Source organism: Carettochelys insculpta, chromosome 1 (genome assembly GCF_033958435.1).
Source record: "Carettochelys insculpta isolate YL-2023 chromosome 1, ASM3395843v1, whole genome shotgun sequence".
In the NCBI taxonomy this organism is placed as follows: domain Eukaryota; kingdom Metazoa; phylum Chordata; order Testudines; family Carettochelyidae; genus Carettochelys; species Carettochelys insculpta.
The window spans coordinates 214055592-214127680 of NC_134137.1; the positions used below are offsets into that span (position 1 = coordinate 214055592).

Consider the following 72089-nt stretch of genomic DNA (forward strand, 5'->3'; position numbering starts at 1 on the left):
CACCCCCGCCCCCCCCACCCCATTCCACACTCCTTCAGGGTATCTGTGTTGCCTCCACTCCTCATGCCAATCCTGTATGTGCACCTTCTTTCCCTCATCAGTCCCTCCTTGTATTCTTATTTCATGCAGCTCAGTTTGGCGAGTTGCTGCAGCTGATGAACAATCAGTTCAGGCAATACATGACACACATTGGTCTAGTTATTAATCCAGACAAAACTAATTCACTGGCTATTACATCGAGTATCCCAATGCTCAATATTACAATCAGAGCCTTATTGACTCCCTCCCACACAGGATATTGAACAGGTGGTACAAATACTTGGGAAGTAATGGACAGTGCTAGGAGGAGTGCTCTTACAGCAGCAGCTGTGTCTGAACCCCTTCAGCATCACTGAGCTACTAAGCTTACTACAAAGCAGCAGCTCAATAAAAACGCAGTTCTACCAACTACATTGTGGACGGTCAAGAAGGGTGAAGAGCAGCAGGTTGGCATTTGAGTCATCTTGTCTTTGCCAGCTGTTCCATATTAAGTGGCAGTCCAAGAGCAGCAGAGAGGGTAGTAGTAGCTGAATGCAATAACTTCAACTGTCTGCACCAGTGCAGTTTCAGTGACATATTAGGATGGAAAACCAACAGAGTACATTTATAAAGGAATGCAGCCACACAATCAGTAACCAAGTGGCCAACAAAAGTTTTAGCGGTGCAGTAAGATCACCAATGACACACAAAGTCAGTGTGTGTTAACGACCTGGTTAGGTCAATCTGGCTGGCTTTCAATCTCCACTCTTCTATGTTCCTTTGGCATTTGCCATGATGAGCGATGATGGTGTAGCTACCACAACCCAGAGAAAGGTTCAAATAAACCACTTGAAACTGGATTCTCCAAGGACCAAGAGACAAAGGATGTTTTGATCAACAGCTTGAGTTCAAACCAACTCAGGGCCTTGTTCCTCCAGCAAGCGGGCAGGATTTCCAGTCCATATAGGGCCCCATTGCTCAGGAAAGGGTTGAAATGGCTTTCAATTACTGAGGTTCCACAAGAGTGAATGTACTGGTTCCAAGTTGAAACCATTATGATTTTGTAACCATAGGAAAGACACCTATGTGCTGTTTAAGGATTAATCACCTCTCATAGACCTTGTTAGGAACGATGGGGTAATCTTAGATAAGCTCATTAGCATGAGTATAGGTTCTTTTATTGCTTTTGTTCTCCTCTGTAATAATTTTACCTTAAGAATAAATGTGTTTGCTTATAAACAGTTGCGTGATGAATTAACTGACAATTACACTGTGTATGCCCATGAGGACAGAAATAGATTTGCTTAAGTACTCCCGCTGATGCCGAAGAGGCAGCAGTACAGGATGAACCTCTCTCCTCTGGCGCTCTCGGGACCTCACCTGTGCTTGATGAGAATTTGCCAGAGGTTAATGTGCTAGAAAATATTGACAGCACTTCCACTGCTTACTGGGTTCGTAGATGACATCTGGGGTAAATTACAGCTAAACAACAGCACAGAACACAGGGCCAGGACTGGTGCTTGTAAAACTTTACAGGACTGCAGGGAAACTTGGCCACACCCATGATAAGTGGCCATTCAGTGAACTAAAATCATGCTGGGTTAGTTTGCTGGATTAGAGTGGTTAAACATGTATAGTCAGGACACTCTTCAGCAGGGAAATAGCCCAGGAGCAAGAAGCCTTGAACAGGTGCCCTTGCTATACCTCAGAGATGTATGTGTGCAGATGCCCAAAAGTATACCAGTTAAATTCAGATCCAATTCTGCCCTTCCAGTGAGAGTACCATGCCCAAACCAAGCTGTCTCTGTCAGCTCCTTGCTTTCTCAAAACACACACTAATGTATCCAATCCATCCCCCAGTCTCTGCTTTTGCCCATCAGTCTCCAGGTAAAGCCTTCCACGTACATGGCTTAGATTTTCATTTAGCTTGACATGTGGTACCTTACCCTGTTTGTGGGCTTCTGCTTGCTTCAGCTATTACTATCTAAAGCAGCACGTAACTGCTGCTTCCATCTCTAAATATAACTTTGGTTTAAAAAAAAAAAATCACTGTTTATATGGCACCTGATCAATAGAACAAAACTATTTGACCTACTGTAACTATACTGATCTGTCAAGTTGTTAGAGTTTCTAAACATTTTGTTAGAGTATAATTTTGGAGACAAGGTGGTTGACTTAATATCTTGTCTTTACCCCTGCACTATATGCTGGCACAGACAGAGTTACAACTATACTGCATACGAAAAGGACATCAAATTTAGTCAGCTGAAAAGAAAACAGACAAAATCCCCCAACAAAAGCTAGCTAAACAAAAGATACTACTGTACTTAAGCTTGTCTCTCCATTAATACAATATATCAAGAATAGGATCAACAACTCCACTGCAACTCCATACATTAAAGGAATAAGAATAAGGACAAGAAGGAAACAATGGTATTTGTTTTGAAAGTACTTTTTAAGAAGTTAAACTTTTAAATTACTGACAAAATAAATCCCTTCTTAAAAAGCAGAATTCCCATTTCATCATTTTAACAGAATTTAACTTTTGTTAAGCATTTTAGTCTAAAATGCAAAATTAGTACTCACAAATGAAATCACTGCTGCCAGTTGAAGCATGCAGTCAGTTGTTCAGAAATCAACCGTGTGGCTAGCTATTAAAAGAGGTGGAGTAAACAAACATTCCTTAGGAGGTCAAAATCTCTTCAGCAACGCATTAAGACTTGAGGTTCAAAGGTGTGTTGCTCTTACAAACACCTACTAGTGAATTTATTGCAGCTGAAAGCTATTGGGAACAGAAGAAATCTCTGTTCCCATGAGGCGTCTGTATGCAGGTGGGTTTGAGTCTTTTCTGGAGCAACAGGTGAATTTCATATTCGAAAAGTGAGGTGCTGCCAAACTGAGACTGACGAAGTGAAATGGACGAGGGGTCCGAAGCGAGTTTTTTTTAAGTAACCAGCGAAGACCAGCTCACTGCCCATTACCCTAGAAGTACTCACACCTCCCTCTCCTTACAGCTCTACGACGCTAAACTCAGCCACCTCCCCAGAGAGAGGGGGCTGGGTGAAGTGTCTTACTGCACTAACTGCTGTTGGAGGAAGGGTGCGACAAAGCCAGTGTCAAACCACGTAAAGCTGTTGTTCCGCGCTGGGAAGGCCCTGGAAACCACACAGCGAGCTAGCGCCAACTGCCCCCCAGCTTGCCCACCCAACCACGTCAGCGGGACACGGGTTGGGCCTCAAACAGTACGCAGTCACCTCTAGCCGGCGGCCGGGACCAGCCCTGCAGGGCGGAGAGAGTGTGGCGCACGCCCACCCCGCTAGCTGGATGGGGCGGGGGATCCATGCACTGCGTGCGGGACGCTGTCACTCGCCCCACTCTTAGTCACCTCTCGGCTGTCTTCGCTCCGGCCCCCAGCGCTTTCGAACGCTTCTTGGGCTCAGCCTATCAGAGGGCGAGGAAGGAAAGCCACCCCGGCAGCGTCTACCCAGCCACAACTTCGAACGGAAATGACGTACCCAAAATGCGCACGCCCCTTTCATTGATGCCTTTCACTCTTAGGAGCCTCGGCGGGGCGGGGCTGAGTTCCGGCGCTGAGAGCTGATTGGATGAGTGAGCAGAGATCCGTACCGGTCTGGTAACTGGTGGAACGCTGGCAACTGCCCGGCCTCAGCCCCAGCGGGGGAAGGCTGGGCGGGAGTGCGAAGACGTGATTGGTGGAACGCTGACGGGGCGGGGGGGTGCGGGAGAGAGGAAACACTGGTTGGGGTTTGTTTCCTTGGTGACGCTGCGGCGGCGGGGGACAGCCGAAGCCCGAGGCAATGGCGGAGGAGACCGGCGGCGGGCGCCGCGGCGGCGAGGAGCTGGAGGCGGCGGAGCGGGGCCCGGGCGCGGCCTATCACATGTTTGTGCTGATGGAGGATTTGCTGGAGAAGCTGAAGCTGCTCAACTACGAGGAGGAGGCGCTGCGGCGCCACCACCTGCGGCCCCTGTCCAGGTGAGCCCTGACCCCGCCGCCGGCCCGCGCCGTCTGGCCTGGCGCGGTGCGCACCGGGACGGGCGGGGCCGGGTAGAATAGGGGCCGTCCGCCGCGCGCGGGGCGGACCTGGGAACGGGGCTCGCTGGGATTGAAGCGGCAGCCTCGGGCCCGGGCCCAGCCCCAACCCCAGCCCCGGGGGAGGGCTCAGCGCTGAGCCGGGCTGCGCTCGCCTGGCAGGCAGCGCGGGGACGCTGACCGAACGGACACCGGCGTCTGACCTCCCGCTCCGGGCTGGCTAGCCGCCCCCCTCTGAGCAGCCCCTCCGAGATCGCATGGGGGTGGAGATGGCTTGTTGTTCGCTCTGTGGACGTGAGCTGCGGGGTGTGGGGAGAGCTGTGGGCCGGGTCTTTGTTGTGCCACCCCAGTACAGCCCAGGGAAAGGAACATGGTTTCCTTTCCCAAAGAGCTCACAACGGGTCAACAGCCCCCGGCCCGGGTGCCAAAAGTGGCATGTGAGCTGATAGCTCAGCACCACCCCTCTTCCCCTATGCAGCTGGGAGCTTGCTCAAAGCCCTGCCGCCTGTGGATTAACAAAAGACCAGCTAATGCTGTCAATCACCAGCTAAATGGTAAATCTGTGTCTCATTTATTAACAAAGTTGTCAAAGTAGAACCATTAGTAATTTTTAAAAGTGTCACTGACATTCAGACAACATGGAGCAGTCAAAAGGTCAAATTTTGGCATTCCACCTCGGAAAGGTTGCTGAATCCTGTGTTACAATCTGAGCATAAATTCATAGAGAATGGGGTCAAATAGAAAGGGAAAGGTATTCATTAGCAGGATTAACATTGGTCATATGTGTATGCTACCTAATTACGCCCAGGTCTAGGATACAAACTTATGTTGGTATAACTGTCCATGCCTCTGAGCATTGTAGTTATACCAATCTAACTGTGCTCTTCTGTTGGCAAAGGTAGTATCTTCACAAAGCATTACAGTGGCAAAATTGCAGCACTGTAGAGCTATGTCTGTACTATGGACCTTACAGTGGTATAACTGTACTGTGGAGCTGTGCCAACGTAAGGTCCCCTGTGTAGCTACTCTTTCTGCCAGCAAGTGAGACTTCTCCCCCACCATAATTAAACTACCCCTATGAGCGGCAGTAGCTACGACAGTAATGCTCTACTGCTGATTTAGAGCTGTGCACACTGGTGCTTTTGTCAATGATGGTTTTGTCAGTTGGGTGAGGGTTTTTCCCACACCCCTTACCAACAAAAGTATTCCCATCAAAAGTGTTAGTGTAGCTATAGTCTACGAATAAACAATCCTTAAATCTTCTCAGATTTATTAATTTCTTAAATGTCTTTAAGTTTGTCTACTTTAAAACAAAGTATTATAAGATATCCAAGTTTTATCTGCATTACCTAACTGTACAGAGATGGGTGAAACAGTGAAATTATTACTCATATTTCATTAGTCACTAGAGCCTCTGAATGGGTTCAAGGCCCCATATTCTTATGTGCAGTACTTGCACCTCAGAGGATGTGCCACCTTCTGCCTTGAAGAGCTTGCAATCTAAAATTTCAAAACCTGTAACTTGCATGTTGGCAGACAGCAGTGTTGTCAACACCCATGATTTTGTCACAAGTCCCATGAAAACTGGTGAACAACAAGAAGTCCTGTGGCACCTTATAGACTAACAGCTATATCGCACCATAAGCTTTTGTGGGCAAAGACTCGCTTCGTCAGATGCATGAATGGGGGTGGGGTGGTTCAGAGGAGTATTTAAAGAGGGGGATCCCAGTAGAAGGGAGGGCCAGAGCTGACAAGGTCTATACAGTCAGGTGGAAATGGCCCTTTATCAGTAGGATACATCAAGAGAGGAGAAAAAACAAGCCAGATATGTCAGATAGGATGTTGTCAGATGGGATGTGGCCCATTGTCAGATTCTAATGTGGAGCTGAAAATTGGTGTGTTCCTTAAAGCTTCAACTGTTGGAGTAATGAAAATTTATGAGATTCTTCTTTTCTTTTTATTAACATATACATAGCTAGACATTTTAGAGACTTTTGTGCATCTTCCATGAGTCTGTCTGTGCATCTCTTCGTTGAGGAACTCCTCCTAAACAGTGAGAGGTTAGACCACCAAATTCAGTATGCAGCTTCCACGTATTCTATCTGAAAGCAAGATCAGGGTTTTGTTGCGCCAGAAAAATGGGATGAGCCTGGAATTCAGTTTTTTTTCCAGACTGTGGAAAGGGAGGAGCCTGATAGGAACCTCATGCCCACTGCCACCACAAAGAGCCAAAAGGGCAGCCCAAGCCCAACTCTCTCACCTCTTCCCCCCTCTCTCCCTCTGCCCTTCCCCACCCCCAAGGTACCACCAAGGCAGCACAGCACTGGACACCTGAGGGGAGCCACAATTGTACTAGCAGCACCCTCACCACCGCACACATCCCAGGTAAAGCCCCCCCCAACGCTGCCTTCGCCTGAGCTCTCTGCCCTGACTCCTGAACCCTCCCTCCCTCCCTGAGCCCCCCACACTTCCCACCTCCTTCTCTGAGACCCTATCCCCTGCCCTGAACACCGCCTCATCTTCCAGTGCCGTGCTTGGAAGGGCCCAAGCAATGCTAAATAAATCTTCTAGTATAAACATACTGCACTGGGAAAGGGGCAAAGTCAGCACACATTGAGTAAATGTTTCTGGTGGTTTTAATGTTTCACTATCAGTTGTGTTAATGTTTTTCTGTGTACATTATGGCAGTATTGCGTTGATGTTAGTTTTGTGTCAGTTTTGATAATTGTTTAAAATAGCGTTTTAAATTTTTATGTTGAGTTACAAATAGCTGTCCATAGACATACATAAAATGAAACAGATTTTTGATTATTTTGTATATGATACACTGGAAGACTTACCCAGATTATTTATTTTGTTTGGAAAATAAAATGGAAATGTACATGTTTTAAATCATTGTTCAGGGCTGGGGATGAGAGTTAAGTGTGCAAGCTGCCCTGGGGAGAAAGGACTACCCCAACCCTCTCTCACTGCAGCAGCCTGGCAACAGGTGAGAAGCAGCTCTCCTTGGCCACTGAAGCTCCAACAGACACAGCTGTGGGAGGAGTGCCTGTCCCCTAGCTGAGGCAGATCCAGGTTTGGTTTTCCCCTACGCTCCACAGCCAGAGTAAAGAATGCAGCAAACTGTATTTCTCCCTTGCTCCTGACAAAGGGAAGCAGCCTGCGATGTTCCTGCACAAAACAAGGGGTGGCGAGGGAGCTTTAGTCCCCCCCTCCATCTCTAAAGAGCACCCGCCGGACAGACAACTCGGGGCTTAGGCAGTCTCAGGGAGTGGGGTGCACCCTGAGCCAGCCACTTTCACCTGACTGGTGATTTTGTCTCTTTTCTGTATGAGTTTCTGAGAAGCAATCTGATTCCAGGCACATCCCATTTTTCTGGCACAATCAAACCCTTAATTTGACTTAAGCTGTGAAAAGTGGAAGGTTTGATGGGGACAGGTGACTAAAGGCTGCAGGTAAGTAAAAAAAACCTGGAGACCTGGGAGTTGGGTTGGAAATGGGAGGGATAATGGGCGATAATCGCAGAAAGAAAAGGGGGACTAGGCAGAACTGGGAGGCAAAAGCAAATCAGTATCTTAGGTAACTATGTACAAATGCAAGAAGTATGGGTAATAAGCAGGAAGAACTTGAAATCCTAATAAACAAATACAACTGCGACATACTTGGTATCACAGAAACTTGGTAGGACAATACACGTGATTGAAATATTGGTATAGAACAGTACAACTTATTCAGGAAGGATAGGCAGGGTAAACATGGAGGAGGTAGTGCCTTATCTATCAAAAATGTGGACACCTGGACTGAGGTGGAGATGGATGTAGGAGGCAGACGGGTTGAGAGTCTCTGGGTTAGATTAAAAGGGGTAAAAAAACAAGGGTGAGGTCATGGTAGGGGGTCTACTACAGACCACCTAGCCAGGTAGAAGAGGTGGAAGAGACTTTCTCTAAACAATTAACAAAATTATCGAAAACACAGGAGTTGGTAGTGATGGGGGACTTCAACTATCCAGACATATGTTAGGAAGCTAACACAGCGAGGCACGGACTATTCAGAAAATTCTTGAACTGCATATGACCATTTTTAGTTTAGAAGGTGGAAAAAGCTACTGGGGGGAAGCAGTTCTAGATTTGATTTTAACAAATAGGGAGGAACTCCTTGAGAATTTGGAAATGGAAGGTAGCTTGAGAGAAGGTGACCATGAAATCATAGAGTGAAAGGGAGAACAGCAAAATAGAGACAATGGATTTCAGGAAAGCAAATTTTTTATAAACTCAGAGCTGGCAGGAAGCAAGATTATGAGAAAAAACAACTGAAGAGAGTTGGAAGTTTTTCAAAGGGACGTTATTAAGGGTCCAAAAGCAAGCTATACCACTGCATAGGAAAGATATAAAGTATGGTCAAAGACTGCCTTGGCTTAGCCAGGAGATCTTGCGTGATCGCAAAATAAAAAAGGAGTTATATAAAAAGTGGAAATTAGGAGAACTTACGAAAGATGTATATGTGCAAACAATACATGTATGCAGGAGCAAGATTAGAAAAGCCAACGCACAGCTAAAGACATAAGAGGTAACAAGAAGTCATTCTATAAATATATTAGAAGCAAGAAGAAGACCAAGGACAGGGTAGACCCACTACTCAATGAGGAGAGAGAAACAATATCACGAACCTTGGAAATGGCAGAACTGCTTAACGGTCTCTTTGTTTCAGCCTTCACCAAGAAGGCCAATGAAGAAATGCTAACATCAGGCATGCTCGTGGGAAGCGGGTAGGTTAGAGGATAAAATACATAAAGAACAATTTAAAAGTTACTTAGAAAGATTGGAAGTCTTCAAGTCACCAGGGCCTGATGAAATGCATCCTTGAATACTTAAGGTGAGCTTTTAGCTATCATCTTTGAAAACTCCTGGAAGTAGGGAGAGATTCCAGAAGACTGGAAAAGGGCAAATGTAGTGCCCATCTATGAAAAGGGAAAAAAGAGCAACCCAGGATGCTACAGACCAGTCAGTTTAACTTCCGTGCTGGGAAACATAATGGAGCTAAATAATTAAGGAATTCCTCAGCAAACATCTGGAAGAAAATAAAAGGTGATAAAAAGACAAATCATGCCGGACCAATCTAATAGGTTTTTTTGACAGGATAACAAGTCTTGTGAATAAGGGAGAGGCGGTGGATGTGGTATACCTAGACTTGAGTAAGGCATTAGACATGGTCTCGCATGATCTTTCTGTCAATAAACTAAGCAAATGCAACCTAGATGGGACCACTATAAGGTGGGTGCATAACTGGCTGGATAACCGTTCCCAGAGAGTAGTTATTAATGGTTTGCAGTCACACTGGAAGGACATAACAAGTGGGGTTCTGCAGGGATCTGCTTCAGGACCATTTCTATTCAATATCTTCATCAACGATTTAGATACATAGAGAATATGCTTATTAAGTTTGCAGATGATACCAAGCTGGGAGGGATTGCAACTGCTTTGAAGCATAGGCTTATACTTCAAAATGATCTGGACAAACGGGAGAGATGGTCCGAGTTAAAGAGGATGAAGTTTAATAAGGACAAATGCAAAGTACTCCACTTAGGAAAAAACAATCAGTTTCATACATACAGAATGGGAAGCAACTGTCTAGGAAGGAGTACTGTGGAAAGGCATTTAGGGATAGCGAGCCTTGTGGATGAGGGAGAAGCGGTGGATGTGGTATGCCTAGACTTCAGTAAAGCATTTGACACGGTCTCACATAATATGCTTATCAATAAACTACGCAAATACAACTTAGATGGGGCTGCCATAAGGTGGGTGAACAACTGGCTAGGTAACCGTACCCAGAGAGTGGTTATTAATGGTTTTCAATCCTGCTGGAAAAATATAACTAGTGGGATTCCGCAGGGGTCTGTTTTAGGACCGGTTCTGTTCAATATCTTCATTAACGATTTAGATGTTGACGTAGAAAGTACACTTATTAAGTTTGCAGATGATACCCAGCTGGGAGGAGTTGCAACTTCTTTGGAGGATAGGGTCACAATTCAAAAGGATCTGGATAAACTGGAGAAATGGCCTGAGGTAAACAGGATGAAGTTTAATAAGGACAAATGCAAAGTGCTCCACTTAAGAAGGAACAATCAGTGTCACACATACAGAATGGGAAAGGACTGCCTAGGAATGAGTACAGCAGAAAGGGATCTAGGGGTTATAGTGGACCACAAGCTAAATATGAGTCAACAGTGTGATGCTGTTGCAAAAAAAGCAAACATGATTCTAGGATGCATTAACAGGTGTGTTGTGAACAAGACACGAAAAGTCATTCTTCTGCTCTACTCTGCGCTGGTTAGGCCTCAGCTGGAGTATTGTGTCCAGTTCTGGGTACCGCAGTTCAGGAAGGATGTGGCAAAATTGGAGAGGGTCCAGAGGAGAGCAACAAGAATGATCAAAGGTCTAGAGAATATGACCTATGAAGAAAGGCTGAAAGAATTGGGCTTGTTTAGTTTGAAAAAGAGAAGATTGAGGGGGGACGTGATAGCAGTTTTCAGGTATCTAAAAGGGTGTCATAAGGCAGAGGGAGGGAACTTGTTCTTCCTTGCCTCTGAGGATAGAACAAGAGGCAATGGACTTGAATTGCAGCAGGGGAGGTTCAGGTTGGACATTAGGAAAAAGTTCCTAACTGTCAGGGTGATCAAACACTGGAATGAATTGCCAAGGGAGGTGGTAGAATCTCCATCACTGGAGCTATTTAAGAAGAGGTTGGATAGATGGCTTTCAGGGATGGTCTAGAAAGTGCTTGGTCCTGCCATGAGGGCAGGGGGCTGGACTCGATGGCCTCTCGAGGTCCCTTCCAGTCCTACTCTTCCATGATTCTATAAGCTAACTATGATTCAACAGTGTGATGCTGTTGCAAAAAAAAACAACCATGATTCTGGGATGCATTAACAGGAGTGTTGCGAGCAAGACATGAGAAGTCATTCTTCTGTTCTGCTAAGCACTCATTAGGCCTTAGTTGGAGTATTGTGTCCAGTTTTGTGGACCACATTTCAAGAAAGATGTGGAAAAATTGAAGGAGGCTCAGAGAAGAGCAACAAGAATGATTAAAGGTCTAGAAAACACGAGCTATGAGAGAAGACTAAAAGAACTGGGCTTGTTTAGTTTAGAAGAGAGAAGACTTAGAGGGGACATGATAGTGGTTTTCAAGTCCCTCAAGGAGGGTTACAAGGAGGAGGGAGAAAAATTTTTCTTCTTGGCCTCTAAGGATAAGACAAGGAGCAATGGGCTTAAACTGTATCAAGGGCAGTTTAGATTAGACACTAGAGGAAAACTTCCTAACTGTCAGGGTGGTTAAACACTGAAATAAGTTATATAGGGAGGTTGTGGAATCTCCATCTCTGGAGATATTTAAGAGCAGGTTAGATAGACACCTATCGAATGGTGTTCAGTCCTGCTGGCAGGGCAGGGGACTGGACTTGATGGCCACTTCAAGTCCCTTGCAGTTCTAGTGTTCTATGATTCTATGAAGCTGCATGCCAAATTTGGTATTTGTAGCTCTGTTTAGGAGTAGTTCTTAAACAGACAGACTCACGGACGCACTCAAATAAATAGCAGGTAAGATGGTGCCGTGTAACACATACCATTATGGATTTGTTAAAAATGTTGGATACTATTTAGGTGATTTATTTTCAGGAGCATTATGCATAGACCCTTGCAAAGTGATCACTTGAAGGTGATGTCTTTGGCATAATAGGGCTAGAGTCTGAAATGACAGAAATAAATGCAAAGAGGGAAGAGAATTGAGCCCATTGTATCTTAAGACTCTAAGAGTGATGTAGAAGAGCAATTATGCGTTTTATGAAGAATAAGAGGCTAGCTCAGTTCAGAATAATTGAAACTGCATGAGCCCAACTGAAAGCTGGAGAGGGAGCTAAATGAGCAAGCTAGAGAGGGAGGACCAAGGTCTGTTAAGTTCCCCAAGGAGCTTCAAAACAGTTTACAGACTATTACATCAAGACACATTTGTTGGTTGCTCATTTACTCGAGGCAGGAGAAGCAAACTTGATGTAAAAGCTTTAGTCTCTTAGAAATTAGTCCCCTTTTATGTCTCTCATACACAATAGATATCATTGACTTGAGTGCTCTCATTTTGTGACCTTATTTATGGTAGAAATTAGTAACTCTGAATAGTTCGTTGCAAATTGTTAAGAAACGGCTTTCCCATGTTGTGTTGCCCTGTAACTGAGACTTCTCAGTAATTCAGAGACTTTCGTATTTAACTTTTTTTCCCCTTTTCAAATAGGCACTACTTTGCATTACCCACTAATCCTGGTGAGCAGTTCTACATGTTTTGCACTATTGCTGCTTGGCTGATTACAAAAGCAGGACATCCCTTTGAACAGCCGCAAGAATATGATGACCCCAACGCAACAATATCAAACATACTCTCAGAGTTGCGATCATTTGTAAGTGTTGAACGTATTTGTGTTTTCAAAGGTGTGCTTCATGTGATCATAAACTTCAGAAATTATACTTACTGTTTTTTTTTTTTCTATCTCTGTGTTCACATTTCCAAAGACCCAAATTTGTCATTTGTAAGTTTCATACTATGATGCTTAACATGAAGCTTATAAAGTTTGGTGCACTAATTCTGTGTGGTGAACTGCAAAAATGATTTTATTCTACATTGTTTTCTCTTATCCTTGGCTGCTATTATCACCCACAAAGCTCTAAGGAAGTCATAGAATCCAAGGCCAGAAGGGACTGTTACGACCATGAGTCTGACTGCCTGTATAACACAGCCACAGAACTCCCCCACCAGAGCTCAAGTCTTATGATTCCTCATAGGGGTTAGGGTGTTCAATTTTAATGAAAATAATTCAAAATAATGGTCATAAAACACTTTTTTGATAGAAAGCGATCCAGCAGAATCGTATGTCCCACACTGATATGTAAAAACCACCTAAAATATGTAACAACTATTTTACCCCTACAACACTGGCATTGGAGAACAAAAATATATAAAAGTTATCCATGGTAGAAGACTGTAAGACTTTTCAAATATGCTTCATGTTGTCAGTGCCTATGTTGTCATGGGTGGGTGGGGGGCTATGTGTGATGGATCTGCCATGTCCCCTTCTCTCCTGCTTCAGCAGGGCCCGTGTTTCTAGGGGTCGCTTGCAGGGGGTGTGACAGGGCTGCACAGGAAGTGAGGGAGGGTGTGCACGGGTGGGTGTGCTGACAGCTGACTGCAGGGCTTCTGGCCCCCTGGCAACCAGGCTGGCTGCATTTATTGCCCTCCTTGCCCTCCCTGGGGGGAAGAGGCCGGTAGCAGCTAGTTATAGGAGGTTACCTGTGAGGCACACAGAGGCTTCTGGCTGCAGCTGCCCTGTGCCTGCACCAGGCAGCTGTGGGCAACACCCCCCTCCCATGTCTCTGGCAGCTGTGTGGGAGGCCATGCCACTCTAGGGTTGCCAGATTTTCAGAATGTTTGAGGGACGATCCCCTTCCCCTCCCCCAGAGCCAGGCGCCTCCAGCTCTTACCATATCCCCCTCCACTCCCAGGTCTTACCATATACCCCTCCTCTCCCCCAGAGCCAGTTATACCCAGGGTTGAGGTTAGGGTTCTGGCAGGAAAAAAAGCTCTGGTTATACTGGTCTCTCTTATTTCAGTTAGCGAAGAAGGATGGTTTATACTGGTACAAAGCACTTTTATGCCAATGTAACTTTTTGCACACTGGGGATGTACTGATCAGTAATAAACTGCACCTTTAATTGAAGCAAGTATGTGGTCTGAAAAGGTTTTATAAAAATGTTCAAGTTCTAATTAACGTGTTGTTAACCACCACACAATCCCAAGTCAGTTGTGTTTAAAAATGTGTTAACTGGTCAGTTAACCCCATGCCTCCATCTGTAATAAAATCTGCAAATACTGTACTTTGTGAAAGTGGATTGATGGTCACAACTGCATATGAAAATTCACAGTGCACCCTTTGCATTATCAACAATCCTGAAAGGATCACTATTGTCACTTGGATGTACACATTACAAGAATATTACTGAGCCTACAAGCTGTTCATCTACCTAAGGCTGCCCAATTACAGAACAGGATTTAGTGTCGGAACAAGTAACTAGCAGCAGACAGAAGCCCTTCTAATTTCCAGGAGAGTTTTGCTAAGAGCATCACACACTCCACCAAGCAGGAATGCCACAACTCATTACTGCAGCTTTAGTCTGAAGTAAAGCCCTTGGACTGAGCTGTACTGAGGGCTTTGATGTATTTTTTTCTAAGATAACTCTTTGCTGAGAGTGGCCGGTGTGTCACGCTCCAGACAGAGACAGACAGACTGACAAACCAACTGTGCTAATAACCAATCTTGGGACTAACCTTCCAGTCACAGCAGCACACCATGTAGCGCTAGTTTCTTGCGGCAGCATTAAGGGATTGCATGGGGTCTAGTCCTTCTTTCTCCGCCCAACTCTGTGCAAACTGTGCCATGTAAACACAGCCCACTCAGTGCGATTAGAAAAGCCCTTAGCTCATAAGGAAATACTCAGCCAATGATTTACATGAAAGATTCACTGGGTGAGTACTGGAGAATTTGTAGAGTCATGGCCAGTGTTCCCTGTAAGCTGAGTCCTTGCGCAGCAGGTTAGCAGCATGTGTTTCTAGTGGTGGTGCATATTGCACATGGTGTGCATAAAATTTATTCTGCTCATATATGGAAAAAAATTAAAGGGAACACCTGTCTTGGCCAGGGATATTTCATCCTCTTAGGTCCAGTAGTCTCCCCAGCCAGGCAATGTATTTGCCCTCTTTATTAATGCACTGTAGTGTATTGGCAAAGGACAATTTGGGTCTGTAGTTTCCAGCCTTGTTCATTATTTCCTCCCACATTCCTTACCTCAGTGTGCCTCACAACACAGATCTTGGCACCCTGTTGGGGTGGTTGTGACGGGGGTGGGCTGCATTTCTGTGATTCAGTAACAGTAGTTAAGTTCCCAGGGAGGCTGAAGAATCCTCATTATTGGAGGTTTCTTAGAACAGGCGGGATAGGTACCTGGCAGAGATAGGACCTGGTGAACATAGCTATCTTTATCAGGAGGCTGGACTGACCTCTCCAGGCCCCTTCTAGCCCTGTCTTGCTCTGGTTCAAAAGTCAACCTATCTGGCCTCAGGGCACCTTTAAGCACACTCCACAATGGCTTTGCAGAGGAATCTTTGCAAACTGATATGAACAAACACAGCTGCCTCCAGCCACAGCTCACAGCTCCTCCTGGTCTCGGGTCTCCAGCACTAGTGAACCTGTCCCCCACCCCACTGGTGTGCCACATCACCTGGGGCCCTCTCCCTCGCCTCGGCCCCAAGGAGAGCATCTTGCCAGCGCCATGCCAGACACGTCTCCAGCTACACACATCTTAAGAGGCAGAGGCCCCTGCTGCTGGTGCAATGCCCAAACCGAGTTAGAGCAGCGGCTCTGGCCAAGCCTTCATTGCATCAGGTGCCAACCACCTTCTTGCAGTACCACTGCTGCAGCCTGGCAGCCGGCTAACAACAGCACTCGACACCAGAGGAAGGACCAGAAACCCCTGGCCCACATCCAACACCCTGCAGCAGCCCCCTAGCCAAATGAGGCCGGGGGGGGCAGCTCCCCAGGCAGACACTAGCTGCGCTGCCACCTGGGCTCCCCAGCGCAGCAGAGCCAGGCTGGGCAATGCACACGTCCTAAGCACTGTACCTACATTTACCGTATAGGCCGCAGTCATCCTCACTGTAGTTGCCCCCACCCAGTGCAGCCAGGCGTGGGACTCTGCCATCCTCCTCCTCCTCCATCTGGACGGCCACTCGGATCTGCACTGGGCAGCTTCCGAGTTTCTCAACATTCCCAGTAGCCTCTAGCGCTGCACTGGGCAGCAGGCACTGCGCAGATCCCAGGTGGAGCTACAGGACCTATGCCAGAACCAGAGGAGGCTAAACCAGTATTAATGGTCCAGTGAGCTCCTTAGTCAGCTCTTTTAAAACTCCTGGATGCAAGTTCTCTGGATCTGTTGATTTAAAAGTATCTAATTTTAGTTGCTGCTGCTTTGTCATATAAGAGTACTTCATGTGTTTTTCTATCTAATGAAGAGCAGATTATGTTTATTGAACACTTCTGCCTTTCTTGCCTTATTATGGAGTGTTCTGTTTCCATGCAGTAATTGACCAATACTATATCTATGATTCTTTTTGTTCCTGCATTTAAAAAAAAAAACCTTTTTTATTGTCCTCAACTTAGCAGGCCATAGATTTTTTCTTGTGTACATTTGTTTTCCTTACTCATTATCTATACTTCATAACTTCTGATTTATATTAATTACTTTTGAATTCCTCTTTCCCCCATTTGTTTTTATTTATGCATATACAAGAAATTATAGCTGCTTTCATTCCCTCTGTAAACCGTATTAATTTTGTTAACATAGCCATCTTCCTTAGTTGTAGGATTGTAGATATTGGGCATCTGATAAAGTGTTCTTAAACAGTTTTTCTCCTTTTCCCTCTCCACCCATATCCCTAGGTTCCAGCACGTATTCCCAGTCCTGGTTTTTACTCCTTATCCTGGCACCAAGCCAATTGCCTTGAGGCATAGGTCCCCTATGAAATAAGGCTATATGTCAAGTAAGTGATCAAATCTAGAACTTCAGTATGTCCAAAGTGCTGCACCAACACAAATTATTTATGAAGGGAAAAATATAAAGTTAGGAATGTATGCAGCTAGCACGCATTAACTTTAGTCTGTCATTTCCAGTTCTCCTGATTTTTATTACGTCTCATGATACGTCATGTTTTTTTTAAAGGCCCAGCCCCTGGAGTCAAGTGATTCTCAACTTTATTTTCCAAGTACATTTCTAGACCTCTCATTTGCAGAGGAAAACCTTGAAAATGTGAATTGAGGGCACACTAAAAGCTGGAAAGCCAGAGAACTAATATTATATTTAAAAAAAAAAAAAAGGTACTAGTCTCAGAGGGGTGGTTATGTTAGTCTTTATCTGCAGGAACAAGAAGAAACCCTGTGACACCCTAAAGCAGGTTTGTGTAAATTGGGGGGGTGTGAAATTCCATAAGTGTGATTGGCCTCTGCTGCCTCCCGCCCCTGCCTCCGCAGTCACTGAGGGAGCGTGCCGCGTGACTTCTGGGAGAACACCTCTCACTTCTGGACAGGGTGGGGGTGGGGTCCTGCTGATAACAAAGACAAAAAGTGGGGCCCAATGTAAAAGTTTCCTCACGCCTGCTCTGTAATTAGGTTCCATCAGCTCAGTAACAAATGTGAATTCCTGGATCTTTACCATCTTTACCACTCTTTACCATGGAGTGCCAGACAGTCCCCTTGGGCACTCCAGTCTGTCTTGCCACCCAGACAGTTTAGATTTATTAAAGAATGGTCACTTACATCAAAACTCACAAAATTTTCTGGTTGCTTCTAGTCCTAAGAGTCCATATCACTTACATCTCCATCAAAGACAACACGGTAGCCAATTCTGTAATAAATTATTTATCCGTAAAGAAACCTTTTTTTCCCCAGTTAATAAATCCTTAAAGAGGCAACATACAAGCACAAATGAGTTGTAATCTATAGTTCCAAACAGTGACAGAGATATAATCTGTTCACTGAATGCTTTTAGGGCTGAGAGAAATTCAGTTTTTCCTGATTCAATGAATACATGCGTAGGCCTCTCCTTCTGGAAGGAGTTAGGAATGCAGTCAACAAAGTCTCTGTTCTTTGTGTCATGTGCTACGAAAAAGAACTGATGTGGCTAGATATGCCCTGAACAGCAACTACAGTAGGGTTGCAACCCGAGAATACTCCACAGTATAGTATTGAATGTGATTCAGAACCAAAGATTACAGCTTGTTGGATACTTAGTTCTCCTGCAGTTTTTTGGTGGAAATGGCCATACAAAAGGAAATTAATTCATTTCTCATCTGTTAGTGCTTGCCTATTGATATTCTCTCACTGGAAAATTCTCTCTAGAAGAATTCTTCAAAAATATGGGAGATATCTATGGAAAAATTAATGCACTGGTATGTATACAGCATAACAAAGGAGAGTTCATGGAAACCAAATATCTAAGTATCTGTTTCTACAATACTCAATGTGATTCGTTTGCTCAAAAGAAAACCAGCATACTTGATGAATTATTTTAATAGACATACCCCATTTGTCACATATGTGACACAAGCTAAATATGAGTCAACAGTGATGCTGTTGCAAAAAAAAAGCAAACATGAGTCTGGGATGCATTAACAGGAGTGTTGCAAGCAAGACATTAGAAGTCATTCTTCCGCTCTACTCAGCACTCAGTAGGCATAAGTTGGAGTATTGTGTCCAGTTCTGGGCACCACATGTCAAGAAAGATGTGGAGAAATTGAAGAAGGTCCAGGGAAGAGCAACAAGAATGATTAAAGATCTAAGCTGTGTCTACACGTGCACGCTACTTCGAAGTAGTGGCACTAACTTCGAAATAGCAACCGTCGCGGCTACACACGTCGGGCGCTATTTCGAAGTTAACTTCGACGTTAGGCGGCGAGACGTCGAAGTCGCTAACCTCATGAGGGGATCGGAATAGCGCCCTACTTCGATGTTCAACATCAAAGTAGGGACCATGTAGACGATCCGCGTCCCGCAACGTCGAAATTGCCGGGTCCTCCATGGCGGCCATCAGCTGGGGGGTTGAGAGATGCTCTCTCTCCAGCCCCTGCGGGGCTCTATGGTCACTGTGGGCAGCAGCCCTTAGCCCAGGGCTTCTGGCTGCTGCTGCGACAGCTGGGGATCCATGCTGCAGGCACAGGGTCTGCAACCAGTTGTCGGTTCTGTGTATCTTGTGTTGTTTAGTGCAACTGTGTCTGGGAGGGGCCCTTTAAGGGAGCGGCTTGCTGTTGAGTCCACCCTGTGACCCTGTCTGCAGCTGTGCCTGGCACCCTTATTTCGATGTGTGCTACTTTGGCGTGTAGACGTACCCTCGCAGCACCTATTTCGATGTGGTGCCGTGCAACGTCGAAGTTGAACATCGACGTTGCCAGCCCTGGAGGACGTGTAGACGTTATTCATCGAAACAGCCTATTTCGATGTTGCTACATCGAAATAAGCTATTTCGATGTTGGCTTCACGTGTAGACGTAGCCCTAGAGAACATGAGTTGTGAGGGAAGACTGAAAGAACTGGGCTTGTTTAGTTTAGAAAAGAGAAGACAGAGGGAACATGATAGCAGTTTTCAAGGACCTCAAAGGGTTACAAGGAGGAGGGCGAAAAATTGTTCCCCTTAGTCTCTGAGAATAAGACAAGGAGCAATGGGCTTAAAACTGCAGTAAAGGAGGTTTAGATTAGACATTAGGAAAAAGTTCCTTACTGTCAAGGTGGTTAAACACTGGAATAAGTTACCTAGGGAGGTTGTGGAATCTTCATCGCCGGAGATATTTAAGAACAGGTTAGACAGACACCTATCAAGGATGGTCTAGATGGTGTATGGTCCTGCCAAGAGAGCTGGGAACTGGACTTGATGGCCTCTTGAGGTCCCTTCCAATTGTAGTGTTCTATAAGTCAATGAATTAGTGGTTTTGCTTAAATAAAATAGTTGAAAACAACATGTCCTGGAGTAGTGTAAATATGCTCTCTCTGTTAAATAGAAAGATCTGATGATTATATTACAGAATAATGTTTCTCTAAACAAAAAGCTCCCTTTTTATGGTTATTGTTTTGTCTTTGTTGTTTACATGGCAAGGATTTATAAACCTGTTAAAACTTAACAAATAAATGAATAGTTAATTTTTACCCACTTTTTAAAAGATCTATAGAAGCATCATATGCAGTGAATACTTTGATATGAGTGAAAAAACGTGATTACCTGTCTGAAAGAAAACTTAACTGTTGATGACTGATCACCTATCTCTTTGTTTTAGGGACGGTCTGTGGATTTTCCTCCGTCAAAGTTAAAGGCAGGCTATGGAGAGCAAGCATGTTATGTTCTTGATTGTTTAGCTGAACAAGCCTTAAAACATACTGGCTTTAGCTGGAAAAGGTATCGTGCACCCATAAGAGTCCCTCTGTATAACTTATTTTCAAATGAACAAATGCTGATTGTACAGACAGCCATACCCTATGTGCAGGAATGAAGCCAGAAAAAGTAAGTGTTAAATGCTTATTTGTAGTTATATTACAGGTTGAATCTCTCTAATCTGGAATTCTCTCATCCGGCAACATCCATAATCCGAGTTAGTCAGACAACCACTTATTATGGATCGACCACTGATCAAGTTTCCTGTGGTCTCATGAAATTTGTTCACAGCCACCAGTCCTGGCTCTCAGTGTTCTGTGCTGTTATTTAGCTGTGATTTACCCTTAAATGTCTTCCAAGAGCCAGGTAAGCAGTGAAAATGTTTGTAATGTGCTAGAAAATATTGACCTCCTGTGGTCCAGCAAATTCTCTCTTCTGGAGCCAGTTAGGTCCTGAAGGTTCCGGGGAACAGAGGTTCAACCTGTAGGCTAAAAAGAGGAGTCCAGTCAGGCTGTAAACAATTCCTAGTGCACGGTTCTACCTAGTTTGGTGAAATTATGTCAGAGTCGAATTTGGACAATTGTTTTTATTCTTTCATTAACTAGGTTGGATTAGCTAAATGAGTGTAACAGTTCTCATTATCATCTTATATAGTATCTTTTGCTCTTCAAATGCTTGAATGATTGATGTTACATTATAATGCCTCAATATCTGATTGTGACTCTCAGTAGATAGTAAGGCAAAACTTTTGAGTCTAGATTCCATTAAATAAGATCAATATATATTGTGAGCAGATGAAAATTTGGAAGAAAGGTGAACGGAGAAAAATTTTCCAGAAATTGAAGTTTTGTTTAAAAAATCTTTGAAGTTTGGCTCTGAAATGAATCTAATGGCTAATACATTATACTATTTACTATTATGTATTACTTAAACTTTGTCCATAAGATAAAAATTAATCTCTGGGGACTCATGCTTGAATCTTGTGGGGAATCTGAACATAAACCCGTTCTCTCTTTACAACAGAAAGAAACTGTATAGTATGGCACAGTATTGAATCCATGCTCTGAGTTCTAAGCCTAGACTAGCCAAATTTTTCAGGTCAAATCTGTAGTGTGTTGTATGTGTGTAAAATTCTTCATCACTGTGCTTCATTATGTCTAGGCATAGACAGAATCCTAACACTCACTCTCTATGAATTTTGTTTGTTTGTTCTTTCTAAGTATGTTTATTGTGTTTTGTGTTATATTCCATAAACATATATGTTGTTTCAGACCAGTATACCCAACAGAGGAGCTAGAAGAAGAAGCAATAATAGAAGATGATGCAGAATTGACACTTGATAAGCTGGAGGAAGAAATTGTGGTAGGTCAATATGTTTTTTTTTTCCTGTTATACCTGTACCTACCAACTTTGAGATTTTTCTTTTCGTTGGAGTGCTCATCTACAATAGCTCCCTCCTTCGAAGAGAGCATGTAAATGAGTCAGAGCAGGAAATAGCAATGAGGTACTGCACTGCATATGCAGCACCTCATTAGCCTAATTCCTGCTGCGCAAACTTCAAAGTTAGCAACTTCGAAGTGGCGGCAAGCTGTGTAGCCCAGGCACTTGGAAGTACCTGTGCAACTTTGAAGTGCCCTTACTCTCAAAACATTTTGACATGGTCTCACATGATCTTCTTATCAATAGACGAAGCAAATGCAACATAAATGGAGCCACTATAAGATAGGTGCATAACTGGCTGGATAACCGTTCTCAGAGAGTAATTATTAATATTTGACAGTCGCGCTGAGAGGGCGTAACAATGCGGTTCTACAAGGATCTGTTTTGGGACCAGTTCTGTTCAATATCTTCATCAACAATTTACATATTGACATAGAGAATATGCTTATGAAGTTTGCAGATGATACCAAGCTGGGAGGGATTGCAACTGCTTTGAAGGATAGGCTTATAATTCAAAATGATCTGGACAAACTGGAGAGATGGTCCGAGTTAAAGAGGATGAAGTTTAATAAGGACAAATGCAAAGTACCCCACTTAGGAAAAAACAATCAGTTCTTCTTCGAGTGTCCCCGTGGGTGCTCCACATTAGGTGTCGGGCTCGCCCGGCGCCGCAGATCGGATCTTCCAAGCAGTTTCTGCCGGACCGCGCATGCGCCGGTGCGCGCCGCTCCCCCGCGCGCTCCCGGCCATGTGCGCAATCCGGTCCCCGCCAGTTCCTCTTAACCGCCGTCGGCTGCAGACGGAATCCAACTAGGCTAAGGCCAAGTAGCGTATTCAACGACTTTATCTGTTTTTCTTTAAAGTTTTTTTCAGGCACTTAGGCTACTACGAGTTAGCCGGTTGTTATTTTGTAAAAAAAAAAAAACAACAACGAACAAGCTACGAGCGGGACAGCTCAGCCAGTCCCAGTAACAAGCGCCGGAGGCCAGGAGCTAGGGCCATCAGCCCTCCTGCTAAGGCAGGCCATCGGATGGGGAAAACGGCACAAAGAAGGTGCTAAGTACCCACTTAAAAACTCAAAGACTCACCAACAATGTCCTCTTCAGGCTTTAAAAAAAACGTGAGTCCTGCCGAGAGGCGATGCCAGTGTCCGATGGGCACAGTCTATGCATAAGGTGCCTGGGGGAGTCCCATGTGGCACAGAAATGCGCCTTCTGCGCTAAATTAACAACCAGAGCATGGAGGGACAGGGAGATGAGGATAAAAATGCTGCTTCTTGATAAGGCCCTCCAGCCAGAAGTGCCGGAGCGGCCGCAGCAGGAGGGACCCTCCGGGGCCCTTAAAAGGAAAGCTGCCTCCCTCACTCCATCAGCGCAGAAACGGAGGAAAGTATCTCCAGCCCGATCCCTGCCGGCAGCAACAGCGAGCGGGACGGGAGGAGCAAGCAGCCCCCAGCCGCAGCAACAGCTGATCGGCGGCGGCACGGAGAGCCACGTGGAAACGGCTCAGCCTCCGATACTCAGCCAGCCACCCCGCACCGCAGGCAGGGCGGCGGCTAAACAAGCGCCGGTACCGGCGGCACCGCAGGCAGCGGCACCAACCCCCGGGGAACCGGCGGTGCAGAGCGCGCAGGCACGCAGCCTGCCGGCACCGGAGGACACCGCACATGCGGCACCGCCCTCGAGCGTGCCGAGCTCGGTGCGGACAGGGCCGGAATCCCCTGTATGCTCCCCAGCCCGATCCCTGCCGGCAGCAACAGCGAGCGGGACGGGAGGAGCGGGCAGCCCCCAGCCGCAGCAACAGCTGATCGGCGGCGGCACGGAGAGCCACGTGGAAGCGGCTCAGTCTCCGATAATCAGCCAGCCGCCCCGCACCGCAGGCAGGGCGGCGGCTAAACAAGCGCCAGTACCGGCGGCACCGCGGGCAGCGGCACCGACCCCCGGGGAACCGGCAGTGCAGAGCGCGCAGGCACGCAGCCTGCCGGCACTGGAGGGCACCGCACGTGCGGCACCGCCCTTGAGCGTGCCGAGCTCGGTGCGGACGCCGGAATCCCCTGTATGCCCCCCAGCCCGATCCCTGCCGGCAGCAACAGCGAGCGGGACGGGAGGAGCGAGCAGCCCCCAGCCGCAGCAACAGCTGATCGGCGGCGGCACGGAGAGCCACGTGCAAGCGGCTCAGCCTCCGATAATCAGCCAGCTGCCCCGCACCGCAGGCAGGGCGGCGGCTAAACAAGCGCCGGTACCACTGACCCCCGGAAAACCGGCGGTGCAGAGCGCGCAGGCACGCAGCCTGCCGGCACCGAAGGACACCGCACGTGCGGCACCGCCTTCGAGTGTGCCGAGCTCGGTGCGGACGGGGCCGGGATCCCCTGTATGTCAGGGGCGGAGTTACCTCCTCAAGGGAGGGGGAAGACTGCACACAAGAGGAGGCATTGCAGCCCCTCTCCGCACAGGGCTGTGGAGTTGCTTTCTCACAGCCCTCCGCTATGTTGCAGACTCCAACTAGAAGGCAGGGGTCCCCCCCCAGCCTACCCGGAGCCCCCTTCTCCATTTCTGCAACCAGCCTCACCCTGGCTGGGACCAGCAATCTACTAGGGAAAAATCCCTACAAACGATCTCGTACCCCCGAGGGCAATTGCGACCGGGGACAGAGACTTAAGCATCTCAGGGGGGACTGGTTATGGAACCCCGAGATTTTTCCTCGCAAACCTCTAGTGAGGGGGTGTACCATCATCAGCAGGAACCGGAAGGGTCCAGAGAGACGTACCCCAGCGGTTCCTCGCTCTCCTCCCCGGATGAGGCTACGGCCCCAGGGGACGTGCATCCTCCGGACGATCTCAAACAGTTCCAAGAGCTGTTTTACGAGGGTGGCCTTCACGCAAGGCATCCAGACAGCAAAGGTGCAAGAGCAACACCATAAGCTCCTCAAAAATCTGAGACCTCCGGCCTCCTCCAAAATAGCAATACCGCTGATGACGCAATCTTGGAGTCTGCCACTATGATATGGCAGACTCCTGCGACTATTCCGCCTGTCCACAAGAGAGCGAAAAAAAAAAAAAATACTTCGTGCCGACAAAGGGCATGGAGTTCCTGTTCAGCCACCCACAACCAAATTCTTTGGTGGTGGAGTCGTCGCAACGTGGGGGAACAGACAAACATGCCAAAAAGCTAGAGCTGTTGGGCAGAAAGGTCTACTCCTCCTCCACGCTACTGTTGCCAATGGCAAATTACGCAGCGCATCTAGCGAACCATAATTTCGACAACCACATTAGGTTAACCTCCCTCATGGACTCGCTTCCAGAGGGCATGAAACCAGTGCTCAAGGCCATCATCCGACCATTTTATAACCAGTGGCAAAGGATCACCACAGACAAATGGGTGCTGGAGATCATAGCCACTGGGTACGCCATCCCCTCCCAGTTGCTCCCACCGCCATGACCTCCACCCGGGGCCCCACCTCCAGGAGGCCTCCCATGTAGCGAGGCTCAAGCAGGAGGTAGACCATCTCATGCTTGTAGGGGCAGTGGAAAGAGTGCCAGAGCAACTGCAAGGGAGAGGGTTCTACTCGAGGTACTTCCTCACGGGGAGGTCCATCTTAGATTTTCGAGGCCTCACCGGTACCTGCGCAAGCAACGCTTTCGGATGATCACAAACGCCTCCATCCTTACGGCACTAGACGATGGAGATTGGTTCGCAGCCCTCGACTTACAAGGTCCTACCGTTTGGGCTCTCCTCAGCCCCCAGAGTCTTCACCAAGACCTTGGCAGTGGTGTCAGCCTACCTGCACAGACAGGGGGTATTTATATTCCAGTATCTGGATGACTGCCTACTCAAAGGGGCCTCGAAGGAGGAGGTACTATGCATAATATGTGTCACAGCAGGCACGTTCTCTTCGCTCGGCCTGCTTATCAATCTGACAAAATCAAAGATAGACCCCACACAGGACATAGAGTTCGTAGGGGCACGCATAAATTCTATTACAGCGAGGGTGTATCTACCAGAGACTCGCTTTCGGGCCATCGGCTCCCTCGCGCAAGGCTTCACCTTCAGCCCTATGGTGCCAGTTCTGACGTGCTTACAGCCACTGGGCCACATGGCAGCAGCGACGTTTCGTAGAACAGAACGCCAGGTTACACATGCACAGCATGCAGCATTGGCTGGCGAGCGTATACAAACCGGCAGCACACACTGTTCACAGGATGGCGTCGCCCACAACAGAGGTGCGCAAATCCCTGCAATGGTGGGTAAACCCCGGGAACCTGCTAACAAGGGTACCCTTCCACCAACCACACGTATTGGTTTTTCTTACTACAGATGCCTCCCTCATAGGGTGGGGAGCACACATGGGCGAAGAGGTGACGCAAGGGCTGTGGTCCTCCATGGAGCAGTCACTGCACACAAATATACTGGAGCTCAGAGCAGTGTTCAATGCCTGCAGACACTTTCGAGACCAAATGAAAGGCAAGGTAGTCGGGATCAGTACAGACGATACCTCCACCATGTTTTATATAAATCGGCAAGGAGGAGCTCGGTCCCGTGCCTTATGTGTAGAAGCAGTCCGGTTGTGGAACTGCTGCATCGCCAACAATATAACCTTGAAAGCCTCGTACTTACCAGGCGCTCGCAATGTGAAGGCAGACCAGCTGAGCAGGCGTTTCGCACTCACGCACGAGTGGCAGATCCGTCCCGATCTGCTGCAACAGATTTTTCCACGCATGGGGTTTTCCCCAGATAGACCTGTTTGCTACTCAGCACAACAAGAAGTGCCCACGATTCTGCTCCAGGGCAGGACTGGGACGGGGGTCCCTGAGGGACGCCTTCGCGATCTCATGGAGGGGCCCCCTGCTTTACGCTTTCCCTCCCACAGTGCTCATCCACAAAGTGTTGCAGAAAGCCAGGAGGGAAGGAACCTGAATGATCCCGATAGTCCCAACGTGGGATCGACAGCAATGGTTCCCCCTACTCCTGCGCATGTCGGACCGGCCACCGATGTCCCCTCCGGTGGCGCTGGATCTGCTCACGCAAGCCCAGGGGTCCATAGTGCATCCGCACCCCCAAGGCCTGCGACTACAAACGTGGTTAATCCATGGCTCAGCTCCCTAGAGAGCACATGTACGGAGGAAGTGCAGCAAGTCCTAGAAAGTAGCAGGAGGACTTCCACCAGGAAGACCTTCAAGCAGAAATGGACTCGCTTTACGGCATGGTGTTCTACCAAACAGCTAGCCCCCTTTCGGTGCCTATGGCTGTGATATTAGAGTATTTACTGGACCTCAAGAGAGGAGGACTCTCGCTATCCTCGTTTCAGGTCCACCTGGCCGCCATTTTGGCATTCAGACACGAAGAGGAAGGGCACACGGTGTTCGCCCATCCCATGGTTACCAGGTTCTTCAAAGGGCTGGTAAGCCTATACCCCCCTCAGAAACCGCTTCCACCTCTGTGGAACTTGGACCTGGTGCTTAATGCGAAAAGGGGACCACCGTTTGAGCCTTTGGCCACGGTTTCCCTCCGCCTCCTTATGATGAAGACGACCTTTCTTCTCGCAATCACGTCAGCTCGCAGGGTGAGCGAGCTTGAGGCAGTTATGGCAACGCCGCCCTGCGCTGTTTTTCCAAGGAGGCGGTAACCATACGGCTGCATCCAGCCTTTGTTCCTAAAGTTTCTTTCTGAGTTTCATACTAACGAACCTATTGTTTACCCTTGTTTATCCAAAGCCTCATAACTCTAACAAAGAGGCGCGCCTACACCTCCTGGACGTGAGCAGGCGCTAGCTTTCTATATGGACAGGACCAAGTCCTTCCGGAGAACGGATAGGCTCCTAGTCTCTATCGCTCCCAAATCAAAAGGAGAATGTCTCTCTTCGCAGAGAATCTCTAAGCACATCGTATCTTGCATAAAAATGTGCTACAAACTCAAAAAGACTCCTTTACTGGCCACGCCCAGGGCTCATTCCACTAGGGCGGTGGCAGCATCAACAGCCTTTTTTTCAAGGGCGTTGCGCTAAAAGACATTTGCAGAGTGGCGACCTGGTCATCCTGTGACACCTTCGCCAAACATTACGCCCTTCACAGGGTATTCCAAGAGGATACCCGTCTCTCGGCAGCGGTCCTCTCGGGGACAAGCTGCACATAATCCGATTACCCACCTCCTATCTTGGGTTACTGCTGGGTAGTCACCTAATGTGGAGCACCCACGGGGACACTCGAAGAAGAAAGAAAGGTTACTCACCGTAGTAACGGTGGTTCTTCGAGATGTATCCCCGTGGGTGCTCCACTACCCGCCCATCCTCCCCGCTCCGGATCTCTGTTTAGTGTTTTGCAGGAGCATCCGAGGCGGTTGGTCAAGGAACTGGCAGGGACCGGATCGCGCACATGGCCGGGAGCACGCGGGGGAGCGGCGCGCACCGGCGCATGCGCGGTCCGGCAGAAACTGCTTGGAAGATCCGATCTGCGGCGCCGGGCGAGCCCGACACCTAATGTGGAGCACCCACGGGGACACATCTCGAAGAACCACCGTTACTATGGTGAGTAACCTTTCTTTTCTTACATACAGAATGGGAAGCAACTGTCTAGGAAGGAGTACTGTGGAAAGGCATTTAGGGGTCATAATGGACCACAAGCTAAATATGAGTCAGCAGTGTGATGCTGTTGCAAAAAAAGCAACCATGATTCTGGGATGCATTAACAGGAGTGTTGTGAGCAAGACACAAGAAGTCATTCTTTTGCTCTACTCAGCACTCATTAGGTCTCAGCTGGAGTATTGTGTCCAGTTTTGGGTGCCACATTTCAAGAAAGATGTGGAGAAATTGGAGAGGGTCCAGAGAAGAGCAACAAGAATGATTAAAGGTCTAGAGAACATGAGCTATGAGGGCAGACTGAAAGAACTGGGCTTGTTTAGTTTAGAAAAGAGAAGACTTACAGGGGATATGATAGTGTTTTTCAAATACCTCAAAGTGGGTTACAAGGACAAGGGAGGAAAAACTGTTGTCCTTGGCCTCTGAGGATACAAGAAGCAATGGGCTTAAACTGTAGCAAGGGAAGTTTATATTAGACATTAGGAAAAACTTCCTAACTGTCAAGGTGGTTAAACGCTGGAATAAGTTACATAGGGAGATTGTGGAATCTTCATCGCTGGAGATATGTAAGAGCAGGTTAGACAGACACCTATCAAGGATGGTCTAGACAGAGTTTGGTCCTGCCAAGAGGTTAAGGAACTGGACTCGATGACCTTTTGAGATCCCTTCCAGTTCTAGTGTTCTATGATTCTGTGGTAGTGTATTAGTTTGTGAACTTTACAGGGCAGGATATCTGACTTCATATGCATATATAGATATAGTAAAGTACCATAGATGTTTATAGTGGTATAGAAATAAAACACTATTCTTACAGGACTGAATTATAAGTACCTTGGTAGGCAAACAGCACAACTCTTATTGATATTAATAGGAATTTTTGTTGGAGGACGGACTTCAGGAATTGTCCTGTAGCTTAAAAACACACCACTTCACAAATGCAGGGCCCAGTCCTATAATCCTTATTCACAGAAGTAGTCTAGGAACATACAAAGGAGTTGCAGAGCAAGATACATTTCCTGAATTAAACATTTACAAGCTGAGGTCCAATCCAGCTCCAAAAGAATTCTTTCCACAGACTTGGATTATTTTTAGTATTCTGTAAGAAAAACAAAGTCTAGAAACTCTGCTCACATATCTATACCAGCGATATCATCAAAGGATCTAAACACATCAACCACACCATCAGGGGCTCTTTCACCTGCACCTCTGCTAATATAATATATGTCATCATGTGCCAGCAATGCCTCACTGCAATTTACATTGGCCAGACTGGACAGTCTCTATGTAAAAGAATAAATGGACATAAATCAGACATCAGGAATGGTAATATACAAAAACCTGTAGGAGAACACTTCAGTCTCCCTGGACACTCAGTAACAGATTTAAAAGTAGCAGTCCTACAACAAACAAACTTCAAAAATAAACTCCAAAGAGAAATTTCAGAGCTGCAATTAATTTGCAAATTTGGGACTCTCAACCAAGGATTGTACAGAGACTGGGTATGTTTAGCTATTACAAAAGCAGTTTCTCTGCTCTGATAATGGGCCACATCCTCCCTGACTGAACTGACCTGATTTCTCCTCTGTAGATGTCCACAACTCCACATTAACTGCTGATAATGGGCCACATCCTTTGTGACTGAACAGACCTTCTCAACTCTGGCCCTCCCCTTGACTGAGACTCACTCTTTAAACCCTCCTCTGAACCCCCGCTCCCCCACTCATGCATCTGGTGAAGCAGGTCTTTGCCCATGAAAACTTATGCTCCAAAATATCTGTTAGTGTGTAAGGTGCCACAGGACACCTTGTAGCTTGGGAAGATACAGACTAACTCAGCTACCCCTCTGATAAGTGTACAGAAAGGCAGACCGAATGTATATTTTAATTATTTCTATTGTAAATGAGTTCCATGCTGATAAACATCAAAGTAACTTTTTCTGTTAAGATAAAATGTTCTTCTTGCTTAGTTCCTAAATATAAAGCTCAGGACTTTTTTTGTGGTGGTACGTGCCAGTAGTGCATACCAATACCTCTTTGCCAGGGTTCCTGTGGCTGGGGTTGCTGATGAAGCTAGGTTGCTGCGAGACAGAGTGAGAGGCAGAGCCCCCATTTTCCCTGACTCCTCCCCCCCCCCACCAAAAAAAAAAAAAACAACAACAGAACTTTCTCATCTTGGTGAAGTCCTGTGAGAATCTTCAGAAATAGCCTCTGTTATGTGTTTATGAACGCTTTAGGCATCATGGATTTACTGCCTATAAGGTATGGAAACATCAACTGTTTTTTCAAATCTCTGGCTTAAGCTGGACTTTCCACAAATGTGATGCAAGCTAAAACATGGCCTAACTCAAACATGAATTAGCATGGAACCTGATTTGTGGAAAAGAGGGAAGTGCACCAGGCTGAGTAAACAAAGCTGACAACCTAAAAAATTAAGCGTAGAGTAGTGAACCTACCTCTCTTGGGTCAACAAACAGCCTGATGTAAGTCTAGGCACTCTAGGGAGAGCAGTAAAGGCATCGACTAATGCAAACCTTTTGAGCAGGCCCCTTGCTCCCAATAAGTTCAGAGCAACATGTGGCTCTTTGACTTCAGGAAGATCATCTGGTTCTTTGACTGCACTCCCAGCTCCTATTCCAAAAAAGTCTAAAGGGCCATGTCTACACGTGCCCCAAACTTCGAAATGGCCACGCAAATGGCCATTTCGAAGTTTACTAATGAAGCGCGGAAATGCATATTCAGCGCTTCATTAGCATGCGGGCGGCAGCGGCTCTTCGAAATTGATGCTCCTTGCTGCCGCACGGCGCGTCCAGACGGGGCTCCTTTTCAAAAGGACGCCGCCTAGTTCGAAATCCCCTTATTTGATGGGAATAAGGGGACTTCGAAGTAGGCGGCGTTTGAGTGCCTATAAAAACTACACAGGGAAGGCACAAGAAAGAAAATTCCCCAGCTTTAAACAATCCTAAACTCAGCCTTCTACGGGTGTTCAGTAATATGTGTTACATGTTTGAGAATCCTAAAAATCCTATGCTGTCCATTGCAAACTGTTAAAAAGTTGTCAGACTTCCACTCACTGGTATGTTTTATTGGGCTGTACGGTCTGTGTTGGTGGCAAGGAAAAGCACACAGTTGAAATCTAAGGTCAAAGCTTTTATTTGGCTTTGAGGTTATGGACTAGAAGACTTTAAAGAATAATTTTTTTTCAGTTGTAGAATAGTCAGGCAGTTGTAAGTTTAGATTCAATTGCCATTGGTAAAGCTCTTTACCTGGGGTCTTTCCAGTGGAGGATTTTTGGATTTTTGAGAAGCACTTGATTTACTAATGTAATGATTTAATTCCAATCCAGTATACTTTACCTTTTACTAGCGCTAATAATTTAGTTTTAAAAAACCACAAGGAGTCCTGCGTCACCTTAAAGATACAGAGATTTATTTGGGCATAAACTTTCCTGGTAAAACACACTTTTCTTGGGGTTTTACCCAGGAAGGTTATGCCCAAATAAATTTGTTAATCTTTAATGTAACGGAATTCTTCATTGTTTTTGCAGTTACAGATTAAAGTGACTACCCTTCTGAGTTTAGTCTCAGTGATATGCTTTCTTGATTTTTATGTTTAATGGTTATAATAAAATGTATAAAACTGGTACTGAATCATATTTCTTTTAATAAATAACAAGGGATAGGACTCCTTGAGGAATATTAGCTGGTCTAGCCTAAAGTTCCACTTCAGTCTTTGAATCTCACAACTATTATTATTATTTATATTATGCTAGTACCCAATCACAGATCAGACCCTTACCATGTTTCATGCTGTACAAATACTTGGCAAGGACAGTCCTACCAGGCAAAGCTTAAATTTTGCCCTGGCATGAAGTATAGATTTAGTCATTTACACCAGTGCTGATCTGATCATTAGAGTAGACCTGTCTTGTGAGTGTTAATATAAGATACCATATTACTTGTGCTGAATGGACTGTAACTACCATTTGGCAAATGAATTCAGGGGATTTTTAAGGGGAACCTAACTCTTATTTTCCCCTTAAAAATCCTATCTTTAATCTAAAACTTCCATAAAAGAAACATGCCACCCAAAGATGTTACATGTGCACATGTGAATTTTAATAAATGTACACTGTGCTTTCTGAAACTCCACCATACTTTACAAAAACTCAAAAAATATTATTTATTCTGCTTTGGTTCATGAAAAGCTGAGTTTTTGAAAGAAAAAATGGAATATTTAATTCATATTTATTAATGGAATGTTTTGCAATTTTTCTTTTCAGGAAGAAGAATCAGACAATGAAGAGAACTATATTGATCTGAATGTTCTAAAGGCACAAACATATAGATCAGTAAGTTATTACCTATTAGCACTCTGATAAAGTATAGCATATCTTTACATCTTAAATACAAACTTATTTACATTAGCGTTACAATTTGTTATGAAAAAGGCAGTCACTTGATTTTTGTCTGAAAATACTAATATAGTCTAAACATAGCAAACATACTGTTGAAGAACAGCTTATTTCAAAAGACACACATCATGTTTCTAGTCTACAGAATCTTTGAAAGTTATATGAATCCTGAAGAATCAGCTTCCAAAACCTTAAATAGCCACTTACTTCTATGTCTGTATTTTTAATTGGGTACAAAGTAATTTCATATCTGTTACTTTACCAGTAGTTCTTTATTCATTTCATTCACGTTAATGCTTAATAAAATTAGATGTTTAAGTCCTAATAATTATAGACTCACAGAACAAGAAATCATAAAATAATAAAATCATATAGTTGTAAGTCTTCCAAAGTATGAGTACATCTTCCTTTGCTGAATGTCTTAAGCCATTGTAGCTTGATCACCTAGCAACTGTTTTCCTTTGAAATTTAGAAACCTTGCAATGTTTGTTTAGGATATCAATGAATCCACAAAACAAGAAGAGATTTTACAGTCCACAACAGATGCAGCGGAATGGAACCTAGAAGTGGAACGTGTTCTTCCACAACTAAAAGTTACAATCAGAACCGACAATAAGGTGTGTAAGGGCATGATTATCTGCCTTTTTTATATATCCCAGTCTTTATACAACACTTAATAGTTTACAGTGAGATAGTGCAAACTTTTGGCAAGTTGCTATCCCCTCCAAGAGATCTGAGAGAATTATTTTAATGTGTTTCTAATATTCTGTAATTATTACTATATTAATATTAGAGCATTTAGTCATGCTTGTGTACTTGAATTCCACTGTAAACTCTTTTAAAACATGGAAAACACTTTTCATTATGAACTTTTGATTTAGCTTCTGATGAGAGGTTTTATTGGGACAGTATACAGGAAACACATGGATTACTGTTGTATGGTAGCTTTATGTCAGCCACATGAGAGGCATAGTTTCTAATTCCAGCTGTGGTGCAAATTCTTCTCAGTTTGAGCCACCTCCATCTGGTCCTCAGCCCATTTTTAAATGACAGCTTGAATCTGTCTCTTACTGTAGGGGAATGAAGCCTTGCTAAATCTTTGCCATGAAGTGTAGAATTTTGTTAAAGCCAGTCTGTGCAAGAGTCTACATTACAGTACACGGTCTGCTGGTTCCCAGTCCACAGTCCTTCTGTGTTAAACACGGAAGAAAGATGACTCATTATTCCCGTGTGTATGCTTTAATGCTCTGAGAACATCTGGAGGCAGGTCTCCTTTCCTATCTGGTCTCTCCCACCCAGTATAGAACAGCATCACTGTTCATAGTCTCTGGAGTTTCCTAAGGTATGCATATACACTCAGAACCAATAGAAAGTTGGCATATACTTAGAAACAATGGAAGACAGGCAGATTATTCACAGAGCATGTTATAAAATAAATAGTATGTGCAAATACAAAGTACTACTACATTTTTGTGTCCTGTAAATTTGACATCACAATGGCTGTGTCTATACTACAAAATAACTTCGAAGTCGCTTACTTGGAAGTAAGCAACTTCGAAGTAGAGTGTCCACACACAGAATGCACGCTCCCTTACTTCAAAGTAGGCTTTCCCCTACTTCAAAGTTAAACGGCCACACACAACTACTCCCTACTTCGAAGTAAGGAGACAGGAAATGAAGGCATGGGGTCGCATGGCTGACAAGCCCTTCCAGGCTCCCAGCCAGCCAACCCCTTAAAAGACCCCTCCCAGCACCCACAGCCTGCACGTGCTCAAGGCTGACAGGCTGAAGACAGCAGCAGCACGTACACAGGGAACAGCCGGAGACCATGCCAGCTCCCCCGCCTCGGCGAGGACGATGCCATCACAATCCTGCTCAGCCTGCTGGCCATGCTGCTCGCCATACACCACCAGCAGCGCAGGCGGCTCGCTCTCATGGGACCCAGCCTTGAGGCCCTTGCCACCCTCATGCTGCCCCTCCGCTGTTCCCCTCCCGAGCTGGAGCCAGTGGGCCTACGCCACCAGCACCAAATGGTGGGACCAGCTGGTGCTGGAGGACTGGGATGATGAGCGGTGGCTCAGGAATTTCAGAATGACCTGGCAGACATTTGAGGACCTCTGCCATTGGCTCACCCTAGTCCTCCAGCACCATGACACCCATATGCGGCCAGCATTCCCGGTGCAGAAGAGGGTGGCCATTGCACTATGGCGGCTGGCCACCCCCGACAGCCACAGATCCGTTGGCCACCAATTTGGCATAGGCAAGGCCACCGTTGGAGCAGTGCTGAAGGAGGTATGGCCAGCCCCCACCATGGACACACCCTGGGGAGAGGGTGACCAGGCAGGGGGCACCCGGTGGGGGGCATGGGGCCCCCAGTCCAATGGTCATGGACATCCCCCCCTTCCCCCTATGGGTCATCCAAGCCATCAACACAGTGAATGGGGGTTCGGTCAGTTGGTTTGAGGCGCGGAGGGCTGGGAGCCACATCGGCCATGGCCGCCCCTACTGCCCTGGGACTGGGGTCCCCTGCAGGGCTGTGACGGGGCCAGGACCACGAGGAGGTGGGGCTGGGGTGGGGGTGCCACAGGCTCTGCCCCCACGGGGTAGACAGGAGGGGCCACTGGGGCTGGGCCAGGAGTTCCCGCCTCCATCAGCAGCCACTGGGCCAGCTCAAGCTGCTCAGCTGGCAACAGGTCCACCACACATCAGGCAGCTGCTGGATGGGCGGCTGCGGCTGGAGGGGCAGCCGCGGGACGGGCTGGTGAGGGCGTGGGAGGCTAGGCAAGGCAGCCACCCAAGGCCTGGAGCACAGCATCCATGCTGTTGGCCAGCCTCACCCTCACATCCCACTCTGCCTCCAGCCATTCTCGCAGCACCCCGGTCAGCTCCTGCATGACCTCCCAGTTGGCGGCCACCTCATCCCTTCACCACTGTCTCCGAGGGGCCCATCCACAGCCGTGGAGGAACGTGGGCTGGGGCGATGGGGCAGCCTCCTGGCCTTTTGCAATCATGGCCCGCTTAGGACTGCAGGGACGGCTGGCTGGCGAGGGACCTGTGGACATGAGGGGACAGGGACGGACCATGAGTGCTGGCTCCCGACCCGTGGGGGGGCTGGATCTCCTGCTCCCTTGCCCCCTGCCCCACCTCCCTGCCGCCCGATGGCCCATGGGATCCCGCTTGACAAGGATCAGCCCGTGTTCCCCCTGCTCCCCCATCTTCAGGTGTGTGGACTGTGGGGCTATTCTGGGAGGGGCCCCTTCCCCATCCCTTGCCATGTCCCACTTGCCCCGAACATACCGGCTGTGACCTGCTGGGGCGAAGCCCGGCTACATGTTGCCTGGCTCGGTGCTCCAGAGGGGAGGGAAATGACGAGGGCCCCATCTCTGAAGACCCCATCATTGCCCGTGGTCTCAGTGGGCCGGTCTCCGCATGGGGGGCTGGTGGTGCTGGAGGGTCCCGCCTCCTCACCGCTGTCTGCAGGGGGCGGAACGGAGGTGTCCACCGTGTGCTCCGGCCTGGCCACCTCCCTCGGCCCCAGAAGCCTGTGCAGCTCCTGGTATTGGGGGCAGTGGATGGGCCATGCCCCCGACCAGCTGGCAGCATCGCGGGCCTTGATATATGCCTGGCTCAGCTCTTTTAGTTTAATTCGGATGCTGCTATTGGGGCAGTCGGGGTGTCCACAGGCGGCGAGACCGCTGGCCAGCCGGTCAAATGCCTCGGCGCTGCGCTAGCAGGTTCCAAGTTGCTGCAGGACCTTCTCCTCCCCACAACAAAGTGAGGAGGTCCTTCAGCTCTGCCTCTGTCCAGGAGGGTCCCCTCCTGGTGCGGCCCTTGCCTGTGCCCTGTGATTCCTGGAACCCCTCCTCTGGAGCCCCCGGAGGGGGAAGGGGGTCCTGTCGTGCAGTCATGGTGGGTAGGGGCTGCAGAGGCTGGCAGATGCTTCAAGCAGGGGCAGTCCAGGGCAGAGCTCGTGCTGTCCCTGTTGGTGGCACACTCTCAGCTTCCTGCCTGGGGCTGCTAGGGAACTGCTTCCTTTAAGGCCGCCAGCAAGGACCATAGAGCCCTGCCTGTGCTGGCCCAACTGTCTCCATCCTCTGGGGTGGGGCCCCTCCTTGAAGGACTCCTTAGTTTGAAGTAAGGAGTGCAGAGTGTCTACACACATTAACTTCGAAGTTACAGGTCGAAGTAAGCCGCTACTCTGTTCCTGGGAATGGAGTAGTGACTTCAAAGTTAGCCTCACTTACTTTGATGTTAACTTTGAAGTAAGGAAGAGCATGTGTAGATGCTCTGCAGGCTACGTCGAAGTAGCCCCTAACTTTGAAGTTAACTTCAAAGTTAATTTGTAGTGGAGACACAGCCACTAATTTTTCACCAAACCAACAAAAAAACAAACCCCACAACCTGGGATCTACTGCCAATTTTAAGCCTCTACTATCTGCCACAGTATAATATTAATTTTATCTTGTCACAGTTTTGTCTAATTTCTGAACAGATTTTGTTGAACATCAGCAAAATAACAGGCAACAAGTCTCAGAGATGTTTAACAACTGCTTGGGGTGTTATCTGTGCTTCTGTCTCGTTATCCTCTATAGGCACCAATCCAGCAAAACACTGAAGCACATTGAATAGTAACAGAGGGGAAGCCATGCTAGTCTATACACTATCAAAACAAAAAGCGGTCAAGTAGCACTTTAAAGACTAGCAAAATAGTTTATTAGGTGAGCTTTCGTGGGAAAGAAATTTGGCACATTAACACATGGTTTAAATCGTGATGGGAACTTTCTGAGTCACTATAGGGGCTTGTCTGCATACTTGGCTCAATCTAATTCTTGACCTTCCCCCGCCACCCCTCCACTCTCTGATTTGCTCACCTTGATTATCTTTTTCTGATTTGTCCTCCTTGTTTTACTGTTTGTGGTTCTCTGTGCCTTAAATATTGAGTCTATTCTGGTCTGGCTATGGTCTGAAGAAGTGGGTCTGTCCCACGAAAGCTCACCTAATAAACTATTTTGCTAGTCTTTAAAGTGCTACTTGACTGCTTTTTGTTTTGATACTGAAGCACATGTGTATTCTCATTGAAGTCAGCAGGGCTACTCATGCTTAAAGTTCAATGTGAGTGTGTTGCTGGCTTGGGCTATGGTTTGTTGTGGGAATTTTGGAAAACAGTTAATTTTACTTTCCCCAATCTACATGTAATTTGTGAATGTTTGCTCTAATCCAATAGTTAGAAGTATGGGTTTTTCTTTCCCCCTCCTTTCTTTCCCTGCCCTCACAGAGAAGGGGAGAAAGGTTATCTTGCTTTTTCATTTCCTTCCTCTCCCAATGATATTGGAGATGAATCGGAAAGGAAGAGCTGACAGTTTGAATATTTTCAGGGCTTTTGACATTTTAGTTATGCTCTTTCTCTGCCTGAGATATAGCAGAACTAGTGGTAATTAATAGCTCAATGTTTGTGCCTGGAAGACTTTCATCTTAGTGTTTACTAACAGCCAAATGCACTCCAGAGAGTATGGTCTCTGGGCCATTTGTGAGTGTCAGAATTTGGTTTTGGACATGAATGTTACAATGTGAAATTTAGGAGTGTGATGAATTACTTTACTCTGAAGCAGCTGCCAGAAGGGATGTAATATGGCAGCTGTGTAACAACACACAGTAACAGTGCTGAATGGGCAGGTACAACAATAACTGTGAGTTGCATACAAGCCTCTTCAGCTCTTTTATGTTTACACTGTTACCTGAATTTATAATTGAGACATTTTATTAACTTTCTGATGTATTTTTAGGATTGGCGAATCCATGTAGATCAAATGCATCAGCACAAAGATGGAATTGAATCTGCTTTAAAGGAGACTAGGGTATGTCCTACACATACAGAGTATTCTACTGTACTGGTCTCTCTACATTTTTTAGCTGCCCTCTTTGCGCTCTCTCTCTCTCTCTCTCTAGATATATATAGATATATATATCAATATTTCCTAATTTTATTTGGCCGCAGAGCCCTTTTAAACTCGAAAGAATTTTCCGGAACACCATTCTTAGGCTCTACCCCCCTACACCCCCAAATCTACTCCTCTATTCCCAAGCTTTAATTCCCATCCTGCAAACACCCCACCCCATCCCCAGGCTTAACCTTTCTCAGCCCCAAAATGGCCCCTGGGACTAACCCATCCATGTCACATGCAACCCCCGGAAGGAGGGCTGGCGTGGAGGTGTTCTGCTGGTGGGGGTCAGCCAAGCCATGAGGGGTGTGGTTGCTCGGGCACTGGGGTAAGTCAGAGGCTCTCTGCGGCTCCCTGCCATGCCATCGCTGAAATAATGGAGCTAAATTTAGTTGGTTGATTGTCTGGATCCTTCCTGCTGTCTTGCTGTCCGTTAAACCAATTCAATTTAGTGCTGCTGTTTCAGCGGGGGCAGGGCAGGACAGGGAGCCACAGAGGAGTCAGCTATTGTGGTGGAATTTTCTCGCAGAACCCTTATTTTCACTTTGCAGAACCCGGGGGTTCCGCAGAATGCCGTTTGGGAAACACTGATATATATTAATTGTCTGATTCGGTTTTCTTGGGATTGTTACAGCACTATGGAGAAATGCAATAAGTATGATTGAGGTCTGGCAGGACTGAAATAAAGTTGTACGCAGTAACTCCTCACTTAACATTGTCCTGTTTAACCTTGGCTATGTCTACAGTTGGGCAAAACTTCGGAATGGCCTTGCTAATGGCCAAATCGGAGAATACTAATAAGGCGCTGAGATGAATATGAATGAATGACTGTTAAGCACCTCATTAGTATGCCACCAGCTGTGAGACTTCAGAAGTGCCACGTTTCGCTCCTGCGTGGCTCGTCTACACGGGGGTCCTTTTCAAAAGGACCCTGGAAACATCGAAATCCCCTTATTCCTATCAGCTATTCCTATATTCATTTCAGTGCCTCATTAGTATTCTCCAATTTGGCCGTTAGCATGGCCATTTCGAAATTTTGCGCAGGTGTAGACACGGCCCTTGTGTCATTGTTATGGTACTTTTATATATTAGAGCATGTGCTTGTTTAAAGGTGTGCAGTGCTCCCTTACAATGCCATCTAGCCTTCTCCTTTGTCCACTACTTGCAGAATTTTCTGGAAAAACAGCCTGACATTGTGGGGTCTTGGAACCAGGGTGAGCTGGCAGCCCCCCATCAGCTCCCTTAAATTCCATGTAAAGTACCGTATGTGGCTGGGTAGTTGCCAGCAGCAAATTCAGCTGTTCTTTTCCTCCCACTGCTTTGCTGCTCCTTCCTTCTGCTTAGGAGCTGTTCCCAGGAGCCGCCTGCTTGCTGTGCAGCAGGGGTGAGAGAGGAGGAGGAGAGCTGCCCCTCCCTCCCCCCTCCTTCCCTCATACCCCATCTCCACAAAGCAAGTTACAAACAGCTACAGATTTCTCTCTGAACTTCCTGATTTACATTATGGTACTTAAAGGACAGTGTACTTGAAATGGAGTCAGTTTACTTTAAGGGGAAATGCACATTTCTGTCTGCCTCTCTCTCAAACACACAGCCTCTCTCTTACACACACACGCACACCACTAGGCACTGTGCAGCTGTGTATGCACCACCCAGAGGAGAGAGTGTTACACTCCAAGGTAGTATGGGTTCATCATCGTCGTGTTCAGTTTCTGCAGGAAAGTGTTTTCAGCCACTGCCATGTCTGTTGTGTTTTCTCCTTCCTGCCTCAGTCCATGCCACTTTGTAGAGTGTGAGGCTATATTAACAACAACATCTTAACCTTTGAGGGCTCAGCTGAGTGCTAGTTCACGATTTAGTAGCAAGCCATTCCAGGGACGCATTCCTCCTTCTGGCTCCACCACCAGAACCAAGCTTCACAGTCATCACTGCTGAGTACAGGATTAAATTATACTCTATGGTTACAGTCACATTAGCAAGTTTTGCCAGCAAAACCCCAGTTTTGTTGATAAAACTTGTGTAGCATGCACACACAAAATGCATTTTGTCAACCATATCTGGACAAAACACAGCACTCTTGCTCTGCCTCTCAGCCATGAGGCATAACGCTGCTGTTGATAGATCCTGTCAACAAAAAAGCTGTGTGGCCACTCTGGGAGGGCCTCCTCTTTACAGACAGGGCATCCAGAACAATGGGCGGCCATGCCTGCTGTGTTTCCGGGGGCCTGTTTTGTCGAGAGAGCAGCTGGGCAGTATGGTTGCTCTGTCGACAGAGCAGAGCACTCTCACAGAAGGCTTATGCTAACTGCTGTAGTCAAAATAGCTTTCGGGCGGTGAAACTTAATATACGAAAGTAATCTTAAGGGGAGAAGCACTATTTCTAAAGAAATTTGAATCTGGGCTTGACTGAAAACGAGAAAACCTTATCGTAAGTTCTGTTTTAATAACAGACCAAGAGTCCTAGAAATTCTTTTTAATCTGATTTCTATGATTCAGTGTCTGTTCAAGATTAGAGGAGTTGTAATAATGTTTATGCATTTATATAAAGTATAATCTTACATGCAAAATATCACTTTCTAGGGTTACTTTGACAAACTTCATAATGAAATCAGTAGGACTCTTGAAAAGGTCAACAGTCGGGAAAAGTACATCAATAACCAGTTGGAACATTTGGTTCAAGAATATCGTACAGCACAAGCCCAGCTGAGTGAGGTAATGCATTGACTCATGGCTGTTTCTTTTTGTAGTGCTCAGTTGCCTTCATTGTGGCCAAAGGATGCAGTGCAACCTGCAGAGTTCACATCTACTTTCCTATGACTGTAGGTGGAAGATAAAGGCCTGGATGTAACATGTAACTTCTAGGCACCTAAAAAATCACTGTGAAACAAAGACTGAGACAGGCGATAGGCTGCCTTTCAAGGATTTGGGAAAGGGAGACATTTTAGACTTCAAATAATGAAAAACAATTTGCAAGGCAGGGAGTTGCCTAAACTAACCAATGGTAGATGCTGCTTTGTGCTAAGCCCTACTCATTTTACAAAGATAAGCACCTATATGAAAGTTGTAGAGAGAGGCTAAGTGATTTTTGTGGTGAATCCTCCTCTGGAGTAGGGCATCTGTACGATCTAGTTTCACAAGAAGCTGGTGGGGGACTAGAACTTCCTTATAAGTTTTAACTCAGTGGTTAGAGTACTCACTCACAATGTGGGAGACCCTCAGTTCAAGCCTCCCTCCCTCCCTTCCTCCAGCTGAGCAGGAGAGCAGGGATTTAAATGGGGATCTGCCAGATCTCAGATGATTGCCCTTGTCACTGGGTTCTGAGCTAATCATTGTGGGGGGGAACCTCAATATTTTAATCAATAATTAGAGTAAGTGGAACAGGTTAAACGCTGCTCTTGCCCCCACACTTCCTTCCTAGGTCAGTGCTCTCACCACCAGGCTACAGAGTCATTCTGCTTATGCTGTTACTGTCTCATGTACTCGCTCTCTTTCTCTCTCTGGTCCAAACAATTTGTGCGCCAGCAACAATTTCAACAGGAGAGGCACGTCAGAATATTCCATAGTACAGTTGTCAAGGCACTCAGTGGGGGAGGGATGACATACCTGTTAAATCAACTGCTCCCCCTCAGGCAGAGATGGATTTGAACCAAGTGTATCCCACAATTCAAGTCAGCACCTTAACCACAGAGCTTAAAGTTAAGAATGAGTGTCTCCTCGTCACTGCCTCTCTCCAGGTGTTTTGTGTAAACTTGCCTGGAGGACCTGATCCAGCACATGGATGTAGCAGAGGTGCAGTTAAATTCAGAGTGGTGACAGATTACATTTCCCCTTTTGAGAAGAAGTCCCTCCCTTGTCAGCAGCCCCTTATTTGAGTAAAGGGCCGGGGGTTCAGGTCTGCTTAGTGCCATCTCAGTTTGATGAAGTCACTGGCCTTGGGTAAGGCACTTGCGCTCTCTGGCTACGTCTAGAAGGTGTGCTGCTTCCAGCAAGGTGTTGCAAAGGAGGGTACTTGACAATGTGAATAGCCAGCATTTGCATAGTTGCATGCTTCATTTGCGTAATCATGCAAGGTCATCATCACAGCAGAGGCTTCTGTCGTCACAAAACAAGCCATGTAGACGAGGTTCTGTGAGCAAACACCTCCCTTGTCAGCAGCTCCTCAAAATAATATGTGCCTGATCTTTCAGACTCTTCCTCACATGAGTAACACCATTGATTTCATTGGCACCGCATACCAGGGGAAAGCTGACAAGTGCAGAGGCGCACATGGTTCAGACAGTGGCATCCATTTGGGCAGGATCTCTTATTGCAGATTCTCTATGTGCTAGTGAGGAGGAGAGGATGGAACATGATAAAACACAGGTAGGTTCTGACAAGGAACAGTCAAGTAAAACAGAGTCCCTTTCAATCACATCATGTAATGGCAGGCAGCTAAAGAGTGACAAGTTTTGAAGGGCTTATATACAAATGCTAGAAGTCTGAATAATAAGATGAGCGAGCAAGAGTGCCTCGTATTAAATGGAGATGTTGATATAGTAGATACCACAGAAACTTGGTGGAATGAGAAAAATCAATGGGAACCAGTCATACCAGGGTACAAAATGTCTTGGAAGGATAGAACAGGTCGCGCTGGAAGCAGGGGTGGCACTGTACGTTAAAGAAAGCGTAGAATCAAATGAAGTAAAAATCATAAATGAACCCAAATGTGCCATAGAATGTCTCTGGATAGTAATTCCATGCTTGAATAATAAGAATATAATGGTAGGGATATATTACCAACCACCTGACCAGGATGGTGGTAGTGACTGTGAAATGCTGAGGGAGATTAGAGAGGCTATCAAAATAAAAACCCCAATAATAAAGGGATACATGGCACCTCAGGACGGGAGGCTGAGGTAGAGTTTCTTGACACCTTAAATGACTGCTTGTTGGAGCAGGAAGTCCTGGAACCCACAAGAGGAGAGGCAATTCTTGATTTAGTCCTAAGTAGAGCACAGGATCTGGTCCAAGATGTGAATGTGTCTGGACCTCTGTGTAATGGTGACCATGATATAATTAAATTTAACATTCCTGTGTCTGGGAAAATACTACAGGACTGTGGCCCCACTTGGCCAAAACTTCGAAATGCCCATCCACTGAGAGGAATGAGGGGATTTCAGAAGGAGCGGGGTCTTTTCGAAAAGAACCCCCTTGTAGCCACGCTGAGCTGCGCACTTTCGCAAGCGGCGCTTTCAAAGTGCCGTGGAGGGAAGCGTCCTAATGCTAATCAGATGCTGAATATTCAGTTCAGCGCTTCATTAGTAATCTTCAGAATGGCCATTTGCATGGCCATTTTGAAGTTTTGGCCAAGTGTGGCCACAGCCCAGCAGTCCAATACTGTAGTATTTAATTTCAGAAAGGGGGACTACACAAAAACGAGGAAGTTAGTTATACAGAAATTAAAAGGTACAGTACCTAAAGTGAAATCCCTGCCAGCTTCATGGAAACATTTTAAAGACACCATAATATAGGCTCAACTTAAATGTATACCCCAAGTTAGGAAATGTAGTAAAAACCAAAAAAGTGCCACCATGGTTAAACAATAAAGTAAAAGAGGCAGTGAGAGACAAAAAGGCATCCCTTGAAAAAATGGAAGTTAAATCTTAGTGAGGAAATAGAAAGGAACATAAACTCTGCCAAATGAAGTGTAAAAATGTAATTAGGAAGGCCAAAAAGGAATTTGAACAACAGCTAGCCAGAGAAAGTAATAGCAAAAAACATGTGGAGTACATTAGAAGCAGGAAGCCTGCTAAAGAACCAGTGGAGCCACTGGATGACTGAGATGCTAAAGGAGCACTCAAGGATCATAAGGCCATTACAGAGAAACTAAATGATTTATTTGCATCAGTCTTCATGGCTGAGGATGTGAGGGAAATTCCCAAACCTGAGCAATTCTTTTCAGGTAACAAATCTGATGAACTGTCTTAAATTAAGATGTAATTAGAAGAGGTTTTAGAAGAAATTGATAATCTAAATAGAAATAAGTCACGAGGACCAGATAACATTCCCCCAAGAACTCTGAAGGAACTCAAATGTGAAACTGCAGAACTACTAACTGTAGTTTGTAACCTGTCATTTAAATCAGCTTCTCTTCCAGCTAATGTGACTCCAATCTTTAAAAGGGGCTCCAGAGGTGATCCTGTCAACTACAGGCCAGTCAGTCTGACTTCAATACCAGGCAAACTGGTTGAAACGCTAGTAAAGAACAGAATTGTCAGACACATTGATGAACATAATTTGTTGGGGAAGAGTCAACACAGCTTTTGTAAAGGGAGGTCATGCCTCACCAATCTATTAGAATTTTTTGAAAGGGTCAACAAGCATGTGGACAAGGGTGATCCTGTGGATATATTGTACTTAGATTTTTCAGAAAGACTTTGACAAGGTCCCTCACCAAAGGCTCTCAAGCAAAGTTAACTGTCATGGGATAAGAGGGAAGGTCCTTTCTTGGATTGGTAACTGGTTAAAAGATTGGAAATTAGGATAGGAATAAACAGTCGGTTTTCAGAATGGGGAGAGGTAAATAGCGGTGTCCTCCAGGGGTCTGTACTGGGACAGGTCCTATTCAACATACTTTTAAATGATCTAGAAAAAGGGATAAACAGTGAGGTGGCAAAATTTGCAGATGACACAAAGCTATGCAAAATAGTTAAGTCCCAAGCAGACAGTGAAGAGCTACAAAAGGATCTTAATAAATTGAGTGATTGGGCAACAAAATGGCAGATGAAATTCAGTGTTGATCAATACAAAGTAATGCATATTGGAAAATATAATCCCAACTATGCGTATAAAATGATGAGGTATGACTTAGCTGTTACCATTCAAGAAAGAGATCTTGGAGTCATGGATACTTCTCTGAAAACATTCACTTAATGTGCATCGGCAGTCAAAAAAGCTAACAAAATTTTGGGAATCATCAAAAAGGAATAGATAATAAGACTGAAAATGTCATATTACCTCTATATAAATCCATGGTATGTCCACATCTGGAATACCGTGTGCAAATGTGGTCACCCCATCTCGGAAAAGATATACTGGAACTGGAAAAGGTTCAGAAAAGGGCAACAAACATTATTAAGGCTGCAGGGTGTGGGATGTCTGCCATATGAGGAGAGATTAATGAGACTGGGACTTTTTAGCATGGAAAGAGACAATTAAGGAGGGATATTATAGAAGTATATAAAATCATGACTGGTGTGGAGAAAGTAAATAAGGAAATGTTATTTACTCCTTCTCACAACACAGAACTTAATAGGCAGCAGGTGTAAAACAAGCAATAGGAAATTTTTTCACACAATGCACAGTTGAAGGCCAAGACTATAGTAGAGTTTAAAAAAGAACTAGATAAATTCATGGAGCATAGGTCTATCAATGGCTGTTAGCCAGGAGGGGCATGGAGGGTGTTCCTAGCCTCTGTTTGCCAGAGGCTGGAAATGAGCAACAGGGAATAGATCACTTGATGATTACCTGTTCTATTCATTCCCGCAGGGGCACCTGGCATTGGCCACTTTCAGAAGACAGGATACTGGGCTTGATGGGCCTATGGTCTGACCCAGTATGGCTGTTCTTATGTTCTTATGCACAAGTGAGGGTTTCCAGAATTGTAATCTAAAAGAGCAAGTTGTATTATTAATTCTCAGCAGTATTTATGTCTCTGCTTTATCATCAATATTGAAAATGTTCTCTCTACCAGGCAAAAGAGAAATACCAGCAAGGTAGTGGAGGAGTAACAGAAAGGACTAGAACTCTTTCTGAGGTAAATTTGTTTTCAAATAATTTGTGTTATGGTCTTAAATCTCGAAAGGGCTCCAAATCTTCATTTCATTTTTTTCTAACTTCTAAAATAATCCACTGTGTGCAGTCATTTGACACTTGGGGTTACCATTTTACCTGTATTTTTTTTTCCTTACAAGATACTTTTTTATGTCAATGTTCAGAATTTGTTCATTTAGTGAAAGTGGTCTAAAAGTGCACATCCAGGATTGAGAGATTTTGAAATTTTACTTCCAGCTCTGCTGCTGATTCTCTCTGTAAGATGAGCAAGATACATAACATCTCCACTGTAGCTTTCCTTATCTGTAAGGAGATCAACAGATAAAATAAAATATAGTTTTTGCTTGCTTTATTAGAGCTATTGCAAATTAATCAGTTAATGTTTGTAAAGTGCTTTGAAGATGAGAAGACCCTACATTTTACGATTTATTTTTATTTAAAAAGTTAACATTTGGTAGAGCCAGTTAAACAAAGCCAATAAAAAGGGTTTGCGAGAAGACATGGTTCTGTGGAATTTATCTGGTGGGAAATGTCAAATTCAATGACTTTTTTATTTACTAGACACTGTATTTTGAAACCAGGTGTTTTGTTTAAAAATGTTGATGTGGGAAATCAAAACATTTTATTTCAAAATACCGATTTGCTTTGATTGCAAATGTCAGTCTTTTGTTTCAACATTCCAAATAAGAAATGTTATGGACATTTCATTCACTTGCTAATTTACTGATTACAAGTATATATCAGAAATCATCATCATTTTCTAAAAGTGTAATAAAAATGCTAGAGCTACAAGGTGGCTCATAGATGATAGAACAATAAGATTGGAAAGGATCTCAAGAGGTCATCTGGTCCAGTCCTCTTTGCTCATCACAGGTGTAAGTATTATAGACCAGTGTTTCTTAAACTCTGCTCCACAGAATACTGGTGTTCCATGAACAACTCAGAGGTGTACCGTGAGCATCTGACACTTTTTGATACCATACGCTGGTGGTATATATTTTCTTATATTACAGCCAGATACAATGTTACTTCCTCATTGCTATGATACCTGATTAAATTGCTTCATTTTGTTTTTGCTGTATATGTTGCTGTTTGGGTGGGGGCTTTATTTGTTTGGGTTTTTGTTTTCTTTAAGTCTGCCTGGTTTTTGAAGAAAATTCTCATAGGTGTTCCGCATAAAAATATTATTGTTTGGTATTCCCTGGTCTCAAAGTTTAAGCAACACTGTTATAGACCATATATGACATGTGTTTGTATAATCTGTTTTTTAAAAATCTCCCAATGGTGGGGACAACCTCCCAGTTCAATTCCAGTGGTTGGCCCCTGACAATAGGAAGTTTTTTCCTAATATACAGCCTAAACCTTTCATGTTGCATTACTTCGTGTGCTGTCCTCAGAGTTTCAGAAGAACACTCCTCATTTTAACAGTCTTTTATGTACTGGGGTGAGGGAATAGCTTTTATTGGTCCAGCTTTTCTTAGTGACAGAGACAAGTTCTTAAACTAAAAGCTCCGTGAAACTTGAAAGTGTGTCTCTTTCACTAACGCAGATTGGTCCAATGAAAACTATTACTTCATCCTTCTTGTTCTCTTGTACAAATCTGTCTTCTGAAGTGTAGGGCATCTGCAGAATTCCGTTTTAAAATAATAATACAGTTATATTTAATCCTGTGTTTACTGCTTTCTCTTCAAAGCAGAAGCAGGGTTTAAAAAAAAAAAACCAAAACATCATGTGCACTTGAAGTCTATGTAATGTTTTTGCATGTTGGTAATTAGCATGTGACCAATAAAGACTAATTCATGACTAAATGTGTGGATATCGGACACGTTTCTGATCTGAGCCACACTAGTGCATATCTGAAATAAGGCCAGATACGTTTTGATACTACTGTAGATTTTCACTGGTATAGCTGTGGCCCTGTACATCTCAGGTGTGTAGTGAAAATGTTTTTCTCCCTCTTAACATATGGAAATACAGAGGTAAAGGTGGTTTAGTGGTTCCAACCCATTCACTTCTATATCATGGTCAATGCTCTTTATTAGCCAACCACATTGCATCCTTTTCACAATCAGTGCTCCAGACACAATACTACTGTAAAGGCAGATCTTTCACTGTACAATACCAATGCAGAATTTTTTGATTTTTACTCTCATACCCAGATGTCCCAACATGCTTTATGTACATATGCCAGCAACTTTCATTTTCTACCTTTTTTATTCTGGTATCATCCTTCTCTGGATTCCTTAGCCAGCCGGTTTTTTGTAGTAACCACCATCCACTTTCTAGCTCAGAAAATACAATATTTAGTTTTTTGTAATGTAGACAAGAGTGCTCTTCCATCAGCTATTCTCTAGAATAGTGGTTCTTGCCTTCCATCAGTTAGTGAAATGCATCTCTTTTATTATTATTACTACAAGAGAACCTTCAAAACGATAACTCTAGGACACTGCCAAAATGTTACTTGTAGCATGACTTCTATTGCTTTTCTTTTTTTTCACATTAGAAATCCATTTTGGGGTTAGTAATTTGGCTTTAAAAAATATTATTTCTTTATAGAACTGAGAAGAGGTTGTTCCTTTTGAAGAATGGATGCAGTTCTATGGAACTTTTTAAATTGAAGTTCAAAAATAAGGCAGAATTAAAATCAGTTTCTTAATTTCAGATCACTGAAGTATTAGAGAAAGTGAAGCAGGAAATGGAAGAAAAGGGAAGCAGTATGACTGATGGAGGTATGTACTTGCCTTCCTCAGTAAAATCTCCCATTCCCTGAGAAACAAGTGCATATTCAGGCCTACCATGAGCAAAAATGATCTGCCATACAAAAATATTAAAAAAGCAGGAATGAGTTACTAAATATGTGAAAATATTGGGGTAAAATTTTCAGATTCCCAAGTGATTTAGGAGCCTAAGCTCTGTTTTCAAAACTGACTTAGGCATGTAGGTATCTAAATCCCATTGGCTTCCAAAATTTTGTTTTTTGAGAATTTTACCAAATGCAGAAATATCACGGGTCCTCTAATTTGAAATAGCTAACCTACTGCTGATAATGCAACACCAGATGCTGCAAACACTTACTACCATCAGACTGCTCATGATCGTATGCATTATGTTTGGCGGTAAGTGTTCACAGTAAGAATTATGGGTTGCTTTTTTTGTGGGGTGGGGGATACTATGTCCAATAGAAAAAAATGCTTTTTTATTATTTGGTTGTTCTATATGTATTTGAAAGTAATTGTAAAAGTTATATAAATTAAAACATTCTTCTTCAAGTCATGTCCCCATGGATGCTCCACTGTGGGTGCTGGGCTCGTCCCAGCACCGCAGATTGGAGACTCTTCTGAGCTGTATCTAGCCATTCTGCACGTGCACGGTTGCTGCATCACTCCGTTCGCTTTTTGATCACTCGTGCAGTCCAGCTCTGACCAGTTCCTCTCAACTGCCCCTGGCTGCAGACAGAGCTAACTACTTCTCTTTGCCTTTGACACTGAGACTTGGAATCTCTTCCTTTCTGGTTTTATTTCATTCTTTCTTCAAAGTTGAACTGTTCACATTTCTAGTTACTGTTTAAAAAAAAAAAAGAAGAAGTTTGAAGTTAGTGGTTCCGTTCCATTTTTACTAAGACTGTTAAACTTTGTTGTTCTAGTTATTTAGCTACTTGTTATAGTTGGGCAGCAGGCTAGTTTACGGCAGTGCCTGGCCCATAAGGATTTAAAAAGTGCAAACAATACAGTGATGCAATGCCAGCCTCCGATATCCATTCCTCTTGCATATGGTGCTTGGGAGAGGCCCATAACTCTCAAAAATGCTGCCACTGCAGTGAATTAACTGCAAGAGCTTGCCATGATTGCGAGATGAGGCTTAAAATGATTGTTTGAGAAGGCTCTTCAGCCTTTTGAAGAGGGCGTCAGGAGGTCCCTGGAGCAGCCCTCCCGTAAATGGAGGGCCTCCTCCTCTATGGCCATTCCTTATAAGAAACTGAAGACCTGACCAACTAGATCTCTGCCTACTACTTTGCAGCACCAAACTAGCATGGCCGATTAGCCCAGTACATCTAGCACCACCTCTTCACATTCTAAGGCGGTCTCAGCTTCCCAAATGATGAAATCGGCACCTTCAGCACCGAAGACCTCAGCCACAGTACATTCAGAACTGAGAGCGACGGCACCAACCATTTCATCCTCAAAGCAGCCATCTCCGAGTGCCCCGGCACCAACCATGGCACCATCTTCAGCACCATCTCCTGCACCGATCTTGGCACCAATAGCACCAATAACTTCGCCGCTTCATTCCCCAGCACCACCTGTGCGAACATCCATGACACCGAGGATAGAACTGACTAAGTCTCAGCACCATAGCCTCGCTCCACAGTCACTTTCACCAGCTTTTTGCCAGCACCAGCCCCATCTCAGCTGACACCGAGATCACTGACTCTACAGAGAGGCAAGACGGAACAGCACAGTCCACGATATTATGAGTATCACAGGCTGCCCTCACCTTTCCTCACTCCTATGGGTGAGAGCTGATGCTACCATAGGTACTTTTCACCTTCTCCGTTGCTTTCTTCAAGGGTGTCTTATCGCTTCTATTCTCCTCATGTTCATAGGGATCCTTACCAGAACATGCACAGGCGTTCATATGGGTCACAGTGTTTGCCCCACACCAGCTCTTGTAATCACTGTCAGCGATACTGTTCTCCTTGTCGCTATGCCCCTTGTCAACACTTCAATGACAAGCCTCAATCCAGGGGACATTCTGCTGCTGGTTACACAGGCCCTAGATGCTCATCCCTTCCAGCTCATCCATCTCCACCATCACAGTCTCCATCCCTTCAGTGCCTGGATTCATAGATGGCACACATGTCTAAGACAGAGGAACGGAATAGTCTTCTTCATTCCCGGATGAGGCTGTTATACCAGGGGACATATCACCTCCAGACAACATGAATTTCACGACCTTTTTAAATGAGTTGCTATTAGGCTGGATGTGCAAATACCTGAAGTACAGGAGAAGCGACACCAACTTCTCAAGAATCTGCAACCAACACAGTCAGCAAGAATAACAATCCCTCTAGATGAGGCCCTACTCGAAGCAACGGATGATATTTGGGAAACCCCTGCTTCTGCCTCTCCTACAAACAAAAAATTGGAGAAGAAATACTTTGTACCTCCAAAGGGGATGGAATTTTTATTCACGTTTGCAGCCTAACTCTCTAATAGCGGATGTGACACAACACAGATCTCGGACACCCCAATTCAGGGGTATCACCAGAGACAGAGATGTCAGATATTTGGACATCTTCAGTAGGAAGCTGTACACCTCAGCAGCCTTGTTATTGCATATAGCCAACTATGACGTTCACCTACCTAACCATGACTTAGACAATTACACCAATTCGTTTCTGTCATGGACTACCTCCTGGGTCCAAAAGACTGATACTGAAATCTGTGGTGAAGAAGAGATACACTATGGCCAGGACTGCCATGCAGATAGCCTTGGATGTTGCAGACACAGTGGCACGGGCCGCTGCCACCACAGTGGTGATGAGGTATGCTCATGCCTCCAGACAGCAACAATACCTAGAGAGCCACAGACCAAAGTTGAGGATTTGCCCTTCGACAAAAGAAAATTCTTTGCGGAGAACAATGACATGGTTCTCCTCTCAAGCAAATACTCTCGTACCACATTGTGTACGTTGGGAATGTATACCCCTTCATACAGAAGGAGGCGCTATGCTCCATACCAAAGATGGTACAACTTTGGATACAACTTGCTGCAGTTTCAACATTCTTCCAGGGCCCTTGAGCCCAACAGAGACCTCAGAGGTGATGAAACCAAGGTGGTCATAACCAACCTCTTCAAACAAATAGCAAGTCTGATGCCGTGTTCAAGAGCAGCAGCATCACTATGGCCTCTACTCATTCTGCCAACATATTTCACCACTGGCTGAGACCCTACCTAGATGACTGTCTCATAAAGGGACCTTCGCCCATCAAGGCAGCAGATATGGTGAACATTATGAAGAGCATCTTTCACTTCCTGGGCCTACTTATCAATGAGCACAACACTCCAGCCCATGCAGAACTTGGAGTTCATCGGGGTCTGACTCAATGCCACAACAGCAATAGCTTTCCTACCCCTTCACAGATTTCAGTTGATTCAAGACCTTATAAGCATCATCACGGGCAGCCCCACTGTACTAGTAGTAGTATGACTCAAACTCATGGGCCATATGGCAGCAACAAAATTCATAGTGCAACACACCAGACTTAATTTCTGCTTGTTACAACACTGGATAGCCACTATCTACAACAGCGCACACCACAGCCTTCAATGGTCAGTGGTGCCCCCCACTCATGTTCTGTCTTCTCTCAAATGGTGGCAGAGTCATTGAAATCTCTTATCCAGAGTTCCATTTCATCCACAACAGCCTTCTCAATATATCATCACAGACGTATCCCTACTCAGCTGGGGAGCTCGCATGGATCATGTTTTGATTCGAGGCCGATGGTCCCATCAAGAACATCTACTTCATATCAATTTATTGGAACTCATGAAGTTCTCAGAGCCTGCCAAGACTTCTGACAATACATCCACAGAACCACAGTCAAGATTCTGACAGACAGTGTCACAAGAGTGTACTACATCAGTGCCTCCATACACAATCTTCACCAAGAATGGGGTGCCCTGTTCTAGACTTCAGCGACCTAAGGTATCACCCAGCCTTTATTCCTAAAGTTTGTTCTGAATTCCATGTCAGTGAACCAATCATCTTGCCTGCTTTTTATCCCAAGCCGCATTCATCGCCGGAAGAGGTGTCACTACATCCCTTGGATGTCTGCACAGCACTTGCCTTTTTTATAGACAGGACTAAATTGTTCTGGAAAACAGTCTGACCCCTGGTTTCAATTGCCATGTGCTCCAGAGGCAGCCTTTGTCATCTCAGCTTTATTTAAGTACTAATGCCTAACTCAAATAAACCACCTCCAGTAGCTATTTCCTACAGGGAGCAAGCTACATACACCCTTTCCTCACCACAAAGTTAACCACCTGGTCTCAAATCACCCTTATTGTGCCCAATGATATTGGTGATGGGTAAAACAGTCTCCAGAACCTGCAGCTTGTAATGCTTGTAATGCCCTCCCCCCACACATACTGACCCTCCTCCCACCCCTATCCACAGATGACTTGTTCCACAATGGCTACGTCTACACTAGCCAAAACTTCGAAATGGCCATGCAAATGGCCATTTCGAAGTTTACTAATGAAGCGCTGAAATACATATTCAGCACCTGATTAGCATGGGGGCGGCCACAGCACTTTGAAATTGATGCAGGTCGCTGCTGCACGGCTCGTCCAGATGGGGCTCCTTTTCAAAAGGACCCTGGCTACTTTGAAGTCCCCTTATTCCCATCTGCTCATAGGAATAAGGGGACTTCGAAGTAGCCGGGGTCCTTTCGAAAAGGAGCCCCATCTGGACGAGCCGCGCGGCTGTGAGCCGCGTCAATTTCGAAGTGCTGCGGCCGCCTGCATGCTAATGAGGCGCTGAATATGTATTTCAGCGCTTCATTAGTAAACTTTGAAATGGCCATTTGCATGGCCATTTCAAAGTTTTTGGCTAGTGTAGACACGGTCAGTGAGTGATGTGGAGGGGTGAAGAAGCAGCCTTTGCTTCACACAGGTGAAAGGGGGAAGGGAGGAAAAGAAATGAGGTATATGAAACACTGCCTCAGCCTCTCTCAGCTAAGATCTTTCCCAGTCAGCTGCTGATGGTGTTTTCACTGCTCCACCAAACCCCAACCAAGGTAGAGGGAGGAGCATTATTGCCATGCAAAAATATTAAATAGGAAAATCTACTCTCATTTTTATGCACATAATCAAATCCAACACGTCAAGATGGCAGCAAATTTTTTTCTGTTGTTAATGTCTTGTGTGTTAAAAATGTGACATCTCAGTAACATCATGTCTCCAGAAATATAACATTCTTTTGTTCATTCTTCAGATAGCAGAGAAAGGATTGCTCGTTATTTAGGAGACTAACGCTGTTTGTCTTTTTTTGTTTTTTTTAACAGCTCCTCTAGTAAAAATTAAGCAGGCCTTAACCAAACTGAAGCAGGAAACCATTCAGATGGACATACGGATTGGTGTAGTAGAACACACGTTACTCCAATCAAAGTTGAAGGAGAAATCCAATATGACTAGAGATATGCATGCAACTATGATTCCCGAAACTACGATAGGTGCTTATTAAAGCTGCTTGAAATTTACTTACATTTCAGACAAATCAATTTTTTATCACTTGTTTTTTACAACATGCTCGTCATGCATTTTCGGGTGGTGCAGATGTTTACATAGCATTTTATGCTCTATAAATGGAGCTCGGCAGAATTTTGTGACTTAAACACTTTCACACTTATTGCAGGTCTTTTATAAATACATTAATAAATTCTCATTAACTAACTTGTCTTTTCTACTGCGTTGTAGTATGTTAAATAGTATAAAAGTCTATTGACATAGCCTGTAATCTTCAAGCCTTGATTAGATATTCTTTGCTGAAAGAAAATTACTTGTGGAAGGCTTGAAAGGAATTTAAAATGTCTGCTATTTTTTCCATTTACATATGATTAACATTCGTATTTAATTGCTGACACAGGAATAATACAGCACTGCCCTTTCTAGAGATCTGGATCAATGTGATTCTGGCTGCAAGTGCCAGTAAGTTGTTTGGTCCTTCCCAGCTCGTATTTGAAGTTTCACAGAATGAAATAACCTCCCTGTGTGACATAATTGGAGATGATTGATGGACACTTCTGAGGATGTTTTGATGAGATTAACAGGGCTGTTTAATTCAAAATCTCTGTACTTTGCAAGGCAGCTGTTAAGTCCTGACGGAATCATGTTGCTATGCGTCATTCCCTTTGGCCAGGTCTACGTTAGGAGGTAAGTTCAATTTAAGATATGCAACTCTAGCTACATTAATTGCATAACTAGAGTCCACATACCTTGATTTGAACTTTGAAGCTGTCTCCACGTTAAGAGGTCGACTGGAGAAAAACTCCCTGTTGGAACGAAGTCTGGACACCGTGTATGAAGCAAGCAGCAGGGTGTATTACACACAGCGCTGGTGGAGTGCCACTTCGCCCATCAGGACTCAGTGAAGCACTGCCAGACAATAGATTACAACTGATTATATAGATTATTGATGGGCGGGGGAAGCTATGACATGGGTGCCTGGATAGGTTCTAGCAGCAAGATGAAATGAGCACAATAAACCAATAATCTAAAAAGGTTGCAGATTATCCCCCCCATAGATTATAGAATATCTTATCCCTAGTACAGGTGGTTTCCTCTACGTGTTAAACAAAACAGATATACAATGACCAGTTCACGTTAAGATAGGATAGGCACCTCCACACTGGTGCATCCCCGAGGTGTTTATCTACAAGATTTAAAGCAAAAGACATTAACAGCATACAGCACTAACAATTGGTTTTCATTTTCAGGACCTCTTGCAATGTAGTTGGTGAGGCAACTATCCCTTCCTTCAGACTTCAAAGTCCTTCCTGCCTGAGCTAGGATGATCTTCTCTGGGTCTTGTGAGAAAGATAAGTGAGAGGGGCCCAGCGAGGTATCTTTCCACTCATACGAGCTGGGTTTCTATATTGTAGACCTACTCCAGACTTTAAGAATCGAATAGGGGGTTTTTAGCACAAACCATGGCCTGCCTGAGGAATTTTCATCCTACACGCCCCTTGACTTCCCTTACTCCTCATGACTGTGAAGAGTACTGGAGTTAAGAACATAAGAACAGCCATACTGGGTCAGACCAAAGGTCCATCCAGCCCAGTAGCCTGTCTGCTGACAGTGGCCAGTGCCAGGTGCCCCAGAGGGGGTGGACCGAAGACAATGATCAAACTATTTGCCTCCTGCCATCCATCTCCAGCCTCTGACAGTCAGAGGCCATGGACACCATTCCTGCCTTTGGCTAATAGCCTTTTATGGACCTAACCTCCATGAATTTATCTAGCTCTTCCTTAAATTCTGTTATAGTCCTAGCCTTCACAGTCTCTTCTGGCAAGGAATTTCACAGGTTAACTCTGCTCTGAGTGAAGAAGAACTTTCTTTTGTTAGTTTTAAACCTGCTACCCATTAATTTCATTTGGTGTCCTCTAGTTCTTGTATTATGGGCACAAGTAAATAACTTCTCCTTCTTCACCCCCTCCATACCTGTCATAATTTTAAATACCTCTATCATGTCCCCCCTCAGTCTCCTCTTTTCTAAACTGAAAAGTCCCAATCTTCTTAGCCTCTCTTCATATGGGACCTGTTCCAAGCCCATAGTCATTTTAGTTGCCCTTTTCTGAACCTTTTCCAGTGACAGGTTATCTTTCTTTTTAGGTGAGGAGACCACATCTGTACACAGTGTTCAAGATTCGGGCATACCATAGATATATATAGGGGCAGTAAGATACTCCTTGTCTTATTTTCTATCCCTTTTTAAATAGTACCTAACATGCTTTTTGACTGCCTCTGCAAACTGCATGGATGTTTTCAAGGAACTATCCACGATAACTCCAAGATCTCTTTCCTGATTAGTTATAGCTAAATTAGCCCCCATCATATTGTATGTACAGTTGGGGTTATTTTTTCCAGTGTGCATTACCTTACACTTATCCACATTAAATTTCATTTGCCGTTTTGTTGCCCAATCACTTAGTTTGATGAGATCTTTTTGAAGTTCTTCACAGTCTGCCTTTGTCTTGACTATCTTGAACGGTGTAGTGTCATCTGCAAACTTTGCCACCTCACTGCTCACCCGCTTCCCCAGATCATTTATGAACAAATTGGATAGGATTGGTCCCAGAACTGACCCTTGGGGGACACCACTAGTTATCCCTCTCCATTCAGAAAATTTACCATTTATCCCTACCCTTTGTTTCCTGCCTTTTAACCTGTTCTCAATCCATGAAAGGATTATCCCATGACAACTTAATTTACGTAAGAGCCTTTGATGAGGTATCTTGTCAAAGGGTTTCTGGAAATCTAAGTATACTATATCCACTGGATCTCCCCTGTCTGCATGTTTGTTAACCCCTTCAAAGAACTCTTAACAGATCAGTAAGGCCTGATTTCCCTCTGCAGAAACCATGCTGGCTTTTGCCCATCAAATTATGTTCTGCTATGTGCCTGACAATTTTATTCTTTACTATTGTTTCAACTAATTTGCCCGGAACTGATGTTAGACTTGACAGTAGTACCCTCCATAATCAATTTAGCACATCCCTACTAGACCCACTAAATCAAATGCCTGAAGATCAATCTCCAGAGCATTGACCTGCAGGTAATTATAGATGTATAGGACTTTTGATAAGCATGGCAGTGTTGTCTACTGGCAAGTGCACTGAAAAATACGTAAGATTTATCTATAAAATTGTGATAACAATGGTTAAAGCTCCTTACAGCGGTAGTTGAATTCTGTGGATGATAAATGCTAAAGATTATTTAATTCAAGCAATGTATTGGCCATATTTCAGAGACTGTGAATCTGTGTGTAGTGACAATTTGGGGTTTCTGAATATGACTAGTGGGACACACCTTCCTAGATTAAAGGTTGAATGTTATGCCATATGTCATTGGAAAGGTTATTTTTCCTCTACATTTGCAGTAGTTTAACTTGTGACCTTGATGTCTTGATCAGATGTGTATTCCTAATGCACTGGTTCCTGAAATAAGTATTTCCTCTAGTTTCTTTCCATAAGAACAATCTGTAATCCTGGCTACATACCTGTGCAGTGGAGCATAATCAGTACCAGTTGGACCGCCCCATCCAGCACCCTTGGGGCCTGACTGTTCTGGAATGAGGAAGTTTGCCAGACCAGGGGAGGTCAGTGGTGCCCCCCTGCTCAGCTCCACTCCCAGTTCTGCTTCCAGCCCCAGCTGACTCTGTCAGCCCACTCCTCTGGCCCTGGTTGCTGGACCCCTTGCCTGGCTCTGCTCTTGGCGTTAGTAGCCAGCCCCTAGGTCCTGGCCATTGCCTTCTCCCTGCCCCCCACCAACTGGCTCCACGTCCTGCCCTGGCCATGCTCACAGCCGCTGTCCTGCTTGGGCTGCCTGCCCTGCTGTTGCAAAGGACTGTGTAGGCTGCCCGGCTCACTGTTGCCGCCTCCAGCTGGGCTACCGGGACTGCCACCACTGCTTCCAGCTGGGCTGGGGTGCTACCACTGATGCTCCTGGCCAGGCTCCCAGCTGAGATCCTGGTCCACCTCCACTGCTTCTGGATGGATTCCCATCTGGGCTCCTGGGCCCACCATCACCACCATCTGCACGACTGGCCAGACTCACAAGCCAGATGCTCCCAGCCAGACTCCTGAGACTCTGCTCCCAGGCAGATTCCCAGCTGGGCTACCAGGCCTGCCAATCCTGCTGCCAGTTGGACACCCAGCCCCGCTGCTGGACAGCCCTGCTGTGAGCTGCCATCCACAGGCCCTCCTGTTACCCAACTTCCTGCTGTTGGGGCTCTCTGGCTCAGGAACATCTGTGGGCTGGACCTGGTTTTTAGAGGTTCAACATGTAGTAGCTTTTGGCTGGTGGGAAAAGAGCATTTTATGCAGGGTTGCTCCTTCTTCTCCCACACAGAGCAGTGGGTGGTGGGAGAGCCTTGGCACCAGGCTTCAACATACAGGCCTGCCCAGCCTTGCTGGTGTAGAGGAGGAAGTAATTTGTGTCAGAGATAGGACTAGTATGGATTACATTTTCTGTGGAGCAATGGGGCAACAAAGGGCCAAACTGAGAAAAGTCCTGGGCAGCTCAGCTACACACAGCCACTATTCCAAATTAATGGTGAAGCCCTAACTGACAGTATGGATGCATGACCCCTTACTTTTCGCCAGTAGTGCTCCATGAGGGCTCCTCTATGATTTGCCTATACCTTGTTCTTAGGTGCTGAAATTTCAGAATGCCCAAAGCACTGTTTAGCAGCTACATCTGAATGAAACATAATACCTGGTGTTATGGGTTTTTTTCCTTAAATGTGCTGATCTTGATATGCCACTCCTTTCCTTTGATATGCATGGGTCTGGATGCTGATCACCATCATAAATGCAGACCAATTAATTTGCCTCCTTACCTGTTCCTAGTTACACATCACTGTAAGTTTAATCAAGCCCCCAGATAGGCAGAAATGTTGTGATGTCTGGCTGGGGGTATGGAGCAGGAGGAGAAACTCTTAGCAGAGCAAATCCTTAGCACAGCAACGGAGATCTCTCTTATTCAGTGTCAGATTAAGGTGGACAGTAGTCTTGATGGCAGTGATGATGTGGATCTCAACCTGAAGTAAATAACTGTCCCTGCTACAGCCCACTGTCATGTTTAATTGTGTACTGAGCATGCAGCAGCTACATTCTGGGTGTTACTGGAGTTAGAGTGGCATTAAATACAGCTAATGAATATGTACATAATTCAGTGTCCTTCACAACCACAAGAATAGCATAAGAGTGACCTCATCCATTTAATATTATTTGCATAATCTTGTGGTATAGTCAACATGACTCAGGCAGAACCCCCCCTCCCCAACCCCCACTCAACTTGCTGTGTGACCTTTGGGCAAATTGCTTACTTTTGCTGTGCCTCAGTTTTCTCATTTATAAAAAATGCAGATTACCACCATTCTGGCAGAGTAGTTTTATGGATGAAAAACACTATGCAAATACTAAGTGTTGTAATAAAGCTGTGCAAATAGCTGCACAGAAACCCATTGAGTCACACTGGAAGCCACTTTCCAACCTCTCTTGCTACCTGCCAAAAGCTTCCCACCTTCAGCTTAATTTAGAAAAGTTGTCATTCATTTTCCCTCCTGAATCCTCTGCTATGTAGTGCTGCTTCTGCTGAATATGCCTCAAAAGTCTGCTTTTCGCTGGTGGATGGAGTAATCACATTCTGTGCATTCTGCACAGCACATGGAGATCCTTTTGGGGCTGAATGACTACATAAAAAGGTAGGTGCGCACACCCTCCCTTCTCCCCTCCCTTAATGTTCTGACATTAAGCAGCTTGCCTTTGCAAAAAAAAAAAATCGGTGATGGAGAAAACCCCCCTTTTACACAAAACAAGGTTCTGAGGTCTCAGCAACTTCTCTGGAAGGCTTGATAGGCTAGACAAACATCCATAAGCACAGTTTGGTGAAAGGATGTTTTCATTTAAACAAATAAAATATTAGTGTCTCTTGGGGTTAAGAAATTAATCTTCATATTGAAGCAACTGAAAATATAACTTCTGGGGGGTGGGGATTTTTTCTGTTCGCAAATGAAATTTAGGACCCTGTATTTGCCCGAGCTGTGAAATTCCCACTGATATACCAATATCCCTTATTGCTGAGTGGTCTTACTTTACCATCTGACTACCACAAATAGCTGACCAGGTCTGCATAACAATGAGGGCACAATTTTGCTTTAAATGCCTTTTAACTGAGCCAACAACTAGCCACAGTACCCCCCTGGTAAGCACAGGGACAGTGAAGGAGTTCTGCCTTTGGCAACTTGAAAACCTGCTTTGAAAAAATTAGCCTTGTCATTTATTCTACGGATGAAACAATGCAGGAAGCAGAAACAACATTAAAGCTAAATATGTCACTTAACATAAGGTTCATGTACGTGGCTTGTATCAACACAGAAGATTCAGTACTTATTGCTAATAAAGGTAAGATGTGGTGTTTTTTCTACTCTCACGTAATGCACCATTTTGTCCTGGAAAGTGGTACAATTTATCTTTGTTCCAAAGCATCTTTGCTAACTCTGTGGCTGGGCAGAAGAATAATTAGTGCCATTGAATATTTAGCATTTATGCAGAGCTCTCCTCTTCCAAAGCACGTTACAAATGCCGGCAGCCTGAAATAAACCAGAATGTAGAAAATATTTACTTCAATATCTGGCGCATTTGCTCATGCAGCGCTCCCCAGTTCCCGGGGACGCCAAATAATAGAGCTTTCACTGTAATTAGAATAAACAGTATCTGAAATTGCCCAGGGTGGGGACACACTGTGTTCTGACTCGGAGCAATGAGCAAGAGGTGGCGGAGGTACGAGGAGACCTGCTTTGGGGGCACAGATAGAGAAGACAAAATTCTTTTCCCTGTGATCACAACCACTGCTGCAGGCTAACGTGGCCAGTGTTTGGCCTGAGCTGGACCCGTAGAGGTCTGACTACCTGGTGAGTTGTGCACTGGAGGGTGTACATGTGACAGAGCTGACGGTTCGTCATTTGTTCCCTGAGCCAGAAGTTCTTCTGCTCCTAGTCCTTGCTGGGCCTCACCAGATGGCTGTGACTCTGTTTTCAGCATGGTCCCATGTACAGCATCTCTTTGATTTGGCTGGTTACGCCCTCACTTAAGGCTAGATTGTTGTGAGTGCAAAGGTCACAGAAGAATTTGGGCTCATTCCCCTTTGTGTCAGGGCAGTGGAGGCTTATCCGTTAAGCTCCTGCTCCTCTGGCATGTCTCTGGTGACTATGTAGGCAGGATAGCAGCTTTCTGAGTGAAGTAATAACTGCAATGCTGTGGCCTCCATTCCCCTTCTTGCTAAAACGCCCTCTCATGTTCACAGCAGTGTGCGAATATTACTTTCTGTGTGGGGTGGCACAGTAATAGCACTCCAGTGGCCTGATTCTGAATCCCTTACACTGGGACGTAAATCCTTTGAGGGCAAAGGCGTTAAGCTAATCTGTAAATATAGGCTCTTAGCACTGAGGCATTTTAGGATTCGTTGACTTTAAGATTGTGTTATCTCAGTTCTTACATACCGGCTTATGCAAGGAGGCATGTCGCAATTTCAAGTGATTTCCTGGAAGCCATAAAGCATGTCATAAAAAAAAACCTCTCGACTCTAGTGAAAGTAAGGAGAAAGCAAAAAAGAGATTCTCCTTCCCCTGCAAAAATAACAAAAAAAAAACTACACGCTGTAGCAGGCACAATTATGTAAGACTTCCCAGCTCTGTCACTGTCTTACTGTGCAGTTTCAAAAAAATATACCATGCCAGTGACTAAAGAAAAGGTAAGGTGAGCACAAGTAAGAGCTCATTGCAACTTATATTGTCAAGTATTGAAACAGGCGTGGGTCTGACTCAAAATTCTAGACAGACATTCCCTGCCTCTGAACTGTGTGAAATCTGAATCCAAATTTTGGACCTTGGGTCCAGCTCCAAATGTGATTTAAGACAAATTAATAGATGCCGTTTCTTTCCAGCCTGGTTCTGCTCCCGCTTCTTGTCAATGCCTTAGTGTTTCTGCACAATGCAGCTGCACGTGCATGCCCACACAGGCACGCTCTCCCGCCTGCTATTCTGCTGAGACTAGCGAGAGGAGAGTTTTGTGCTTAGGCAGCTTAGAAACGTGACTGTGCGAAGGCCATGTGTCCTGACTCCTATAGCCTCTGGGCTGTTCACTTCCTCTTCAGTGTCCCAATTACGGTAACTGTGCTTCATCAGCTTTGCCGGTCCCAAGAGGGGATAGGAAGTGAGTAGAAACTTAATCATTTCTGGGAAAGCCCCTAAACAACCCTAGAACTATTTAGCTCAAGGAAGTGGAGAGCAAGAGAGGACTCCCTTAAATGTGCTCACTCACACAATAGCATCTCTTGCCAGACAGCATCTTGATAAAATAAAATATTGCAGTTTCCCTCAGACTGTTTCTTCCTTCCCTCGCTGACGCATTCTTCTCTTCAGCTCACGCCAGCCTCTTTTTCTGTGGTAGTCAACTCAATACCAAGCTAATACTTCAGGAGCGTAGTGAGAGCATTGTGCTGCTGGAGGTTTTTATATTTTTGCCACAAAATAGTAGCCCTGGCCGTGCATACATGTCGCTGTAGACTACCACTGGACAAGTTTTACATGAGTGGGGTTTGGATTTTTTTCTCTTGGGCAGACACACTTCGGATAATTACCATTTTTTCACTCGTACATACTACTCCTGCAGTTTCTGCTGAATACAGTATCCCTGCTGTTGTGCAGTATATTTGTGCACAGGTATTTCGTTCCACTCCCAACTTTTGGCAGTAAATTTCTATATACCACCTAACTAGCTAGCGTGAAGCTTGTCGAATGGGCATGCTTTCAAGCTCGCAGGTCAAGATGCTATAGAGGCACAAAGTAATAGTTTAGCGAAATAGCCTCAGAATGAGACGATGATACCCCTGCGATCTCATTCAAATAATTTTTTCTTTATTTCTGCAGCATCTGCAACTGACATGGTTCAAGTTTCTTGCCATGTTGCTAGGTTTTTTTTGTTTTTGTTTTTGTTAGAAAAAAAACTTGGTGTTTCCTACTCTCTAAATATTGCAGACTCATGAGTGCATTCAGCCTTCAAACAAAGAGACCATTAGGCAGAGTATATAGTCCATCCAGTAGGCTGAGAGAGAGCATCTGAATTTGACATTTCTTTGCTCACCTCCAAGACATGTTGAAAACAGCATAAAAGGGTCAGCCAAGGTTACTTATAACTGTTATTGAACATAGTTTCTGTTATCTACTGCAAAGGGTAAACAGTTTTTCACACAAACCTGGGGGAATAGTAACAGAGAGGAAGCCGTGCTAGTCTATACACTATCAAAACAAAAAGCAGTCAAGTAGCACTTTAAAGACTAGCAAAATAATTCATTAGGTGAGCTTTCATGGGACAGACCCATTTTGTTAGACGATAGCCAGACCAGAACAGACTGTTATGGCTATGGTCTGAAGAAGTGGGTCTGTCCCATGAAAGCTCATCTAATAAATTACTTTGCTAGTCTTTAAAGTGCTACTTGACTGCTTTTTGTTTTAAACCTGGGGGAGTTGAGGGTGGGGCACTGTTAGACCTGGGTGACATTTTCCAGCTGCATAGTTTATTTGTCAAAGCATGGAGAAATTCAAGTCAGCTGAAATTATATGGGAATTTGGATCAAATGCCATGGATAGTTTCAGATGGGGAAAAGTGAGAAGAGGGCAACATTTTCTCTTTTGATTTTTTCAAAAAGAAAATGGTTCAACTTTTTGTTTTGTAACCGTTATTTTAAAATGTAATTTTATTTTAAAAATAGCAAATAGGTAAATAAAACCCTGAGAGCATAAACAGGTGAAAAGGTATAATTTTAAATTGAACAATATGTTTTCTTTGTCCCAAAACAATTTTTCTTTTCAGCAAGGTAAAATTAAAACTTTCTACTTTGGATTGACACAAAACTAATATATTTTAAAAAAAAAAAAAAAAGCCATTGCAGCCCCTTAAACGAAAAGTTCTATTGTGCCTTCTGCTCTAAATGGAAGGGACTGCTGTGCCATACAGATGATGTCACACAAGAGCTTTCTTCAGTGTAGGCACAGCAGCCAAACAATGAAAAGTTTGACCTTGATAATGTTGTTCACTGGTTTTGCACTCCTCTGGCTGGCAGCCATTTCAGTATAGCTTTCAGCCAAATACCTGTGCTGTGACCTGCATTCAGATGAAACACGCTTGTCTTCCTGTTATTCTTGGTGGTACCACACTTATGTAGCAGGAAATAAGGCTGTTGTACTGAAAATGCAAAGTCTATGGCTAGACGAGGCAGATTGATAAACAATTTAGTTGCTTACAACACTTTGAGCCTCTGACATTTTATAGTTACATAAATCCATTTTTATTAAGTAGAATTGTGTCATCACTCTTGAGCAACATTTACAGATTCTTCTATTAAAAGAGAGGCAACTGTGTACCAGAGTGATTCTAGATTCTATATTTAACTGATGGAGTCCAAGAAACTTCCTTTGAAAGACTATTCCATAGCCCGGTTGATTTTCCTGTTACTGTGCTGATTTTCCTTGAGAAATTTTTATCCCAGTCTTCTTTTCTTCTTATTCCTCTATTTATCAGATACAGAAGTACGGAGTTTTTTTTTTTTTGTCTTCCTCTGGCTCCCTTCACATAATGTTTGTAAAAAGTATTTTGAAGATGTCAATTGCTATAGAAATACTATTATTGGAGACAGTTAACAAAAAAGATCTTGCATTTCTGTAGAAAGCCATTCTGCAAAGGGATCCAAAAGCACTTCACAAACTGTGAGGTTAGTACAATTTCTGGGTCAAATCTGCATTCCATTCTCAGAAAAAACTTTCATCAACTTCTACAGAAGAATATAACATAGGCTACGTCTACACTGGGATGCTAAATCAAAATAGGTTATTTTGACGTAGCGAAATCGAAATAAGCTATTTCGATGAATAGCGTCTACACATCCTCGAGGGCTGGTGCCGTCGACGTTCAATGTCGACGTAGGAAAGCACTACATCGAAATGGGCCCTGCAGGGGAGCGTCTACACACAAAAGCAGCCCCAATTGGAATAAGGGGGCTAGAAAAGCCTGCAGACAGGGTCACAGGATGGACTAGCCCTTCCGGGGCAAGAGCAAGCTGCTCTGTTAAAGGGCCCCTCCCAGGCACACTCAGTCTGCACAGCACAGGTCTGCAGAGCTGACAACCACTCACAGACCCCATACATGCAGCATGGACCCCCAGCAGCAGTAGCAGCAGCAGCCAGAAGCCCACACCACCGCCTCCGAGGCAGTGGCTGCCCAGCACCTCCTGGAAGATAAGCTGTCCCCCTCGGGGGATGAAGAAGCCGCCCCAGACCACCATGTGGCCCTTCCGGCCTCCCCGCCAGATGCGCCGCCGGCTATGGAGGTACCTCACCAGCACAGACTGGTGGGAGTGGCTGGTGCTAGAGGAGTGGGACGATGACCGCTGGCTCTGGAATTTCCAGATGAGCCAGCAGACGTTCCTTGAGCTCTGCCAGTGGCTCATGCCTGCCCTGCGGCACCAGGACACCCCCATGCGGTGTGCCTTCACCATCGAGAAGCAGGTTGGCATCACTGTCTGGAAGCTGCCCACTCCAGACAGCTACCGATCCATAGGACAGCAGTTCGGTGTGGGCAAGGCCAGCATTGGGGCTGTCATCATGGAGGTAAGGGGACCCTGGGGGGAACCCAGGGGAGGGGGGAGCCTGGGAGCAGCTCGGGGGTGGGCCAGGCATACCCTGCATGCCTCTCATGGGTGCTCATGTCCTCCCCCTGCAGGTCGTCCATGCACTGAACGCTCTGCTGCTCCACAGGTTCGTGTGGCTTGGGGACCTGGATGCAGCCATCATAGGGTTTGCCAGCATGGGGTTCCCTAAGTGCTTTAGGGCACTGGACGGGACCCACATCCCCATCCACGCCCCAGAGCACAGTGGAGGACGCTTCCTGAACAGGAAGGGCTACCACTCGGTGGTTCTCCAGGCCGTGGTGGACAGCCAGGGCCGCTTCCTGGACATATGTGTCCTCCCCATTACCTGGAGCACCTCCTCCTCGCCCCAAAGCCTCAGCAGGTCCTGGATCTTGACATCTGACCAGGAGGGGCCCCGCTGCCTCTCCCCCCCCGGCTGAGTCCCCTGGGGGGGTGCCCTGGGGATGTTTGGGGGGCTGGCTGGCTGTCATGGGCGCTGGGTGGGGGATCGGGGCATCTGGAGGGTGTGTAGGCTATGCACATGTCTGTGCTGCTGCCTGCACGCTCTCAGCTTCCTGCCACAGGAAATCAGGGGGCGTGGAACTTTAATGGGCTGCTGCATGTGGTGACCATAGAGCCCAGGGGCTAGCTAGAGCATCTCTCAACTCCTTAGCTGATGGCCACCATGGAGAGCCCTGCTATTTCGATGTAGTGGGATGTGGATCGTCTACGCACACCCTACTTCAATGTTGGATGTCGAAGTAGGGCACTATTCCCATCTTCTGATGGGGATAGCGATTTTGACATCTCACCATTTTACGTCGATTTCAGCTTTGAAATAGTGCACGGTGCGTGTAGACGCGCTGGGCGCTATTTCCAAGTTGGCCCGGCTATTTCGAAATAGCTGGCTAGTGAAGATGTGGCTATACTGTATATATTATTATGTGCCGAGCTTGATGAAATCCCATATCTACAACTCCAGCTCCTGGAGTCAGATGGTTACACTAGACTGCGTTTTCATTAGAACAAGTTTCTGGCTCATATAGTTGTGAAGAAAATCTTGAAAAGAGGAACCACAGGTAACTGCTGCAATGGGTCTGCCAGAATCTGTCGCCAGCCTGAAACAACACATATGAGCTCACCCATGCATCTGAATGAGGTATTAACACTCAGACCCACTGATGGGCAGGGGCTGCCAATGCTACTCCTACAAAGGCAGGAGAAGAGTGAAGCAGGTACACCATGGCTGCTAGGCTAAGAACAGGAGGGCTGTCCCTTTTTCTGCCACAACCTCTGAGAACCGATGCTGCCACCATTGTTGTTCTGAAAGGAAGGAGGGTCCCTGCTGCCGCTTCTTGAGAGTAAATGAAATGCCTACCTCCTTTCTATTCTGGGAAAGAAGAAAGGTCTCCCGCTAATGTCACTCCAAGTGAAGCAGGGCCACAGTATGGAGGGAAGAGCCATGAGTTGGGAGCCACAAGAACTGACTCTCAGAATGCCTTAATGTGCCCCTGTGTGCATGGGACTGTGTAGTCTAATTTCTCCCCTCTCCCCTGGCAACTCCAGCATTAGTGCCTTTATTTCTGCGACATTACCTCAGGATAGAGCTGCAGTAACCTAGTGGTGAATCAGGCCTGTGTCTCAGATGAGATGTGAGTTTGTGCCATTCAGGACAAGCAGTGACTATTTCAGTGGCATAGTAGTGACAAAGGAATGGAGGTGGGCAGACTAAAACTATCCAAACTGGAATTTTGCCAAACACTGAGATTGCAAAAGGTGCCATGAGATCTTTAACCAGTGGTAAAAAAAATCTCATATTTACATTTTTAGCCTAACAAACTCTCTTAACCTGTCCTAGCTGCCTTACTTATGAAGCTCTACCTCTACTATACATCTTTTTGGTCTCTTAACCTTGTTGCATGTGCCATTCCCTATAGCTCGTGTTGCTCTTTTATGATTGATTATTGTTTAATCAGTGGTTTGATTGTTTCCTCTCGGTGAAAACACATTTATTACAGACAATGGTGCCATTGTTCATCTGTTCTTACTGGCCATGTGAAAATAAAAAGGCTTCTGTTCCCAGTAGCCAGTCAGGTTAGAACTTGTGGTCACACACTGGAGCTTTTCACCCCTTGCTGCCGAAGAGCTGCCGGAATTCAAGGTCCCTTTCATTCAAGTCTGGCTTGACAGAGGTACAGCAGTGGGATTCTCTATTAAGTTACTTGGTCTCAAGTCTGGACTAATTCCAGCACCAATTTCACCCTCTCGTGTTAAGCAGACATATTAAGAGAGACAGGCTTGGACTACACTGGGCAGGTAAGTCAGTTGTAGATATGCAATTCTAGCTACGGCAATTGCATAGCTAGAATCTACTTACCTGCAATCAACGTACCTGGCCATCTTCCCAGGGGGAGGTCGAAGGGAGAAACTCTCCTGGCAACCTCCCTGACTCCTCGTGATATTGAGGAGTACAGGGGTTGACTGCTGACCCCCAGGTAATTCGATTTTGTGCATCTCTACCAGGTGCATGAAATCAAACTCTAAAAGATCAATCCTGACCAGGTCAGTGTTCCGCAAAGTCTAGACATACGCAGAGTAGTTTAGTTTTAGAATAAACGTGTGTTACACAGTAAAAGGGCCAAGAGTATCAAAAGTGACTAGGACTTAAACAGGGTTTAAAAAAGAGCTAGATAAATTCATGGAGGTTAGGTCCATTAATGGATATTAGCCGGATGGGGAAGGAATGGCGTCCCTAGCCTCTGTTAGAGGCTGTAGATGGATGGCAGGAAGGATTGCTTGATTGTTACCTGTTCTGGGGCACCTGGCATTGGCCACTGTAGGCAGACAGGATACTGGGCTGGATGGACATTCTTATGTTCTTATGAGTGGAGACGGTGGAATCAAGGAGGAAGTCAGAGAAGAAGCCATGACTCCAGGCCGAGAGCACCTCTCTTGGAGGTGAAGCCTCACTAACCAAGAGGGGTATGTGGTTTCTACCAGAAAAGAGAAAACAGCCTACCTAATGGATGATGTGAAAGGAGCCAGCAGAGAGAGTGAATAATTGTAAGCGGGAGTCAAATTCAGCTCTTCTACATATTGGCACAACTCCAGTCACCCCTTTCTGCCAGATGTGGTAAGAGAAAGCATAAAGAAAGCAAGGACCTGGGCAGAGGGATGTGTTACTTTAAGGGCTCTTATAAAGACAGAAGCTAGAAGACATCAGAGAAGGACACACAAGTAAAGAACATCTAAAGAGGAAGGATACAAGGGGGTGGAAAGGGAGGAAAGAATGAGCTGGAGTCACAGTAATAATACTGTGTTTCACATAGTCTTCACTTGTTAGTAGTTCTTTCAGTTCTGTTGCCTGAATAGCTGGAGCTGTTCCAATTGTTATGTGGAGAGATATTACATATCTTCTGCAGCCACAAAGAGCCAGTGAAGAGAAGTGTACGCTGAAGCAAGCGTACAAGGAAGACCCTATGTTTAATATCTACAAGCCAATATAACATTGTCATTGTATGCCTGAATATTGCCTTTTACCTAAAGAGGAAAGGGCAAGAAAATCTCTCCAGTAGTTCTCTCCAGGGCAATGGATATTTTTCTGAGGCATAAGCTGCATTTTATGCCCCTTTGTTCCTTGTTCCTTTGGCAAAAAGAGGACTTCAGTGTTCAAGGGTTGCATGTTCAGTAACTTTCATGGGCATTTTTTTAAAAAAAAGACTCATTTTGTGTTTTCCAGTTCATAAACATTAATTGCAATGTAGATATTTGCCTGACTCTTCCTGACTTCAGCTTGCAGAGTAAATGTTCAGAATGGTGAAAACAAGAGTAATTCTGCTGAAGTCAGTGATATAGTTGGAAGCTGCCGGATGATCTATAAAGCACTGGAGAGAAGTACAGCGCTCCTGGATGAAAGGCAATAATTAAAACTGAGTTCCTGCATTGAAAAAAAGTTCTTCCTCCTACTTCATTTTAATCATCTTTAGTCTTTGGAGACTTGTGACCTGCATACTTGTGGGAAGTCCCAAGTTGGAGAAAAATGAAGGAGACTTGTCAGGAGACTCTCTCCTCCCCTGAGGCTTTTGATCACTTCACTAGCAATCCTGAAACTATGAATAAGACAATGGCAGAATTCTTGCCACTTTATCTTGTGGTACGATTATCTAAGGCTGTACTACTTTACCGTAGCATGTGAGCACCCAGAAATACATACCCTCTTTCTTAGGGCTGCTGGATTAAAGAGGGTCACGTGTATCTCTCTTCCTTCTAATTAGTCACTAAATGTCTGGACAGGAATTGTTCACTTTAACTTTTTTATTAGTGGGGTGTAGCCAACCAGGCTCGGGTTCCCCAGAAACGAGGCTGCACCCAGAAGGCGAGTGCTATATTTGGTTTATTGAAAGCGTGTGACACCCACGATGGGAGCCCCGGAGACGCCGCCATCACCAGTGGGGGAAAACCCAACGCATCAGAGCTTTGCTCGGGGACAGGCTCTGTAATAGGCCTTCTAACACTAGCTGATAAAGCTTAACTTATTACCATAAGATTGCCTAAAATTGCCTATGCATTTCTTATTACTATTTTTTGTGGCCTACTGCCAGCGTAGCCTTGAAGTTTTGGCAAGTGCGCTTTGTATGCAGTTGTTGCCATGGCAGGGTTAGTTGGTTTGCAGCTTTTTACCTTGCACAGACTGGTTTGTTTGGAATTTTTCTGAGGATTCACAGAGGGGTCGGACTGCACTCTTGACCATTACAATGCCTTTCGCACCCTACGCTCCTCCCTGCGACCCCTTTGTGAATTCCGAGGCTAGTAGGAATTAAGTGAGGTGGTTGATGCTCTTCTGGCAACACAGCGTGCACCTGTGGAACAGACTTGACAACAGCATATGAGAGCAGTGAAAGCAAAGTTACACAAAAGGGTATAGTTTTGCAAGAGAGCAGGAGTAGCACTGACACCTATAAAGCATGTGTCCATGAGCTGTCCCACGGCCATACTGTGGGGCAGACAAAAGGCAGACGCGTTGATGGCAGTCTGTGCCAACGTTACCCATACGTTGGAGCTGTTACTGATAGGTGGGCCCCACTTTGAGGCCGTTGCTACAGCAGTCCAGAGGTACCCGTGACCCACCCCACTGGGGTTCGTACAATAACAGGGGCAACACCCATGACCTGCTCAGTGTTCTGCAAAGCCCACACCACTGCTAGGATTTGCTTTTTCAGGGCGGTGTACCCACCTTTGGCTCCGCGGAGGGTTCGTGACCAGAAGCCAATAGGTTCTTTTCGCTGGGTTCCTACCTGCTGCCACAGACCCCAGGATGCCACGTTGCTGACTGTTGTTACCTCCAGTTCAAATGGTTGGCCCTGCAGCGGTGCAGTGAGGCGGGCGTGTGCCACCACCGCCTCTTTGCAGAGGTTAAAAGCTTGTTGATGCTTCTTTGTCCAGTTCCACTGGGTGGCTTTGCGCACAAGCTTTTGTTATGGTGGTGTCTAGGGCAGCTTGAACAGTTGGTTCATCTGGTCCCGAGATCATAACGTCGTTGATGTAGTGGTAGCAGGCCGTCCAGTCAAGGAGGTTCAGACGCTCCAGATCGGCCTGCACTAGCTGATGGCAGATTGTTGGGGAGTGCTTAAAGCCCTGTGGTAACATGGTAAATGTGTACTGCTTTGTTAGCCACGTGAAGGCAAACTGCTCCTGACTTTTGGGATGAATGTTAATAGAGAAAAACGCATTGGCCAGGTCTATGACGGCATGCCATGGCAAGGCCGCCACAGTGATGCACTCCAGGATGGTAACCGTGTCCAGAACTACGGCCATAAGCTCCGGGGTTACCTTATTGAGTTCCCGATAGTTCACTGTTATGCGTCATGATCCATCC

At 45.4% G+C, this 72089-nt stretch overlaps 1 protein-coding gene across 4 annotated transcripts; it reads left to right on the forward strand.

The window, feature by feature from the left end:
- Positions 1–3762: 3762 nt before the first annotated feature.
- Positions 3763–57851, forward strand: IFT57 (intraflagellar transport 57). 4 transcript variants are annotated; one of them, XM_074998892.1, is made up of 11 exons: positions 3765–4012; positions 12350–12512; positions 19981–20099; positions 21347–21437; positions 32364–32432; positions 32990–33112; positions 38279–38350; positions 41012–41143; positions 46164–46226; positions 48906–48972; positions 54313–57851. In XM_074998892.1, exons 1-11 carry the CDS (start codon positions 3837–3839, stop codon positions 54489–54491), a joined length of 1254 nt encoding a protein of 417 aa, XP_074854993.1. In that variant the 5' UTR covers positions 3765–3836; the 3' UTR covers positions 54492–57851. The 4 variants fall into 4 exon arrangements, with proteins under 4 accessions (XP_074855018.1, XP_074854993.1, XP_074855003.1 ...); XM_074998902.1 differs by lacking the exon at positions 3765–4012 and adding an exon at positions 4562–4623; XM_074998910.1 differs by lacking the exon at positions 3765–4012 and adding an exon at positions 6802–7524.
- The last annotated feature ends 14238 nt before the right edge of the window (positions 57852–72089 follow it).

Bases quoted from the DNA above. Each gene is read 5' to 3' on its own strand.
- IFT57 (XM_074998892.1), top strand. From the start codon at position 3,837: ATGGCGGAGGAGACCGGCGGCGGGCGCCGCGGCGGCGAGGAGCTGGAG. The intron at 21,438-32,363 runs GTAGGTCAATAT...TTTTCTTTTCAG, and splicing joins AGCTGGAGGAAGAAATTGTG to GAAGAAGAATCAGACAATGA. The intron at 33,113-38,278 runs GTGTGTAAGGGC...ATGTATTTTTAG, and splicing joins CAATCAGAACCGACAATAAG to GATTGGCGAATCCATGTAGA.